The 72,089-nt window shown below is 37.1% G+C and overlaps 1 protein-coding gene across 1 annotated transcript; it reads left to right on the forward strand.

The window, feature by feature from the left end:
• Window positions 1-8,541: 8,541 nt before the first annotated feature.
• LOC129279324 (cystathionine gamma-synthase-like) lies at window positions 8,542-56,570 on the forward strand. Its single transcript, XM_064094854.1, has 6 exons — window positions 8,542-8,695; window positions 14,214-14,348; window positions 17,286-17,458; window positions 51,913-52,024; window positions 54,945-55,058; window positions 56,379-56,570. The coding sequence occupies exons 1-6, from the start codon at window positions 8,642-8,644 to the stop codon at window positions 56,553-56,555; spliced, it is 765 nt and encodes a 254-aa protein (XP_063950924.1). The 5' UTR covers window positions 8,542-8,641; the 3' UTR covers window positions 56,556-56,570.
• Window positions 56,571-72,089: the final 15,519 nt, after the last annotated feature.

Below are 72,089 nucleotides of genomic sequence, written 5' to 3' on the forward strand. Positions count from 1 at the left end.
TTTCGTCTGGTGTTGCTCTCAGGTTCATCATTGCTAGTTGACTGTCTTGGCCAGTCTGAGAACATTTTGTCAACAGATTCTTGACTGTACGAACCATCCTCTGAGCTAATCCGTTTGATCTTGGATAGTGTGGAGAAGAAGAAATGTGCTTGATACTCCACTTCTTTTCTTCTGCTGCCTTGCTTGATGTTTCTGGCATGTTTCACACTGCTTTATCAACTGGTCGATGTCCTTGTTTATGTTTGGCAAGAACACTGTCTCACGAGCAAGTCGTCTGGTGCTTTCGATTCCCATGTGTCCTAGGTGAAGCTGTCTAAGGATATCATTCCTCGGTGACTTCAGTATGATGACTTGACTTCCCTTGAAGAGTACTCCATGTGATAATTCGATGTTATCTCTGTACGACCAATACTGCCTAAGGGATTTCGGTAACTCTTGGATTGTTTCAGGCCAACCCTGAGTAACTATCTGCCATAATTTATTTATTTTTATTTAAAACGGTTTAATTCAACAAGGGTGTCTATAGCGGCCGAAAAGCCGAATTGCATTACCCTTTACAATCATTTACATAAAAAATACAATCAATATCAAACAAAGAACTGAATTTACACAAATTCTACATCTTAAATACACTTATATCACGATATAAATTAAATTAGATAATAAATTGATACTGATAGTACATGCATTTGTTGTAAAATGTTGTATAAAAAAAAAAAAAAAAAAAAAATTTAATTAAAAATTCACATCTGAATGGCAAGACTCGTTTTTTTCTTTCCCGTGATAACCTGATTAAAAAAGTTATAATGAAATAATATGGAAGTTGTTTACTCAAAGCAAAGGACAGAGCGAATTACAATAGGAATTAGAAAGAGAGGGAAATTGAGCGAAAATCAAAGAGAGAGAAATGAAGGGAAAGAGGGAGAGAGGAAGGAGAAAAGCAACGAGGTGAATTGAGATAATAAAAAAAAGACAGATTGTCATAAAGAGAGATTGCGAGTGTACAACAGATGGATACGTTATTAATTGATTGCACTATAATGATCTAAGAATTGGATCATTAGCCGTTTCTCTCTAAAGTTCTGTCCTCTTGTGTTGTCCGAAGAGTAATAAGTCGATCGCATATGCGAATCTTTAACCTCAGAGCAGATGGATTTAACTCTGACATCTAGCGGTACATCGCATGCTTCCTTGGGATTATGAAGTCGACACAACGTATCGGACAGAATCATGTCTTTTCCAGGTCGGTAATTGACCTGACACCTCTTTCCTTGGACTTTGATAAGCGATCGCTGTAGATGTGATGGTGCACTTCTAAGAGGTTTTTTCCATATAATTTCCAGTGGTCTGTGATTGGTTATGACTGTGAATTCCTTCCCGAACAGATATGTATGGAAGCGTTTGATACCAAACACTAGGACTAAGATTTCCCTCTCTATGTTTGAGTAGTTGGACTGTGCAGTGGAAAGATTTTGGATGCAAACGCAACAGGTTACCTTCCTGAAGCAGGCATGCTCCTAGATCTTCCATTGATGCATCTACCTCGACAGTTGTCTCTTTCTCTGGGTCATAGAATTGTAGACTTGCACCTGATGATACTGCACATTTCAGCCTGTTCAAGGAATGTTCATGATCATCGTCCCAGATGAACGGTACTTCCTTGTGAAGAAATTAACGAAGTGGTGCTGACTTCTCCGAGAAATTAGGAATGTATACTGCTAGGTATTTGAACAATATTAGGCATTTTTGAACATCCTCTTTGTCCTTGGGTAATAGTACTTGGGTAATGTGTTGGCTTCTACCTTGCTAGGATCTGGGTAGATATCTGATCTAGTGCACTTGGAGCCAAAGAAGTTGATAGCTTCTTTCTTGATTGTGCACTTGGAGCTGTTGAACACTAAGCCTTCTTGCTTTGCTGTCTCCATGAATAAGTACAGATTCTTGTCGTGTTCCTCGTTCGTTCTCCCTACAATAGCTATGTCATCTGCAATGCATATGGCCTGGCACATTCTGGACAATCCTATCCATGTGCTGCTGGAAGATGTCTTGGCTAGTGCATAGACCAAATGGTAATCTTTGGAAGCAGGACCTTCCAGATGCTGTTCGGAATGTGGTGAGGTCTTGGCATTCCTCCGCCAGGTGAACTGACCAGTAACCAGCCTTTGTGTCTAACTTGGAGAAGTACTGGGGTCCTGCAAAGATAGGTTGGACCTCCTCTATGGTTGATACCTTGTGTGGGCATTTCTTCAAGGCGTTGTTTAACCTCTTTGGGTCAAGACAGACTGATAGAACCGTCTTTCTTCACAACAGTGGTCATGGAGCTGCACCAATCGGTGTGGTACTCGATTTTCTTGGTGATTCCTTGCTGCTCCATCTTGTCCAGTTCAGCCTTGATCTTGTCCTTTAAGTGTGCTGCACTTGCGTGGTGCATCTATGGTAGGTTTAGCGATGTCCTTGACATGAAGCATCGCTTTTCATTTGAAACTACCAATAGCATGGAATTGCTCTGGAAATGCAAGTTTGAGATCCTTATCACTTGTGATGGGTGTTTGTTTGGTTTAGGGTTAGGTGTAGCTAGGTATGTCATTATTGTGCATTGAGTGAATTGTGATAATTCCAAGGTCAGTGCAACCTAACAACCAGGCTAGGAAAGCTGAAACCTTGACATCTGCTACATAGAATGTCTGCGTTGACTATTTTGGACTGTACCATTTTATGTCTAGTGTACCTTTACATTTAATTGGAATCTCACCGTAAGCTACAAGATTTAGTGGTGTTTGTTTCACTAATGATTCCCACTTTGAAATTTGCCTTGGCGGTACGTACTGTGATAGTGTTATCCCTTGCACCTGAGTCAACTCTTAGGTAGATCTTATGTTGACTGACTCTGTGGGCATATTATGTCAATGTTAGCAAATTTATGCTACTGTACCTTCTGATTTTACAACTGTGTGTGGCCCATTTGTGTGTATTGTTTCAAATTATGCAAAGTTAGATGGAATGCCTTTAGACTCATGACGAAATACCTCCATTTGAAAGGGGTATACCCCAAATCGTTTTCACCAATTCTCTTCTCCAACCACTATAATCCCGATCTGCCCCCAAGCAAGAAATTCAAGTATCAAAACACCTATTTCTTGACCTCGCTCTGAAGATAACTCGACAGCCCAGCACAGCAGGGGGTCACACACGATGGATTGCAACGTGTCTAAGAGCCTGCTATGGAGTTCCGTGTATACACGCGGTGAATGCATCGTGTGCGCAGCGCTTTAAGGGCAGTCCCTGCATGCAAAGCATAACCTAATTTTTATTCGCTTATTTTCCTTATTTCGAGGTCGATTTTCTTCGTTCGAAATTGAAAAAGGACTAATATTGGATGGCTGAATACAATATGCCTTTGAAAACGTGATTAAATATCGAAGACAATAATTTAATTCCGAAGTTCCTTCTTCAGGCAGAGAAGTCTTACGTAATAGCACAGCTGTTGTTTATCATTTCGTCCTTGGCTTTACTGGCCTGTGGAGGTGAAATTGAGACAACGGGGATTACATGGCCAAGATGGGTTTATCGGGGCTTGGAAATGTTCAAATGAGAAATGAGAGTTTCAAACGAATTTTGGGGTATATTACCGCAGTTTGCGACCCCAACAGCGGTGGAACTCCAAATGGGCTATTTTCGTAATGCTGATAATGATCATTATCTGTGATAGTATCGTGTGCTGTGTCCATTTTGCTGATCGGTTAGTTCTTTCGACCTTTTGATTTTGATCGTGGTTTGTTTTGGTTAACGATCATCAGATACAATGTCAGATCTTCGGTCATCTGAACTATGATATGGTTTTCAACTATGATCACTTTTTGATTGACGACAGAATTTCGCCCAATGACCTTTCACTGTGGAGAGCCAATTCCGTTTATTGACACCCAAATTGTTTATAATTGTCTGAGAATGATAATTGAGTTTTTTTTCCTTCATTATGAAAGCAAAAGGAACAGAGTAGTAAACATAAGAGATATATAATATAAACATAATTTTTAAATTTTGGCTCTTCATAAATTTAGAAAAGAGTTAGACCGTGTTCGAAAATAAACCTGATTTTGGAATACAGGCCATAGATTAAAAATACAGACAAGGTGGGGGTAGCTTTGACATATTCCTTTGAGTTGTGTATTGATGTGTCAGAACTTCATGTCTATTACCTGCATTTGCTAGTGTATCTTATACTAGTAACTGTTTCCAAAAGACTTCATTAAATAAATTTCTTTATGATGTAACAGAAACACATTTTTTGTCTTTGCATCCTTCTGAATCAGATACATTTCTATTACCATGCACATTACATACTGTACATTACGATGTGTAAGTCATACCAATAAAATCGATGCGAGAGGCTGATCAAAGCTATTGTATTATTTGAATGACATACCGTTAATCACTTTGCAATCGTTTTCATGGGTGTGACTGCCACACTGAGGTTGCTTTTTGGCCTCACTTTAGCGCAAAATCGGTTAATACATTCAGCATATTTTCCTTCTTTCTAAGCAAATGAAGATACTTATGGTGGCATGAAGCCTTCCAATATTCTCATTGATACATCCTCTTTCATATCGAATGTTGAGATTGTGCATTTATTACTGCTATTCATAATATTCTGATCAATAGCAGTGCATGTGCATTTTTTTACCAAAAACATAAAAATTTTGGCCAAAGGTCTTAATTGTTTCAAAAACTATATCAACCAACTTTAAATTGAAGAATCAAGGGATTGTAGTAAATTCTACCAACAAAATAATAGATAATTTTGCATTATTTAAGGCCCATTTCCATTTTCTGGGTTGAAAATATGACAATATATATTAGTATATCCAAGTCTGCGATATGCAGTAAAAAAACTAAATTTCTGGAAATTGAATTTTCAAGTTTGAGACATGATAAGTTTGTAAAAAAGAATGATATCAATTTGGAATTTTGTCCACTTAATAGTTGTATATTAGGAAAGTTTCTAGAAATTTTCAAGGCAATCCCTATATTTTCATCAGATTTATGGTATTTTCAATTTTTTGGAAAAAAATATCAAAATTGCACTTTTCTTATTAAAATCTCAGCCGAATTAACTTTTCATCAGCTATGAATAGTATCAACTTGTAGAAAATTTATTTATCTTTCATATGACACTAATTTTGTGGCAAATGAATGTTTGTGTCGGAATCTATGTACGAAAATCCAAATCCCATGAATATGGCGGCCATTTTGGACGCCATCTTGGATTTGAACCCCATGGGACAATATTTCGTTTTGGGAACATCAAAAGACAATCAATAGACATCTTAAGGATTACAAAAATATAGGTTTAAAAAATATATCAATGGGGTGCATAGGAACCCTATCTCCCTACCAGACTAATATATGAATGCAAAAAGAGTAAGACCCATCTTGGTCAATGATGGCTGGGCAGCAGACCACAGCCCGACCACCCTAAAAATACAATGGATAAAACAATTTCAGCAAATAAAAACTTAGAGTTTACTACGTGGGGATTGGAAGAAGACAATATTTACAGAACAGAACCTTGAGTCATAACAAGAAGTCCAACAAAAAAAATTTGAGTCAATACTATAGACTTCTAAGCATGTAACAAAAAGATGTCTTACATAATCTATACATTGAAACCGCACACACTTTTCAGTCTGGAAAATACTGAGAATGGTCTACATCAAAGGGAGTATTTTTTTCCCTAGAAATCTGTAGCCATGAGGAATAAATAAATGAGGGAGACTGGAAATGAGCTTTAAATTAATTTGGAAGTATAAAGAGAGTACAAGAATGTACTAGAAGCCCACCATTCACAGTTTAACAATTATAGTAATGGATCTCTTTTCTGATTAAAAAATAATATTTGAGTAGTCAAAGAATGAGATGAGATCCAATTAGGGCTTTTTCTAAATTATAAAGAGATTAAGCAGTTGGGGGACCAAAAAAATGGGCGTATACGGCTTAGTGACTGACTGGAAAAGTGGCGGGAAAAAAACTATAGTGAATATAAAATACAAGACCAACACAATATAATGGATCCATCATGTGGCGGAAAAGACTAGACCAAACTAGTATACATTCTTGTGTAAGCATAATCAACACAATCAGGAATGATTAACCATATTTACGTGAAGGTGTTGTGTTCCTTCCCCCTCTCTCTCTCTTCCCTTTTCTTCTTACAATAGATTTAAAGGCTGTTGTTTTGATCAATGACCATCTATAAGTAAAATACAATAAGTGGGTGTTTTTATGAACAAAACAGCCGGATTTCTATGTTGAAGTATGCATTCTTATAGTACATGTGTATGTACAAAAACTATAGATAGTATGGATATTTGCATACAGGTTGTTGCTGCTTTATAAAAATATATTGTACGTCATGACTTGCCGCTGTTTTCTTATTGAAATGTCCAAAAGTTTGAGCTTGTGATTCACGCTCGCAACACCTCCCAAGGATGCCCTGTAACAGTAATTGACCAAAAAACGAGTTTTACAACATCAGCTTTGAAAATTTTTCCAAACCGCTCGCTCGTTACACTCTCTCGCAAAAAAATAAAGCCTAAATATATATTACCATAATCAGAAGTCACTTCAAAAATGCTTTGCTCTACTTTACTTTGTGTTGACATTTGGTACATACAGTATGATCCTTGGGTAATACAACATGTAATTCCATGAGCATGACGAAGAACTTCCATTTGAGAACACTATACCCCAGTTTCCCTTCTCATCTATTCTCTTCTCCAAGTACGACAAACCCTAACTGCCCCAAGCAAGCAATTTAAGTATCAAAACACCTGTTTCTTGACGTCAGTCCGAAGATAACACAACAGCCCGGCATATACAGTCACAGCAGGGGGCCACACACGATGGGACGCATGCGCAGCGCTGAGCTCGGTTTTTGCAATTACATGCCGTCATTTTTATTCGCTTATTTCGAGGTCTATTTTCTTCGTTCGAAATTGAAAATGGACTAACATTGGATTACTGAATACAATATGCCTTTGAAAACGTGATTAGATATCGAATACAATAATTTCATTCCGAAGGTCGTACTACAGGCAGAGAAGTCTTTATAGCACAGCTGTTGTTTATCTTTTGGTCCTTTGCTCAACGCTCATATACTGGCCTGTTGAGGTGAAATTGAGACAGCGGGGATTACCCCTGGATTACCTGGCCAAGCGCGGTTGATAAGGGCTTGGAAATGATATTTGGGAGATCCAAATGAAAAATGGGGTATAACACCGCAGTTTGCAATCTGAACTGCGGTCTTTCTCCAAACGGGGGTTTGACGTAATGAGGGTGATGGGGTAAAATGTCATCTAGGGTTCAAATGGATGCACAAATCACTGGACAAAGATTGCTGCACAGTACATAAATTTATTTCTACCAAATAAAAATTGCTAAAGTATGAGCATATTAATAATCTTATTTATTTATACTTCACAGAAGTGCTGTTTTATACCATTCTGTATACCATTGTAAGTCAGATATTGAAGAATAAGATTGCTTTGCTCAACACAGTGTTTTATTAAGGTTCACTGTATGTTTTTTTTTAATGTACTTTCTCTGTTTCCAAAAGGTGTATGTATGTGTTTGCTAAGTTTGTTTTTTGCATTGGCAAGTTTAAATCCAAGGACTTGAAAGACTATCTGTGATTATATTCTTGTACAATGTGTCAAATCGAAATGTGACAGACTTATAGACATGGCCTCTTGAGTGCCAAATAATTTCATGAATGCTCATGAAAAAATAGACAGACATGCATCTGTCTCTTTATTTGTGTCAGAGTTTATACTCTCAAGACACAGCAGTCTTGTAGGGTAATTTGTATTGAATAGAGTTACAGTTAACTTGCTCCTAACTGTATTCATATTAACCTTGCTAGGAGCAGTCAAAATAGCTTTACCTGAATTAAGAAAACAATGTGTGTCATTAGGTGGTTTCAGACCGCCTCGAAGTTCGTCAGTTCCAGGTATTCTCTGATCGGGAAATTTACCCCGATCAAAAAAATACCAGGTATTTTGGTAATGTGAAAGCAAACTATGCGTAATTTCCCCGAAAGAAAATACTCGCTAAAATAGTAGGTACTTGGCGAAATTACTAGAACTTTCGCGGGGATTTTTCCAAGGTCGCAGGTATTTTGGCAATGTGAAAGCAATTTACGGGAACTTTTAGCCCAGCGTGTTGTTGGGCGCGGGCGCCGTGGGTGGCTGCTGGGCTAGTGGTTTTGAATCTCGCGCCTTGCCTGCTTATTAGACCATACTGCGCATGCTCCTAACTTCAGGAATTTATCCCGAAGGGTATGTTTCGGGGCGGTGTGAATGCAGGAATAATTAATGGGTATTTTTTAGCCTAAAAATGTTCTCGTAATTTAACGGGGATTCTTGTGATCGAGGCGGTTTGAAACTGCCTAATGATGTGTAATCTTTTGCACCAAGTTATAGCATGAATTTTGGATGACTGAGATGCATTTGTTTCATTTTCACTTGCTGTCTCTTAGGATGGCTACGTATACGGGCGTGTCTGCAATCATTCCTGTGACACGGTTGCACATGCAATCAACAGGATTGAAGGAGGTGTTGGAGCTTGTGTCTTTTCAAGCGGAATGGCTGCCATTAGTAACACAATCCTGGCACTTATAAAGAGTGGTGATCACATTGTATGTAAACCATTGTACATGTATTATAGTAACTAATTTTCTTGTTTCTTTTCTTTCCCCAGATTCTGGGAATCTATCCCTTCAGAGATCAGAGATCTTTGCCTTGGTGTATCTGTCACTCCTTTCCTTAATGCTCTATGTGAACACTTATTCTCCATGCCTCCAATTGAAAATGCATTTTAATGAGACATGCAGAGTATTGTTTTCGTCTTGTCTCCGTTTAGACCTCTAATCTCTCTCTCTTTCCCCTTCTTCATTCGTCTTACTTTTCTCTGTTTTTCTCATTCTGTGCAGGCTAAAGGGCCATGTATTTAGCCTTATATTCTTAGCTTAAATATTGTGCCCTATGTTATGCATTTTGTTAGTCACTATTATGCAATTATTTGCTCTTGTACTTTTCATATTGTTTATTCCTATATGCTAGTTTATCAACTGTATTCATTGCATAGTAGAATTTGCATTTTTGTATGTCATGCTTTGCCTCTTTTATTGCCCCTCTTTCTTTTCATTCTACCCCAGTTCTCTAAACTCCTTGTTCCTCCTCCTTCTCCTCCTCTTCCTCTTCTTCTTCTTCTCCTTCTTCTATTCCTTCTTCTTCTTCTTTTCTCTCCCTCCCCACCTCTCTTTCTCCCTCTCTCTCTCTCTCTGAATATTGTATACATGCATCTGACAATTATTTTTATACTATATTTTTACTGTTGTGTTACTTTGTAACATGATCATTGTTGTCACGTTTGACTATATTGCGTATTCTCTGATTATGGTAACATTTAATTTCTCACAATATATGCAACTCCATCTCCTCAGGCTTTACTATCTGATAATAGCATAACGTTGTTTATTTAAATACATGAACACTTCATATTGACTGGATATTATAATTGCACATGGAAACAAACACTCTTTATTATTAAGTTCTTTGTTTTAATAAGTAACGCTTCTAAACATATATTGCCATTTTATACCGATTTTATTTTTGTATATTTGTAAACCCCGACTAGTGAGGAGAGCTTCATGACAGAAACTAGTTTTTCTTTTAGTCATCCTCAGGCACTAGTCTGTGGTAATTTATTCCTATTGTACATATTCTTGTTTTCTTTTGCCTGGAAATAAAATGAATAAAAAATAAACTCTTTAGAATAAAGTATAGAAATTTAATGAGTAACTGATTTCACATCCCTTGACAATCATTTTGATTCTACCACCCATCTTTGTTGACCCACTTGTGAATATACATGTATTTGAAGAATTATCTTAGTGCCATGAGGGGGGGGGGGAAGAAACACTTGAGAAAACTGTTAGAAACATTATTAAATAAATGATTCAGCTAAAGATAACAGTTTTACTCTGTCACTCATCGACTGATAGGTAATATTTAGGAGCCTGTGCTATCAAAATGTTCGGTTTAATAAGCCATGGAGTTATTATTCATTGACTAAGTACTGATTTTTCGTAATTATAGGGATAATACAGTGATCATCGGGGTCCGACCACTTGACCGAAGGTCCGCAAGACCAAGGGTCCGCGAGACCGAAGGCCCGCGAGACTGAAGGCCCGCGAGACCGATTTTTTTTCCCGTCATCGGTTTCCGCGGTCGAGGGGTTTAAGGCGCCTCGTTGCAGCGGCGTAACAGGTGCCTGTTATCGGGGGGAGCCGAATAATTCCTGGTAGCTAAATTTAGAATCAGTGGCGTTGTTAGGATTTCATTTTAGGGGCGGTGGTGAGCACGCGAAACACGTATACTGCGCGCACGAACTGTCTCTCTAGAGGGGGGGTGCAGGGAGGGGGTGTTTCCGCTACTTACAGTATAAACTTACGATGCCTTATTTCACTGACACTACTTAATCATCAAGTCTACTAATTTAACGTTTATTTTTATGGTAATTCTGCAACAAGAAAACTGGAAATATTATGGAAATACATACACCTGGAACATTGAACCTTCATTATGGGCAATCCTATCTTAGCATTTTTTTCTTCATTTAAACAGAATAATAAGAAGAACAAGAAGGTGAAAGTTCTAAAGAAAAGTATGTATATTAATTTGTCACTCAAATAGAAGTGCCGGTTTAAATCAGTTTTCCTCCGGGAAGCCTGTCCTTGGGAGAATGGTCCTTCGGAGGAGTTTTCATGGGGGAGTCGCCCTCCGGAGGAGTAGTCCTCTCGGGGAGTTGTCCTTAAACCCATTTTTGTCTCACCTGCATAGCAGAGTGAGACTATAGGCGCCGCTTTTCCGACGGCGGCGGCGACGGCGGCGGCGGCGGCGACGGCGGCGGCGGCGGCGGCGTCAACACCAAATCTTAACCTGAGGTTAAGTTTTTGAAATGACAGCATAACTTAATATGTATATGGACCTAGTTCATGAAACTTGGCCATAAGGTTAATCAAGTATTACTGAACATCCTGCATGAGTTTCACGTCACATGACCAAGGTCAATGGTCATTTAGGGTCAATGAACTTAGACCATGTTGGGGGAATCAACATCAAAATCTTAACCTAAGGTTAAGTTTTTGAAATGTCATCATAACTTAGAAAATATATGGACCTAGTTAATGAAACTTATACATAAGGTTAATCAAGTATCACTGAACATCCTGCATGAGTTTCACGTCACATGACCAAGGTCAATGGTCATTTAGGGTCAATGAACTTTGGCCGAATTGGGGGTATCTGTAGATTTACCATCATAACTTTAAAAGTTTATGGATCTGATTCATGAAACTTGGACATAATAGTAATCAAGTATTACTGAACATCCTGTGCAAGTTTCAGGTCACGTGATCAAGGTCAAAGGTCATTTAGGGTCAATGAACTTTGGTCAAATTGGGGTATTTGTTGAATTACCGCCATAACTTTGAAAGTGTGTTGGTCTAGTTCATAAAACTTGGACATAAGAGTAATCAAGTATCACTGAACATCCTTTGCGCATTTTAGGTCACATGACCAAGGTCAAAGGTCAATGAACTTTGGCTTAATGGGGGTATCTGTTGAATTACCATCATAACTTGGAAAGTTGATGGATCTTTCTCTTGAAACTTGGACATAAGAGTAATCAAGTATCACTGAACATCCTGTACGAGTTTCAGGTCACATGATCAAGGTCAAAGGTCATGTAAGGTCAATGAACTTTGGCCACGTTGGGGGTATTTGTTGAATTACCATCATATCTCTATAAGTGTATGGGTCTAGTTCATAAAACGTAGAAATAAGAGTAACCAAGTATCACTGAACATCTTGTGCGAGTTATAGTAGTTTTCAAAATCAGCACTGCTGCTATATTGAATCGCGTGATGCAGGTGAGACGGCCAGAGGCATTCATCTTGTTTATTGTTGTTGTTCCTATTTTTGTTATCGTGGTATCAGCAGCTGCAACAGCAGTAGAATTAGAAGTCGTAGTAGTAGTAGTTGTTGTAGCAGTTGTAGTAGTCGTAGTCGTAGTAGTAGTAGTCATGGTAGTAGTAGTAGTAGTAGTAGTAGCAGTTATATTGTTATTGTTGTTTTATCATCATTATTATTATTATTGTTGTTTTTATCATCATTATTATTATAATTATTATCATTTAAGCCGTTAACATTATTCGGCACTTTTGTTTTGCTTTGTTTCATTTTGTCTCCTTTGTTTTATTCATCACTTTAGTTTATTCAATCTATTTTTAAAACCGACACTCCAAATAAATGGATAAATACTTTTCTAAAACCAGACAATGTTGTATAAACAGTCCTGTATGTTAAAGTTATGTCTCTGAAATCCAGATGAAGAAAAAAAATGGTAGATGAGGTAAATGATAATAAAAAATGGCCGTGAAAGGGAAGGAAAATAAATTAATAGAAGCGCCGAGTTCACCTAGAGCATAGAGATAAGACGTAGACAAAAATCACGAAGAAAAAAAGAAGCGAAATTATTAATTATTTAGGAATAAGATGTCAACATAATTAAAGAGAACAGAGAAGGACAGAGAGAGGGGGGGGGTTCAAGAGGAAGGATAGGAGAAATTGAAAGTAAAAAGAGCTGTGAGAAAAGTACAGAGGAAAATAACTTGGAAGAATATCCCATTTATTTGAATGTGCTCTGTGTCTATCAGTGTGTGGGATGAGTGTGTGCGTTTCTATGCAAAATATGGTTAGGATATTTCTATTAAAAAATCTTGAAATTTGCAACAGCCCACTTCGGATGCGGTGCCACTGTATTTGGGTTCATCAGTCTAATTGTTGTAACATTTTTTGGTTTCAACTCGGTTGGAATGATTTCGTTAGACGATGAAGTGAGAGAGGGATGGGGTGTCCGATTTCATAGTATTATGAAAAGCATTTTTGCAAACTATTCCCAGTCTAATAATACTCCGGCAGAAGCTGAAATGTCATCTAAAAAATTGATATTAAAAAAGAATCAAAAAAAGAATCTATTAATGAATAGTTGAATGAATGAATAAATAAAAAAATGAACAATTATATTTATTAATTGATTACACCCTCGTAGCAAAAAAAACAAACAAACGCCAACCCCCCCCCCCCCCAAAAAAAGGGGGAAAACGTGAGCGAGAAAATAAAAAGGTATAGGAGAACGTAAGACAAGCAAGAGCAGACAAGGAATAGTTCAAGGGATCGTCACAGCTTCTCCCTCCATGCATGACCCCCCCGGGAACGCGTTTTGCGCGCTCAGTAAGTGTTTCACACGCTTAAATCCTAGCTTTGCCACTAATTTTAGACTTAGTTAACGGGAAATTTTTGGCTGTGCCCCTCCCCATTTCAGGCAGAAAACGTAAGAAGAGCGGATGCAGACAAGGAACGATTCAAAGAAACGTCGGAGCTTCCGCAATTCGAAATAATTTGTCTCCCCCCCCCCTCCATTATCAGGCAGAGAACGTAAGAAGAGCAGGAGCGGGCAAGAAACAATTCGAAGAAAACGTCGGAGCTTCCGTGCTTCGCGCGGGAGGGGGAAAACTCCTCTTAAAATATGGGTCGCCTTTCGCGCGCTCATTATTAAGTGTTTCTCACACTTCGCATGCTCACCACCACCCCCTGAAATTAAATCCTAGCAAAGCCACTGATTCTTGACTTAGTTACCGGGAAATTTTTGCTCTGCCACCCCCCCCCCTCTGATAACAGGCACCTGTTACGCCGCTGCAACGAGGTGCCTTAAACCACTCGACCCCGGCAACCGATGAAGGGGGATAAAAGTCGGTCTCGCGGCCCTCCGGCCTCGCGGGCCTTCGGTCTCGCGGACCCTCGGTCTCGCGGGCTGTCACCTGATCATCATGGTACATGGTAATCAATGAAATATACATTAGCAGGTGTAATGGCAGATCAGGATATACATGAGTCCTGAATCACAAGTCTTATGACCAAATAAACCTCAGAGAAATGTGTGGAAAAATTTGCTCTAGTCAAATCTAAATGCAGGATTTCATTAGCTTATTACAGCAGTTTATAACTTTTCATTGATAACAAAGTTCAGGAAATGGCACCTATTCTCACCATAATCTGGCCTTAGGTCTTCATTTATTTATTTTTTTTCAGATTGCCCCTGATCCAGTTTATTCTGGAGTCTATGCCTTCCTGAAGCAAATCATTAATATCTATGGAGTGGAAGTGACGTATGTACCATCAGGGGACCTGGATGCTTACAGGAAGGCAATTAAACTAAACACAAAGGTAAACTGCTCTCCTTTATTCACCAGGTTGACCTAAATGTCATTAAATCATGTATTAACTTACAATCCGATTTTGCTGATATGACTGGATGTACTAATTGTCCTGATTGTTTAATTTGTATAACTAGTATTTGTATTTTTGTTAATTTCTGAAAAAACATCAGATTCCCAGATACAGAGCTCGACAAACCCGCATGCCCGGGGCAAGTGAAAATGATGTGCGGGCAAGCATTTTTCAAAGTCCATTGCCGCCCGATCGGGCAAGTGGTTGATTTGAAAATAAGAAAAATAAAATGACAGTAAATTTCAATAAATTTTGGATAAATCTCAATTATTGGCCAATTATCTCTCATACAATGTCCAGTAAAAAAACAGTGGAAACATGTAAAATCAGCACCAATTACTGATAACTTATCACCAGGTAACTCGTTTGAAGAATGACTATGGGGGCTGCCATCTTACGTTCTAGAAATACACTGTGTGCATGCGCCATACTATCTTGTCCAATTTGCCGTTGACGAAGCTTAAGGCTGGGGAAACTCATTATTTCGCTGTTTGCGCATGCTCCATACATCGGCGCTACATTATGAGCGTGCCAGCAGATTCACAAGCTTGCTGCAAACTTCACGACTCGGCCTAAAGATTTGTGAATGTTCACAAACAAGTTAATAATGAGTCTTCAGACTAAAATTGGTGATTATGGTAATCACGATCGGCAGTGACTTAGTTTTAGAGCTCCAAAGGTAGTGAGTAAAGCTACTAGCGAAACTGAGTAAAAATTAGCAGATCCATGTCAATGATGGCAATAAGAACTAAAGTCATGACTTTACTGAAAATAAACTTGTAGGCCTATGTGTGTTTTTACATGATTCTCATTTCTTATTTTTCTTGACCTTTAGAATTAAGTGTATACCTTAATAAAAAGAGGCCTGATGATATTTATATCAGATCAAATTGAATCAAATCAAGGTAGATCTTAACCCTATTAAAAAGACTAGCGGAGGAACTGATTCATCCCCCAATAATTTTTTTGTGATAAAAGTATAATGTGCGAAATTCTCATTCCTATGTCTCATGATGTTTATGCCTCCGCCCGCTCTTGGTGGTTGCGGAAAGTTTGTTTCCTGGTTGTCTGTTTTCTCTATTTACATCCCTCCAATAACTAAATCCCTTTGTGTAGAGGAGTGATGATGATCTGATTATTTTTATGTGTCAAGATAACTCTTTTCAGGATTGCAACTGTGCAAAGGTTGAACTTTTCAGGAGTGAGAAATTATGAACAAACACTTTATCAGAATCAAGCAAATTGACTTGCTTGTGTCAAGAGAAATTTGCCTTATCTTGTTTAAAAGAAATAGAAGTCACATGTATAGTAAGAATGAGGAAGTTCAAGTTCATTTATTAACACAAATATAAAAATACAAAACTATAAATCAATACATATCATATGGAATAGTTGAAAGTTAAAATATTGTGTGAGAGCCATATGAATTTCCATAAAGGTGAAATAAAAATGAATATTAAAGAAATTTGCCTTATCTTGTTTAAAAGAAATAGAAGTCACATGTATAGTAAGAATGAGGAAGTTCAAGTTCATTTATTAAAACAAATATAAAAATACAAAACTATAAATCAATACATATCATAAGGAATAGTTGAAAGTTTAAAATATTGTGTGAGAGCCATATGAATTTCCATAAAGGTGAAATAAAAATGAATATTAAAGGGATGGTCCGGGCTGAAAATATTTATATCTAAATTGATATAGATATATAGAATAAAATTAAGAGAGCAAAGTGCTGACAATTTCATCAAAATCGGATAACAGATAATGAAGTTATTGAATTTTAAAGTTTATCAATATTTTGTGAAAACGGTTATATGCACATCGTCATGAATATTCATTAGGTGGGCTGATGATGTCACATCTCCACTTTCCTTTTTCTTATGTTATTACATGAAATCATAAATGTTTCATTTTTTTAATACATGTGTAAATGATGTGTCTCCATTATGATGAAATAAGTTGCGGCAATAAATAACTAATGCACTTAATCAGTTGTCAATCCGATTATTCTGGCTCTTGGTAGAACATTTTTTAATAAACCTAATTTCCTATAATAAAATACAAAAGAACAAGTGGGGATATGACATCATCAGCCCACCCAATGAATATTCATAAAGACATGCCGAGAACTGTTTCACCAGAATAATGCAAATCTTTCAAATTCAATAATTTTGTCATTTGTTATCCAATTTTGATCAAATTTTCAGCATTTTGCTCTGTGAAAGAGAATAAATTTAACAGAGCAAAGTGCTGACAATTTCATCAAAATCGAATAACAAATAATGAAGTTATTGAATTTTAAAATTTATCAATATTTTGTGAAAACAGTTATATGCACATCGTCATGAATATTCATTAGGTGGGCTGATGATGTCACATCTCCACTTTCCTTTTTCTTATGTTATTACATGAAATCATAAATGTTTCATTTTTTAATACATTCATGTGTAAATGATGTGTCTCCATTATGATGAAATAAGTTGCGGCAATAAATAACTAATGCACTTAATCAGTTGTCAATCCGATTGTTTTAGCTCTTGGTAGAAACATTTTGATTAAACCTCATTTCCTATAATGAAATACAAAAGAACAAGTGGGGATATGACATCATCAGCCCACCCAATGAATATTCATAAAGACATGCCGAGAACTGTTTTACCAGAATAATGCAAATCTTTCAAATTCAATAACTTTGTTATTTGTTATCCAATTTTGATATTATATTTTTCTGCAATATTTTTCTGCAATAATCAATTGAAACATTATATCACATTTGCAGAGGAGAGGGTTATTCAATATGAGAGAGATCTGAAAGAGGACACCTTTTCGCCTGATGGATTGATTGATAAATTTTAATTCACTTTCTTACAGATTTTCTATGGAGAAACACCAACAAATCCAGTCTTGTCACTGTTAGACCTGAAAGCCTTTGCTGACATTGCTAAAACTGTTCCTGGTGCTATCAGCATGTGTGATTCTACATTTGCCAGTCCAATCCTACAAGATACTCTAGGAGCAGGCATAGACATTGTCTTCCAGAGTTGGTGAGTATAATTAGGTTGTTTTTCATGACTTTAAAAAAACCTGAGGGGGGTCTATGACAGATCACCTTTTAATTTCGCCAGAATTGTATTTATTTTTAGCACCAATGTTTGTCAAAAGTTTTCTCAAAATCTGTTTTGTCAATTTCTTGGAATTTCATGTCATTTATAACGTCTATCATAGAGACACCTAACTAAGCTTTTCAAGGTCATAATGTCATGATGACATCGTCCAGGGGCCATTTTGTAAAATTCTTTATTTGATCATATCAACGGATCATCAATGAAAAATCATATTTAAAGCAAATAAACTTTAGGTCAAAGGTCATGTAGAGGTCATGACACGCGCCTACGCACGTGTCCAAATTTAAAAAATGCTCAAAATCGACCATGATTATTTTTGGGTAGGTTTCAGGTAATTTTAAGCATTTCAACATTTTGCGCGTGTGCATTTTTGTGCATAACGGTGTTACACAACATAAAATTGCTGTTCCTTATGTGTGTATGCATTAATGATATAATTCTGATGAATTTGATATCTCGATCAGCTCTCTACGACCGTTAATTAGGGAATGATAAAAGTTAGCTGTGTGCGTTAGCTATAGGCCATATATAGGCCAAAACATGCCTATGCCTATTGAAAATTCACTGTTGCTCTTCAGAACGAACGGGACCCCAATTTTTTTTTCATATTTCGATAGAGTATGAATCATAGATATGATTTCATGTCTCATTTGACCCTCAGTTATATCATCACGTCATCATAATGGCATCGGAACTCAAAATTTCCATATTGTGTGGTATATTGTCATTATGCAAATATGCGATGCATCATGTGAAAATGAGATACAAGTCAGATTTTTTCTAATCCACTTTTATTAGTGATTATTGTTCCCTGTTTCATTACCTTCAATATGATTGTGACAATGTGTGTCACTTGTGTTATGAGGGGTTAACTTTTACATGTGATTTTGGTAGTAGCACATGACACCTGTTGTTTTCAACTGGACGGGTCCCAGGTCAATCCTACCTGTCACAATGATAAGTCCATGCTGATATTTTATGTTATGTTTTGACCAGTTTCTGACCATGGCTCGTCCATGTTACACATGTTCCCATCTCATCCATTTAATCATGTTGTTTACTGGTCAGCTGCTTTTAGGGGAAAAAGTCCTGTCAGTATCCTTGGGTTGGGATGATTGAAACTTTCTGAGATGTAAATATTCGATTGGTCAATTCTAGTTTCCAAGGGGAGGGCTTTCACCTTATAATGTTATGTTTTATATCATATTGTTGCCAGGAGTGGCAAGAGATTCATTTGAATAAATCTAGGTATAAATATTGGAAAATAGGGGAGAATACTCAGTTAGTCTTCAACCATCGACAGAACGCTGTCCTAACTCATTGAGTGTACGTAAGGTCACTCTCTTATCAAACATTGTAACTTGGAATTTTGTGAAGGTTTGAAGAACCTGAATAAATACTCATTAGTACAAAGTAGATGTACATGATTGTCTCTTGAGTTATAATTTCAACGAGGTTGCTTCACCACATTTGGTGGCAGCGGTGGGATAGTTTATCACAAGTCACAACGATATACAAGAAGCTGAGACATTATTTCTGCGCTGTGTGAATCCAGAGATATTGCCTGATCCGGTTGTCGCCAAGTGGCTCACCGTGCAAGATAAATTCTTAGAAAGGACTGGTGAGAATAAAAGTTGGAAGTCGGCAAAGTAGCTGAATTACAGTTTAAAAGATTGTAGCATTACTGCAGAGACGAGTCGATTGAAGTTGACTGAAAACACCAGTAAAGTTATGAGAGGCTGGTGAATGCTACAAACTGATTACAAATTGCTGTGACGGAACAGAACTGATCAGATGTTCATTGCGGGGATTGAGAACAGTGGATCTGACTGGTCAGAAGTTGCTGGGCCCAGACAGATGTTGCTTTACAGCCAACCAGTAAATTTGATAGAGGGGTAAGTGAGCTCTTGTAGTTATTGGTATGTGATTTGAGCTGGAGAAATTGCATATGCAGGTGTGCCTTGCGGGTGTGCCTTGCAGATGTGCCTTGCAGAATTAGATAGGGAGAAGCGTGAAAGCTCCAGTTCGGGGTCAGTCCCTTATAATTTGACATCAACAGGGGATTTGAGAAAACAGCTCCCAGTATATATGGAGGGGGATGATATAGATGTTTTTCTCCAAACATTTGAGAAAGTGGCACAATTATATTCTTGGCCAAAAGATATGACGGCATCACAATTAGCGCCTTTACTTAATGGAAAAGCTAGGGAGGCATACGCCAGGCTCTCTCTTGGGGAGAGTAATGACTATGAGTCCGTCAAGGGGGCAATACTGAGACGATATGACTTACACCAGAAGCTTATAGGGTCAAGTTTAGAGAACTTAAGGTAGACCGAGATGAGACTTATACCGAGTTTTAGTCAAACTTAAAGCTAAATGAACGTAGTTGCAGTAAAACACTGATTTCGTGAGAAAGTCTGTAAAACCAAGGTAAAGTATTGATATATCATCGTGGATCTAGATCTGGTACAGTTACATAAACTGAACTTTGTGAAATCATAATATCTAGCTAAAAAACAATCACACTGAAGATCGCCAACACAGATAGGCACACGTGGGACAGTGTATTATTAACACACACACTCCTAGCGGGTTCGATCCAGGGTCCCTGCACTCGTCGAAACAATGTGCTCACGCAAGTCGCCATAGATCACTTTCATATTACTTCCGGGTTTTTAATGGTATATAAAATGCTGTATATCTGTGCGCCGCTGTTGACCAATCAGAACGCGTCGGCAATTCTACTGCAATTAGAATCATTTTACGATGGACATTGCCGTGGTTTTTTGTGGTTCCTGACTTTGCTACATCATGAAATTTCATAATTCTTTTTCAGTCATAAAGAAGAATGTCTACGCTTTATATTGATTATAATATCAATATGACGCAAGTGTGATTTCTATGCAAAAATACGCTCCGTTTATTCACATATATTTCTTGAAAAAAATCCATTTTCTAAGCTAAATATCGGTCTTCAAAATACGTTAAATGTGCATTTTATTTAACTGATCAGGAATTTCAAAGCCTTATCTTTAAAATAAGACCAATTCTGTGAGGAATAAACGATTCTAAGAGCAAAAAACACAGATCGGAAAGTTCGTCTTGACAGCTCATTACGTATGCATAACCACGGACGGCTATGCATACCGCTGAATAAAATAGAGCACTTTCGGACGGGCTGCGGACTGACTGTATAGTCTCGCTCTGCTATGCAGGCGAGACAAAAATGAGAGTGAAAAAATAAATCCTCAAAGTCACAAATGGCTTTATAGGTATAAAATTTTGCATAACTCCGAGATAGTTTTATCACCACTATTTTTTTTCTAGTAATGTGAAGACTTTAAATACAAGAACAAAGTCTGATATAGCAGTAGGTGTAACATGGCCTGATAATGTAGCCTGGCATTGTAATGTGAGCTAGCATTAAAGAATAACTTGGCTTAAAATTGAAACATTTTATAGTATAACCAGACCTTACAATGTAACCTGGCCTTATAATGTAACCTGAAAATAAAAAAGTAATCTAGCTTTAATAGGCTTTAAAGTTTGATACCCATGCTTATTGTGTAACCCGGCCCTATAGTTTAACCTGTTTTAAAGAGCTACCTTCTTAAAACAGTAACCTTGCTTTAAAGTGTAACCTTCCTTAAAAATGTATCCTAATCTTTTAGTGTAATCTGGGCCTAGTTGCCTGCAGTATAAAAGACATCAACGCATTGGTAAGATCACGCTGAGAGGACGCGCACTACTGCGTACGGTATTGATCAATAATATTGCTCGTTGCATATCATGTACAAGTCAAACTTAAATCTCTGTGAAACACCCCTTGACCCTATAGTGTAACCTTTCTTATGGTGTAACATGGCCTGATAATGTAGCCTGGCCTTCTAATGTGTGCTAGCATTAAAGAGTAACTTAGCTTAAAATTGAAACATCTTATAGTGTAACCTGGCCTTATAATGTAACCTGAAATTAAAAAGTAATCTAGCTTTAATCTAGGCTTTAGAGTTTGATACCCGTGCTTATTGTGTAACCTGGCCTTATAGTTTAACCTTGCTTTAACCCTATCTAGGCCGGGGTATTTTGGGAGTTCATATGAGGGGGGCCTCCCAGGCCCCCCTTAAGATCTCGGCCGTCGACCGCGCGATTGCGCCAAAAATTGGCACGCAGGTTGTCTGGGATATAATCTACAAAATTGTATTGTAATTTATTTCATACGAATTGTTATTAAGTAATTATGCTAATTTATGCGTAATTAGTATGCGAAATCATACTTTTTCCTCTAACTCCCTAAATAAAGCTCCAAATGATCCAATTTTTGTCAAAGAAACTTGTTGTGGTGTTCTTAGCAAGTTTACATGAAAAAAAATTGTGATATCAGATCAATTTCTTATGTATTATATTGTTTTTTGCAATTTCTTATGTATTTCTTTGTTTTTGGACCCTTTGTTTTTCATTGTTTTTTCGATGAAATTCGTTGGGGACTCTTCTAAGATAATAAACAGCATAAGATACATACATTTAGACCAGCAAAACTAAATTATCATACATTTAGGATTTTTGGTTGAAAACACAATTTACATTGACTTTGTACACGAAATCACGTTTTTGAGCAATTTTTGGTCTGACATGCACTTACATAACGTTGCGTAATTTCAGAACCGCGTACCCGGGTGACGCAAAATTGGTCTCAAAAGTTGCGCAAGACTTGAAAGTAAAAAGTCAGCGATCAGCACGGTCAAAAAAATTTGCGCGACGAAAATATTGCGTGACTGGTAGAGGGGGGGGCCTTTGAGGCCCCCCCCCCCCGGCCTAGATAGGGTTAAAGTGTAACCTGGTTTTAAAATGTATCCTGACCTTTTAGTGTAATCTGGGCCTAGTTGCTTGCAGTATAAAAGACATCACCGCATTGGTCAGATCATGCCGAGAGGACGCAAACTATACATACGGTATTGATAAAAAAGATTACGTGTTGCATGTCGTGTACGAGTCGTATTTTAATCTTGTGAAACACCCCTGACCTTATAGTGTAATCTGACTTAAAATGTAACATGGCCTGATAATGTAGCCTGGCCTTACAATGTAACCCAACATAAAAGAGTAATCTGGCTTTGATAGGCTTTAAAGTGTGATACCCGTAACTTACGAACAGCTTTATGTGCTTATTGTGTAACCAGGACTTATAGTTTAACCTGCTTTAAAGAGTTACCTTCTTTAAAGCGTAACCAGGCTTTAAGTGTAACCTAGCTTTAGAATGTATCCTGATCTAAAAGTGTAATCTGGGTCTACTTGATGGCAGTATAAAGGACATCACCGCATTGGTCAGATCATGCCGAGAGGACGAGCACTTCTGCGTACGATATTGATAAATAAGATTGCACGTAGCATGTCGTGTACGAGTCCGTCAGAGTGCCCCTGAATTAGTTAACTACTTTTCCCTCTGCCTTGAATTCTTGTTATCCATTTGAAAGAAGCTGCACTTGGTCGTACTAATTGATATGCAAATCAGCTCCACCACGGCTAGTAAAACTCAATATGTTGTCTTTAGAACAAGGGGTAAAAGAGTCCCTAAAGATACTAATCCATTATCAATAGGAGGCTATCAGATAAATCGAAGTCAAGATGTAAGGTTTCTGGGAGTTGTAGTCAACGTTCTCGCTACCACGCGTCACGGTTGGCGGGCGCCGCCAACCCTGAAAATTTTCAGGGCAAATCCGCCAACCGTGAACTTCCCCGACAACCGTGGCCGACAACTGTAAAGCAGGCCTAGATCTACACAAAAACTGAATAATATATTTAAAAAATAATCTGCTTTTCAGATCCTAAAATAAACTTGTCGATTATTTCGTCCACGATTTCTTCCCGGGATTTCTTTGACTCACTCACTACTACTAGTGCGCTATATACGATACAACCTCGACTCGAGGCCCAATCTCTTTTGTGGGAAGCGCGAAGATGTTTACTTCGCATTTGCGTATTGCATTGCTCACATTATTTACGTCTTTAAAATGGTAGTAAATACGCTCAAAAACAAGTGAGGGGAGAGGGGTATCGTGGGTTACTGGCTTGGGCAATGTAATTTAGATTATTACGAATTTCAGTTGATATTGACACTTATTATGTCAAAAATAAAGTGTGTCAAAATTACTATCAAAATTCGATCGAAATATAGTTTTATCTCGTCCCAGGCCCCAGCCTTTATAGCTACATCTACATGAATTCATTGAATGCATTTCTGATGACACTGCCGTAGAGCGAATTGAGAAAACTATTCAAAGATCACATTAATAATGACAAAGCCAATGGAATGGATTGATATAATGTCCAACTCATTTACTTACATCAAAATGATTTATTCACATTTAAATTCCGATTTTACGCCGTTATTTCCAAAGTCTTGATCTCTACATCGATCTTTTGAAACTGTTGATTAATTTCGCGACGGCGTGTCTACCAAGTTCTGTGCCACTGCACTTGCGCTCGCAACGGTCACATTCATAATACAAATCGCACATGGCATCAAAATCCTTGATCCGGGGATCCGATAGTCTTCCAAAATTAGATGGGATCCAAAACTAATTTTATTTGATTTTTTTCATATATTCATTCAATCTGTTATAATTTTCATAATTAATAATATATATTAATATTATTCACTTTTTTTATCATTACGACTCATTTTTTAATGTGAGTTATACGTACAGTGTATTTTCATTTGAATTGTTCTTTATTACTCTTTGCCTGCCAATTAAATAATGAGCGCACCTGTCACGGGCCTGAGAAATGTTTTTAGTCATCACAGTGAATGCTTTATGAATTTGTTGTACAATTTAACTACGATTTAAAATAAAATATCATTTGAAATTAATTTGTGTAAAGGAAAAATAGAGAATAATGGGGGGTGGCCGTGGGCAATGTAGATGAAAATGAGGGATGTTTGTGACTTTGTGGGGAGGGATTGTTCGTAGTGTGGAAGGGAAGGTGTCCTGGGATGAGGTCATTCCATATGTAGGGGAGATCAGGGTTAGTTGGAACGCGGGGTAAGTTGAAACATTGTAATTTTCTTTAACGCCTTTAAATGAATTCATGCAATACTGCCCTCATTTTATTGCTATTATCAACAGCCATCCACCATATTACAGACAACACATGTGCAACAAGCCTGGTAAAGTTAGAAAGGAATTTTTGTTTTTTCACCTTCTGAGTAATATTTTTTTTCTCTCAGAGAAGTTTATAGATCAAGTTGGCCTGTTTGGGGGTATAATGGACACTTGTACCAAGCTACAAAATAAGGTTATTAATATGCCATGGTGAAGTACCTTTTTTGTGCTATAAGCCTAGCTTATAAATGTCAAATGGGCCTCTGGGGTTAGTTGGAACAAAATTGACGGAGCTAGTTCCAATTTACCCCAAACATAATTATGAATAAAAACATTGGATATGAGAAAAAAATGTATACAGTATTTCACACTCTTCTGAACATGTATTGTATACCATGCTTGTTTTGTTTCTCACTTAGGTCTGAGTGTGCATTTCAGGCCTATTGTAGGCCCCTAATGCAATATTAACCCTTATCAAACGGGGGGGGGGGGTTAATTTGAGCCCCCCCCCCTCGACAAATTTCGTCACTACGCCGTCGCGCGAATTTTTTTGACCCCACCGCTCGCTGACTTTTTACTTTTAAGTCTTGTGCATCTTTTGTGACCAAATTTGCAATGCCTGGGTGCGCGGTTTTGAAATTACACAACATTTTGTACGTGCGTGTCGGACCCATAATTGTTCAAAAATGTGATTCCATGTACAAGTTCAATGCAAATTGTGTTTTTCAACCAAAAATCATAAATGTATGATTATTTTTACTTTTGTTGGTTCAAATGGATTTATTTTATGCTATTTATGATCGCAAAAGAGTCCCCGACAAAGTTCATTGGAAAAAACAGTAAAGAACAAAGGTTAAAAAAACAAAGAAATACAAATTTAAAAAACAAAAATACATAAGAAATTATATTTTTTGCAATTTTTTGTGGATATTTGTTATAAAGGTAAAAATTGATACTCTCACCAAAAATTTGCATTCTACTAGCTTAATAAATAGAGTTAAAGGCAAAAACATAAAAAAAAACCCTCAAAATTTAGGGAAAATTTCATGTTTATTTGCATAATTAATTAAAAAAATGTAAACAATTACTTTTTGTCATGTAAATTTGATGCAGCAGTACATGAAATTGCTGATACACTTAGTAATTGCATGTAAAGTCAAACGCACACAAATAAGCAGAATTCTACTACACAGTCGGCTTGCGTTAGTGGCTGTATAATAGAAAACATAAAGTTCAACAAATCCACTTTTGATATTTTGAACTTGAAAAAAATAAAGCAAATAGGCTAAAACCATGTAATATTACGGTTGTAAGTAGTTGTAGTATAATTCTTAATTGACCATGCAGTGTTCCGACTTACCCCGTACCATGTTCCAACTTACCCCGATATGGGGTAAGTTGGAACGCTTGCTATGGTCTTGTTCAAGGTGGATGAGATGAGATTTATTAAAAAGAAGATGTTCCTTGTCAAACCAATCCCATCTTATGATCTTTAGTGGGGGGTAGTATGTGACAATGTGTGTCACTTGTGTTATGAGGGGTTAACTAAATCACATTTGATTTGGGTAGTAGCACATGACGCCTGTTGTTTTCATCTGGATAGGTCCCAGGTCAATCCTACCTGTCACAATTATAAGTCCATGCTGATATTTCATGTTATGTTTTGACCAGTTTCTGACCATGGCTCGTCCATGTTACACATGTTCCCATCTCATCCATTTAATCATGTTGTTTACTGGTCAGCTGCTTTTAGGGGAAAAAGTCCTGTCAGTATCCTTGGGTTGGGATGATTGAAACTTTCTGAGATGTAAATATTCGATTGGTCAATTCTAGTTTCCAAGGGGAGGGCTTTCACCTTATAATGTTATGTTTTATATCATATTGTTGCCAGGAGTGGCAAGAGATTCATTTGAATAAATCTAGGTATGAATGTTGGAAAATGGGGGAGAATAGTCAGTTAGTTTTCAACCAACGACAGAACACCGTCCTAACTCATTGAGTGTACATTATCAAACAATGTAACATTATCAAACATTATCAAACAATGTAACTTGGAACTTTGAGAAGTTTTGAAGAACCTGAATAAATACTCATTTGTATATAGTAAATGTACATGATTGTCTCTTGAGTTATAATTTAAACGAGGTTGCTTCATCACAATGATATATAACTCGACTCAGAGTAAATATAAGTGGAGACATTAGCCTTTGAATGCAAAAAGAATTGGGCTCTTGAAAATCAAAATCAAGAGAAAAAACCCCTGCAAAGTTTGACTTCTGTTTTGACTCCGCGCCGAAAAAAAAAAATCTACTTTGTCACCTCTATGCTCACCGAAATGCCCTAGCAACCGCTTGCCAAAAAGGTGAAACGATTGACCAGTGAGGAGGCTTCAACCGCTGTGTTGAGAACAATAGTCAACTTGTAGGGCACGCGCGATCGCGGCAATACAAAACAACGGTGAGTCTGCACAAGGTACAGAATAGACAAGCGCTTTTCTGACGGCGGCGCACAGTGGGCCAGAATGAGTTGAAAGTGCGCCAAAATTATATTCCTTGTTATATTTTTACTTTAACATGTTGATTAAGGGTAATTTTTGGCGTAGAATCGACTGAACATAATTTAAAGCCGATATGACGTCAATTTGATACAAAATTTTGATTGGCTATTTAAAACCAATCTGTGAAAAGACAAATTACGCTAAACAATGTGCAGTATATAAACTTTGTGTTATGTGTTACTTTAAGATTGTCCAGAGTGAATGTTGGTTTATGCTTCTCACATGCCTAAAAAGTGTGTATGAGATCCTGAAAACGATTTTATGGCATCTAAATGATCATTAGATTAAAAAAATACTTAAAAATCTGAAAAATATTAACCGTGCTTTATCAAGCGGTGTAGACTTCGGTAAAACGCAGAGTATATAACACCACGAATGTTTTACTATGAGGAGGGTTTTTGGCTGAAATTATTCTACATGTAACTTTTATCTCTGGAAGAGGGGCGGATAGCCCTTATATGCGTTATCAGCCTTTATTTTGTTTGCATTATGCCCGGAATTCATGTCATTTTCATGGAATGGAAGGGAATCTTGCGATGACTACGCGGTATAAAAATGACCGTTTTTTAACAGGTTTTGGGGGAGTTGTGTCAAGTAAAATCGCCTCTAACACGAAAACGGGCAAAAACGGGCAGCTAAATTTGGTATCGACTTAAAGCTTAGACATCTGGCAAAATGATGATGATAGAATTTAAACGGAAATCCACGGAAATCTAAACATTTCTAATGTAAATGCAAAGAAATATGGATTATCCGCCTATTTCGAGGAATAATTATCCTATAAACCTCCTGAAATGTGTCTTTTATCTACTTTGAACCCTTTCACACGAAAGAAGAATATATCAGGATTATGTGGGTGCCATTTCAGATTCCTACATGAAAAACCTCTTGTGAAATGGGTTGTTTTTCAACTAAGTTGTCATATACGCGGCATTTTGCAAAATGTCCCATTTTACGATATGAGGTAGGAAATTAACAACCTTTATGCAAATTCCCGAATAAAATATATTTTGCTGAAGTATTCTTCAAAGTGTTGTCTTTCAGCTGGGCATGACAAAAATTAAAAATCTGAAATTGCACAAAATGACCTTTGGCGCACTTTTGTTTCGCCCCGGCCCACTGTGCGGCGGCGTCAACATCAAATATTAACCGAAGGTTAAGTTTTTGAAATGATATAAGAGTAATCAAGTATCACTGAACATCCTGTGCGAGGTCAATGAACTTTGGCCATGTTGGGGGTATCTGTTGAATTACCATCATAACTTTGAAAGTTTATGGATCTGATTCATGAAACTTGGACACAAGAGTAATCAAGTATCACTGAACATCCTGTGCTAGTTTCAGGTCACATGATCAAGGTCAAAGGTCTTTTAAGGTCAACCAACTTTGGCCAAGTTGGGGGTATTTGTTGAATTACCATCATAACTTTAAAAGTTTAAAGATATAGTTTATAAAATGTGGATATAGGGGTAATCGAGTATCACTGACAAGTTTTAGGTTGCATGATCAAGGTCAAATGTCATTTATTGTCAATGAACGTAGTATCTTATCATTATATGAATGGTGTTTTTTGTGAATAATTATTTTATAGTGTCAAAGTCAGCATTGCTGCAAAAGTGAATCTTGTGATGCAGGTGAGACTGCCAGAGGCGCTCCACTTGTTAACTTACACCGTGGCGAGGCGTCTATCGTCCGTCCACAATTTCAAAATGCTTCTTCTTCGTCATTTCAATTCTATTTGCTTTATATCAAAACTTCTACACAGAATTTTGAAACTCATTAAATATACTAATCTATGGTATCTTCTTTTCATAAATTATAGTTTGTAATAAAAAATAATTTTATTCCTGAAGATTGCATACCAGTATTCGGTTTGTTTTCCTGTTGCAATTTCAAAGAGGGAAGGGGGTAAATGTGACTCAAATAGTAGATCTGAAATCACATCTCCCAACGCTCTCCTCGTCTCGTTCTACATTTCATTTATCTTTCTCCCTTTTCCCTCCAAAATAACCATGCTACCGATTACTGTTCGTCACAATGAGAGAAAGTAAATTATTTTTATCTATTGCAATTATAGCATCCAAATTATAAGTGTTTTATTTTGTTCTTTCATTTTATTCATTTTTTAACCGTTCTGGGGGTTTCCACAACTGAAAACAAAAGTAATAAATAAATCATGAAAGATTTGTATCCCGTTTTGTCTCTATCTTTTAATCGTTCAATTTAATAGTACAGAGGCGTTGGAGTCGGTAGGGGGCGTCAGTCCACCCCCCCCCCCCCCATCAGCAAACGTATACAAAAACGCGAAGTCCATAAATTTGTGATATTGGGGGCCGGATCACTCCCTCCCACATTCAGCTTAACCCCTTCATTATCAGAAACGCTCATCAGCGGCCCCTGTTATTTATACATCTTTTTCAAATATTTTAGTGTTGATGCTCACCAGGGTAAGCGCCCCAAAAGTATGTTCGCCGTAAAATATAAGGTCAACCTGCCTTTTTTTTCTTTATATTGATCCTTTTTTACTACGCTATTCGCCAGAAAAAACAAAAAAGTAACTGGCGAAAAAAGTAGTAAAATTATTAACATTTTTAGGGGGGTAGGTGTAAGATTGAAAGGGGTTTGTCGGGACACACCAAACATATGTGTTTTGTAGGTGGATGCCTCAACGTAAATTCTCATTCTATTTCCTCAATTTCTGGCGAGGAAACTTTTAGTTCATTGTTAGTTTTAGCATTTGAACTGATTATGCTTTTGTCGAATTTTCAGTGCAAAAAATTTCACCTGGGAGAGAAAGAGAGTATGAGATGAAGGGCTTCCAAAAACCTAACATGACAAATTCATTCTATAAATTGACGTGAATTACAAATTGAGGTGGGGGACTAGTAATCTTTTAATTATTTATAAGTAAATATTCATGCAATAGCAAAAGCGCACATTATGGTTTACATTTTACCTTTTTTGGTCTATTTCCTCTTTTTTCCCTCTCATCCTTTCTGTCGTTTTATCATTCTCCTATTCATGTATCTCGATTTGCATTTTCTATTTTCTCACTTGCATCTTCCATCCCTATGCGTATCATCACCCATTATATATATATATTATATTTTTATGAAGAAAGCATTCTCGTGCTCAAGAAGAAAATGTTCTTGCCATGTCATAAGCGCCTGCATGTTTTGTCAATAAATGAGTAAACATTTACTTTTTAAATCTCATTCCTATGAGCTTTTTGTATTGCTAAATACGAAAAGCATTCAGTAGGTCATCCTGACGAAATACACAAATCTTCCTTTTATTCAGGGCGTTGGCTATTTGTCCCCTGTTCTTTTTATAAGGAATTTGTTTGAGCGTCCGCCATGACTTTCTTTTGTTTGGGGAGTGCCGAGATCAAGAACTGTATTGACGTTTTCATTTTCAAAAGAGCAGAGGATAAACGGTGTTCTAAATTGCTTTATTTTCTGTTTATTTCCTTTGAAATAGAAGACAAAAATAAGAGCAATAAGATGAGAGAATGAGAGAAAGCGGGGGGGGGGGTTAAAAGTGCACCAAGGGCCCATTTTATATAAAATTTGTTTACACATTTTCAATAACACTTGATAGCTACTGAAATCCTTCTATTTGACTGGCGGATAGTAAATTTGTTTAAGTTATTGCGCATTTATCAATATTATATACACATATTTATAAAACGGTACCAAGGAATTTCCTCGTTTTCCCTTTCTCTGGTTTCTAACCTGTAACTAAATGTATTATCTACCGCTTTCATTCCCTTTCTTATATCTATCGTCTTTCTATATCCCCTCCCTTCTACACCTTTTTTCTCTGAGTTCTCATTTAAATTATATCTGTATCGTCTTCCTTCTCCCCGATTAGGATTACGAGTCATATACCCGCCCACATCCCCCTTTATCCTTTCTCTCTGATTTTTTTATTCTCAGTACCTGTCATTTTACATTACATCTAACGTCCCCCGCCCCCCCCCTCTCTCTATCTTCATCGGAAATCTTTTCAAACTACTATTGTAACTGTCATTTTACAATAAATTTTATATCATCTTCCATTTTCTATATTGATAACGTGGGTAGATATATTTCGCAAAAGACAATATGATGATGATCATCATCGTATAAAAATGCACGATTAGACTATTTTTTTTAACTTGTGGCTTTGGGCTATGGCAAGACAGAGGCCTCCATCTTTCACTAAAAGTCATTTTTTATAGATTTTTTCATGAATTATATGTCTCGATTTTCCATGCAGTTATTATAATAAAATAGTTTTGTTACTGAAGTTTGCGCACCGGTATTCGATTCGTAATATTCGAAATTATTTCAAAGAGTTAAACGAGTAAAAGTGACTAAAATTGTAAGTCTGAAATCATACCTCCCAACTCTCTTCTTGTCACTTTCTACGTTTATTTCTTTATCCTACTTTTCCCTCAAAAAGAGCCATGCTAGAAATGACTGAAAGTAAGAGAAAGTATTTTTCTTGAATAAATTATAGCATCCGTGATCAAAAGTGTTTTTTATTTGTTCTTTCGTTTTGTTCTATTTTCAATTTGTCTCCTTGATTTCACAACGGAAAACACAGTAATAAATAAATCATAAAAAGTACATTCATAATAGTTGGAATTCATTTTTGTCTCTATCGTTTAAATCGTTCAATCTAATAGTACAAAGGAGGCGGAGTTGGTAGGAAGTTTCAGTCCTCACCCCTTTCAGAACGCTCAGTGGCCCATGTTTTTATTTAAAAAATCAGATATTTTGGTTTTGATGCTAACCAGGGTTAGCGCCCCAAATATTCGTTTGCAGTAACGGAAACAAAAATGGGTGGGTCAGGTTTTTTTTTCTGTATGAATCTTTTCTACCATGCTATATTTGCCGGTTAAAAAGAAGAAAGAAATTGGCGAAAAAGTAGGAAAATCAATAATATTTGAGTCGGTATCAACATTTTTTTTTGGGGGGGGGTGTAGGTCACACATGAATAAAAGTTTGTAGGATTGAGAGGGTTCTGTGGGACACGCCAGACAAACGTGTTTTCTTTATAGGGGATGCCTTAACGTAATTTCTCATCCTATATCATTCTATTTCCTCCATTTCGGGCGACGAAACTTTTAGTTCATTATTGGTTTTATCATTTGAGGTGATTATGTTTCCGTCAACTTTTCATTGCAAAAGTTTTAATCTGGAAGAGAAAAGGAGAATAAGATGAAGTGGTTCTAAATCCTAACCTATTATAAATTCATTATGTAAATTGACATGAATTAAAAAATTGTGGGTTTTTTTTGCCGATTCACCCCCGTCCCACAGCTCAACTCCTGCACCATAGAAAAACGTTGCTGTCCCCGTATAATAAATCTTTTTATAATTTTTTTTTTTTGTAACGGGGAAAAAGTGGCCAGGACAGTCTTTATTCTAAACTTTTCTACCGCGTTACTCGCAATTAAAAACAGAAAATCGGAGAGAGGAGACAAACAAGCAACATTGGAGTGTAGGTCGGAACATTTTCATCTGGGGGGGGGGGCCTAAGTCATACAAGAATAATAATAAAAAGTCATCTGTTTGACAAGGGTCTGAGGACCGAACAAACGTTGTGGGATTTTTTTTTAATTAATCTAACCAAAAAATAAAGTCATGTTGTTATTCGTTTATAGATATTCATTGAATTTTAGCAAAAGCGCACTTGTCTATTTCCCCTTTTATCGCTGTTTCTCATTCTTCGTGACATCTGAACATTTTTTCCCTATAATTTCCCTAAATGATTCTTCTTCCATCCTTATATGCATCATTACCCAGGGGAAGCGCTTTTATGCAATATGAATCACTGACGAATGTCATAAGTACCTGTGTTGTCGGTAAATGAGACAAAGTTTTTTTTAGATACGGTATGTTGGTCGAAAAAAAGTATTCATAAAAGCTTTTTTTGTATTGCTAAGTACAAAAAGCATTGAATAGGTAATCCTGCTTATAAAGCTAATCCTCCTTTTGTTCGGGGCGTTGACCATCTGTATCCTGCTCTTTTCGGAAGGAATTTGTTTGAGTGGCCGCTCTGACATTCTTTTGTTCGGGTAGTGCCGATATCATGAACTACGTGGATTTGTCCCTTTTGAAAAGAGCGTAAGATGAATAGTGTGCTAGACTGCTTTCTTTTCTCCTTTTTTCAGAATAGTAGACAAAAATAATGAGAAGAAGAGGGGAGGGAAAAAGTTCAACAGTGCACTGAGATCAGCTCAAAGTACTAATACATTACTTTTGTAATTAAAAGCTTGTTGTTTTTCTGAAAATACAATCGATGAAACCAAGGAGATATCATTCTAGAGTGATATCTCCTGGATGAAACAAATAATAAGACGAAAATGGTGAATAAACGCGTAGCTTATTACATGACGATCTTGCAGAAAAATGATAGCTATCTATCAGAACAACTATATGGATCAAATCACGTGATCAGAACAAATCACATGATCAGGCCTTGTGCGCGCGCGTACGTGCTCGTCACAGAATTTTCGTCCCCGTCTGACTCCAATGAAAAAATCGGGTAAAGTTGAAATGATTTCCTATTTTCACGATTTTTTCCCACGTAGCTGTGTATTTTTTTCATTCTGTTATCGAAATAGGTTTATCAAGGAAATAGTGGCAGAGGTTTTAGTACATAACAATTACGAAAAAGCTGAAAAACTTCATCGAATTAAACCAAACAAAGCTCGGCTTCTGTAGAAGCCTGTCGCACTCAAAGGGTTAAGGAGTTCGTACAACCCACACCACAAAAGGTTTGACACCATAGGGGGATAGTATGGACCCTCTAGATTGCTGCTAGGTAGGTAGTAGTCTCAAATTGTGGTATCACTTTTTTCTACAGACGAATTTAAAGAGAGATGTAAAATAACAAAAATATGAAAAAATCAAAAATCAATAGGGTAAGGTGAAATGTAAGTTGCCATATCTCCGCTTTTATATGTCATGAATACGTCATACATGTATCAAAATGTTGCTGGGTGACAGCTTTAACGTTACAGTAACATTTAAAAGTGAATTTAGATATCAAACCTTCAAAATAGGAATACACTCATGGCCAATATCCACTTCCATCTCAAGTAGATATGAACGAATTGATACGATAAAGTGATTTTATGTTAAACATCAGGCGCTCTATATAACTACAGTGGGACTAAATATGCATTATTCATAACAAAATGAAGATTTTGGCAATATTTTTTAACATTTCAGATATGTTTTGACTACCATGTATGGGCTATTTTTCACAATCTTGTAGTGCCGTTAGTTTAAGATCCAACGCTGCATGAATCAATTAGCATTTCTTGTTCACTGGGGATATAATCTGATCCGAACCATATTCCATTATCTTTCTTCATACTCATTTTTTCTAGTTTCTTTAAATTTTAAATTTTTTAATGGGGTTCATTGGCCGAAAGGCCTCCGGGGGGGGGGGGGGGGGGGGGGGCTGCCAAAGTCACCCCATCCTTTTTCCGAAGTTTGTCTATCTCTTGGAAAATTTGCCATTTTGAAGTCCCTATTGAGGCAGATAGCATTTCTACTATGTAGTAAACCCTCATTTTTTTCATTTGAAACCACTTTAAGACAAAGGAGTAACCTTTTATCTATCTGTTATAAATAAAGAGGTGCTGACAAACTTCTCGCTCAGGGGGACTGCCAAAGTCACCCAGCCATTTTAAGTATTTTGTCTATTAATGTAAAACTCTGCCATTTTGAGGCCCCATTGAGGCAAAAAGAACATTTCTGCTATGTAGTAAAGCCACTTTTATTGTCATGAAATCACTTGGGAATAAAATAGTAGGCTTTTCTTTATCAGCTACATATAAAGAAGTGCTGGGACACCGATGCCTCTACCACACAGGGCTGCCGAAGTTGCACACACCTTTTCTGTATTTTGCCTCTTTATGGGAAAATCTGCCATTTAAGAGCCCCCAATCAGGCAAAAATCTGTTTTCGCTGTAAAGCAAGCCACATATATCGTCTTAAAACTATATTGAGATGAAAGAGTAGTCTTTTTTCTATCAGCTGCATATAAAGAAGTGCTAGGGACTTGGCTCCTATCCCCTCAGGGAGCTGCCGAAATTATCCACCCCTTTTCCGAATTTTGTCTATTAATGTAAAACTCTGCCATTTTGAGGCCCCATTGAGGCAAAAAGAACATTTCTGCTATGTAGTAAAGCCACTTTTATTGTCATGAAATCACTTGGGAATAAAATAGTAGGCTTTTCTTTATCAGCTACATATAAAGAAGTGCTGGGACACCGATGCCTCTACCACACAGGGCTGCCGAAGTTGCACACACCTTTTCTGTATTTTGCCTCTTTATGGGAAAATCTGCCATTTAAGAGCCCCCAATCAGGCAAAAATCTGTTTTCGCTGTAAAGCAAGCCACATATATCGTCTTAAAACTATATTGAGATGAAAGAGTAGTCTTTTTTCTATCAGCTGCATATAAAGAAGTGCTAGGGACTTGGCTCCTATCCCCTCAGGGAGCTGCCGAAATTATCCACCCCTTTTCCGAATTTTGTCTATTTATGGGAAAATCTGCCATTTTGGAGCCCCCATTGAGGCAAACAGCTTTTTCCACTGTAAAACAAGCCACTTAAATCGTCTTAAACCTACTTGGAGACAAAAGAGTGTCTCTTTCTCTATCAGCTGCAAATAAAGAAGTGCTAGAAAATCGAAGTCTATCCCCTCAGGGGCCTGATAAATTTACCCACCCCTTATTCCTATTTTGCCTATTTATGTGAAAATCTGCCATTTTGGAGCCCCCGTTGAGGCAAACAGCTTTTTCCACTGTAAAACAAGCCACTTAAATCGTCTTAAACCTACTTGGAGACAAAAGAGTGTCTCTTTCTCTATCAGCTGCAAATAAAGAAGTGCTAGAAAATCGAAGTCTATCCCCTCAGGGGCCTGATAAATTTACCCACCCCTTATTCCTATTTTGCCTATTTATGTGAAAATCTGCCATTCTGGAGCCCCATTGAGGCAAAAAGCTGCTTCCGTTGTTTCCGATACAGCATAAATGCCATTTTGCTCCAATGGGGATGCCAAAATATGATATTTCCAAATACATGTCAATCAATTACGAAAAAAGGGTGAGGTAACTTTTAACAGGTTCTGTAAAATAGGCCTTAACATGCCAGGATAATATTTTGAGCAAATATCTCCTGAATAATTTGCAGGAGATCAATAAAAATAAAAAGCTGCTTCACTAAAATATGCATTAAATCTACTCCTAGATCATTTGCATCATAAGTTCATGCCCTTTCTTTTTCTACTTGCCTTCTCACCTCTCTATGCTCTTATCTTCTCTCTTCTCTTCCTTTCCCTTCTTGTAGCCCTTTCTTTTTTAATTGTTGTTTACTCATGGTTTTAAAGGTATCCTGATTTCCGATAAAGGCATCTGCTTTCTGGGTTTTTACACATTCTTCCATGTACAATTTAAGTACTGTATTTTACATTCATTGTCTTCTCTACTATATTAATTATATTATTGATGTGTATGTTATACATGAAAATTTATTAAATGACAATTGGAATAAAATAGATGTTGAATTGAATTGAAATGAAGTTAAATATATGATACAAAAAAACTTGCGACATTCCTTCAGTTAGTTTAGTCATTTCAAATGAATAGGAATACCGAGTATACTAACATTCATCTGAGAATTGAACTTGATCATCAAAATTTGCAATGTAAACTTCGTTTGAAAATTATCACAAAATAGATATTTTCACGTCGAAATGTTTGTCGTATCACTAGGCCTATCATCCAGTATCATTTTGATACTTGTTATTTAGGTGTCGGAGATCATCATACTTATATGGGGGGGGGGTTGATATAAACAAAGAATATGAGGGGGTAAACGACTTGGAAATATTTACATTTTATTATATGTTCAGTAATTGAATTGAATTTATTACCAAATATCACTGTCGGGTACAATTACATGTACATGTAATAGTACATCACATATAAACAAAACATTTGGTAATTGGAGCTAACATAATAGCAAGATGCTAATCAAGATGCGATCATTTTTAGTGAACATATTTACACTATTTACAAGAAAAATATCTTTACTATTCACAAAATCTTTATACAGAATTATTTGTTTTCAGGCAGTATTTACCATACCAAAATAAGTACAATCTTCCAGTTGCATTACCCATTAGTTTGAAACGATTTGCTAAATATCTTGCGACTGGGGTGTTTCTAATATTACTTGGCAGATGATTCCATAGAGTAGGACCAGAAAATGAAATTGATTGTTTTCCCAGATTGGTATTATTTTTGTCAAGATTAACATTTAGCTTTTCTCTATTTCTCGTACTGTAAGGATGGTCTATGAATGAAAAATAATCAATAAAACTATGTGGCAACCGATTATTAATTAAATGGTGCATAAATACTCTTATCAAATATTGGTATTGTTTGAAAATATTTAGATCATAAAATAAAGGAGCAGAGTGATAAGTATGATGGTTAAACGTCATTATTCTAGCTATTCTTTTTTTAAGTAATAAAATAGGGTTCAGGGTTACTGCTGTAAAATTGGGGGGGGGGGGCTTGGGGTCATTGACCACTAAACAAATTTCACAATGAAAAAAATTAACTTAGAAGAAAGAAAAGGAAAGGTAAAGGAGAAAATATTATTTTTTCTGGATAATATGTCATATGTCATAATGTCTCATTTTTGTCTCACCTGCATAGCAGAGTGAGACTATAGGCGCCGCTTTTCCGACGGCGACGGCGGCGGCGGTGTCAACACCAAATCTTAACCTGAGGTTAAGTTTTTGAAATGACAGCATAACTTAGAAAGTATATGGACCTAGTTCATGAAACTTGGCCATAAGGTTAATCAAGTATTACTGAACATCCTGCCTGAGTTTCATGTCACATGACCAAGGTCAAAGGTCATTTAGAGTCAATGAACTTAGACCATGTTGGGGGAATCAACATCAAAATCTTAACCTAAGGTTAAGTTTTTGAAATGTCATCATAACTTAGAAAATATATGGACCTAGTTCATGAAACTTATACATAAGGTTAATCAAGTATCACTGAACATCCTGCATGAGTTTCACATCACATGACCAAGGTCAAAGGTCATTTAGGGTCAATGAACTTTGGCCGAATTGGGGGTATCTGTTGAATTACCATCATAACTTTGAAAGTTTATGGATCTGATTCATGAAACTTGGACATAATAGTAATCAAGTATTACTGAACATCCTGTGCAAGTTTCAGGTCACATGATCAAGGTCAAAGGTCATTTAGGGTCAATGAACTTTGGCCAAATTGGGGTATTTGTTGAATTACAGCCATAAATTTGAAAGTGTGTTGGTCTAGTTCATAAAACTTGGACATAATAGTAATCAAGTATCACTGAACATCCTGTGCGAGTTTCAGGTCACATGATCAAGGTCAAAGGTCATGTAAGGTCAAAGAACTTTGGCCACGTTGGGGGTATTTGTTGAATTGCCATCATATCTCTATAAGTGTATTGGTCTAGTTCATAAAACGTGGAAATAAGAGTAACCAAGTATCACTGAACATCTTGTGCGAGTTATAGTAGTTTTCAAAATCAGCACTGCTGCTATATTGAATCGCGTGATGCAGGTGAGACGGCCAGAGGCATTCCACTTGTTAAATTTACAATTCTAACCACATTTCTCACTTTCCTCACGCATAGAGAGCTATAGGTGTTATGCGTATTAAGAACTGTACCATTATTATTATTTATAATCTGTCTAAAAACATATTGGTGTATTAAAAACGTAATTTTTTGCTCAATCGCTTCGGTCGCACACAGTTCCTTAGATATTTCACCCCATACTCCATGTCTGGCCCCATCATATAATTTTTTAGGGCGGGGTCCTACGCCAGTGGTAATGAATTTGGTTTGGATCAGATTATATCGCCAGTAAAAAGTAATTCTAATTGATTTAAGCAGCGTTACAAGATTGTAAATAGTAGCCCGCAGGCTAGTTAGAATATATCTGAAAATGTTTTAAAATCTTCATTTTATTATGAATAACACATATTTAACCCTTTGTGCGCTGATGTTGCAATTTTGCACATTCGTACAATTAAATTCAACAGTCATAATAATAAGTTTTCTCCCCTATACCTTCAAAAAAGATAAGCTAAAAAAGAGGGCAACAGTTCTTGGATAACATCTATATAATAATAATAATAATGGTGCAATATGGATATCTTGAATGAAAGAAAATAACATGGAAACAATTTTTTTTTTAATGTGAATGAGCCCCATAGAATATTGCAATAAGTACATGTGGCAGTAAAATAGAACTATAATTTGAGAGTAATGCTTGGGGAGGTAAATAGTATTTAACTTTTACATTCTACGTACGGTATACATCGGGATACAGACATCAATATTTTAGATACATGATCATCCCATGTTAAAAACTCATCTAAAATGACACCTACAAATCTCACATTATTTTTTTTTGTCCAATAGAAATCCCCAATCTTTATTTCTTCTGTATAATGATCAGCTATTTTGGAGTTCTTATAATTAACATATGTTTTTTGCAAGTTTAAAGACAATTTATTACTTTGGAACCATGTGGATATTTTGGGCAATTCATTATTCAACATTTTAAAAAGCATTCTTTTATTAGAGTTTGAAAAAATAACTATTGTCATCAGCATAAAGATATATTGCAATAAGGGTGATGAACAAACAATGTCATTTATATACAGGGGGAATAAAAACGGGCCCAGGATTGAGCCTTGAGGGACACCGCAATTAATATATTGTAAATTAGAGTTGACAATATTTATACATGTAAATTGTTGCCTATTAGAAATATAACTATTAAACCATTTAAGAGTAGTACCTCTTACTCCAAAATATTTAATTTATAAAGCAAAATATAGTGATCCAGGGTGTCGAATGCTTTACTTAAGTCCATGAAAACACAAATTACATGTTCCTTTTATTGCTGGAAGAGAAAAAATTTTATCATAAGGATCAGCAGAATGAAATTTGCGAAAACCATATATATTGGGATTTAATAAATTATGTAATGACAAAAATGGAACTAATATATCGCAAACAAGACGCTTGAAAGTATTTTCGAAAATAGCGAAAGAGGTAGGGCGATAATTCTTCATAAGTGTATGATCATCCTTTTTATAAATTGGAATGATTTTCGCAACTTTCATATGAAGTGGAAAAATTCCAGATGACATTGAAATACTGTACAAGCTGTTATTTCCGCGTACAGAATTTTTCACGAATCGCGGGGTCCTGAAATTTTTGCGGTTTGTTAAATTCGCGATTGGAAGATGTACGAACACTTCCACAGCATTTCATAGAAGCAAATCATGTGCAAATCTATGCTCCTCAAAGTCCCATGCTGATGTGTCTTTTGGACATAAATATGTCCCTGTAACAACAGTTACATAGTGTGGAAAAAGGTGGCTTAAAATTAACTTTTTTTTACCTTTAGATCTGAAAATTCATCATGTCACAGTTTGATCTGTAATCCATAGGTTTAAACAATCTTTGGAATTTGTGTTTTGTTAGATTCATTTTTCAAAAAGCTGGTGAAAATGCTAAAATGTTGAATTTTGTGAACAGAATCATACACCTTAAAAGCTCTGGTCATGTGACTTATCAATATGGAAATAGCTGCTGTTATATATAATAAGAATTGTAAGAGCAATTACATTCATTTATGTAGTTATTTTCTCTTTAAGGATATTCATAGCATAGAATGATTAAGAATATTCCAGAATGTCTCACTAAAGCTTTGTTAGGCATGTTCTTTAATAGGCCAAGGAATTTTTTTATTTCTGAATAGAGAGACAATAATAGAGTAAGGCAGACAATAGATTCCTCAGGCAGTGGAAAAGAACAATAGGATTGGTGGTAGTGAAAAGAACAATAGGATTAGCTATTTTGTTTACATGTTAATTTCACTGAGGTCATTCAAGAATGTTCTAAAATTTTCCTGCTCTAGAAATGGGCAGAATGTTCTTTTTGTAGACAATACTAGAAGCTTCCAGAATAGTGAATAAGTTGTATATAAGCTGGCAGTTTCTTCAAGGACATCATCACATCATATCAGATCAGAACTCAGAGTTTCAGTTTATTTCCACCTGGAATATTTATCTTCTGTGGAATTATTTACGCCATCAATGAATTGTTTGCAGTTACTTTGAGAGAGGAATTCTCAGTTTTCATCGAGATCATCAACCTGTTTTAATGCACGCTTTTCAACCCATGGATTGCTGAAATTGACTGTTAATCATCATCAACATCGTCTTCACAGACATTTCAACTCGTTACAGTGGCTCTTGTTATTCATCGTGCTTCAACATCAGTTTCATCATCGCCATCATTGTGAACTTTAATTTACGGAATCTTCGCCAACCAACTTGGATTTTTATTTGGATATAATATTACATTGGATTGCACATCTAAGTTTTTAAGACATGTAAGATGTTTTTTTATTTTTTTTTATTGATTCATCCACATGTATTTCCTGTAATAAAAAAAAGGAAATCAAATTTAAAACTTTCATTGTTATTTGATGCAGTATCGTAACACTGCCAATACGTGTGTATAGAGTCAATCAGATGACAATGAAATCAAATTATTTCATTGAAAAAACATTGTAATATTATAGTGAGTGAATCAATATTTTTCACTTCACAGGATGTTTTCAATAGCAAAGCTTTGCTTGTTGGGGATATGGCACTAAGTAATAAATGTGTCAATATTTTTCGTGTGTTGTCAAATTCGTGGCTGATCGGAAATTCACAAAAATTAAACCCTAACGAAAATAACAGTATTAGTTATGATGGTTAATATAATTTTTTTGTCTCGCCCACCAGAGGTGAAGGCGAGACTTAAGGATCCAAATGTCGTCCGTCCGTCCGTCACAAACCTAATGACACATAACTCCACAACCGTAAGGCACTTTTCAACTAAACTTGGATGGTAGATGGACTTTGGGGACCTGCATGTTATGCTGCAGTTGAAGGTCACATGGTAAGGTCAAAGGTCATTTCAGGTCAACGTTAAAGTTTACATGCAAGACTCTCTTATGACACCTAACTCTGCAACCGTAAGTCACTTTTCAACTAAACTTGGATGGTAGATGGACTTGGGGGACCTGCATATTATGCTGCAGTCGGAGGTCACATGGTAAGGTAAAAGTTCATTTTCAGGTCAACGTTAAAGTTTACATGCAAGACTCTCTTATGACACATAACTCTGCAACCGTTAATCACTTTTCAACCAAACTTGGATGGTAGAATAGGGGACCTGCATTTTATGCTGCAGTTGGAGGTCACATGGTAAGGTCAAAGGTAATTTTCAGTTCAACGTTAAAGTTTATAACAAGACTCTCTTATGACACATAACTCTGCAAGGTCCCGTAAATCACTTTTCAACCAAACTTGGATGGTAGATGTACTTAGGGGACCTGCATGCTATTGTGTTGGGAGGTCACATGGTATGGTCAAAGGTCATTTCAGGTCAACGTTAAAGTTTACATGCAAGACTCTCTTATGACACCTAACTCTGCAACCGTAAGTCACTTTTCAACTAAACTTGGATGGTAGATGGACTTGGGGGACCTGCATGTTATGCTGCAGTCGGAGGTCACATGGTAAGGTAAAAGTTCATTTTCAGGTCAACGTTAAAGTTTACATGCAAGACTCTCTTATGACACATAACTCTGCAACCGTTAATCACTTTTCAACCAAACTTGGATGGTAGAATAGGGGACCTGCATTTTATGCTGCAGTTGGAGGTCACATGGTAAGGTCAAAGGTAATTTTCAGTTCAACGTTAAAGTTTATAACAAGACTCTCTTATGACACATAACTCTGCAAGGTCCCGTAAATCACTTTTCAACCAAACTTGGATGGTAGATGTACTTAGGGGACCTGCATGCTATTGTGTTGGGAGGTCACATGGTATGGTCAAAGGTCATTTCAGGTCAACGTTAAAGTTTACATGCAAGACTCTCTTATGACACCTAACTCTGCAACCGTAAGTCACTTTTCAACTAAACTTGGATGGTAGATGGACTTGGGGGACCTGCATGTTATGCTGCAGTCGGAGGTCACATGGTAAGGTAAAAGTTCATTTTCAGGTCAACGTTAAAGTTTACATGCAAGACTCTCTTATGACACATAACTCTGCAACCGTTAATCACTTTTCACCAAAACTTGGATTGTCGATGTAGTTATGAGACCTGCATGTCATGCTGCAGTCGGAGGTCACATGATAAGGTCCAAGTTCATTTTCAGGTCAACGTTTAAGTTTCTGTGCAAGACTCTCTTATGACACATAACTCTGCAAGGTCCCGTAAATCACTTTTCAACCAAACTTGGATGGTAGATGTACTTAGGGGACCTGCATGCTATTGTGTTGGGAGGTCACATGGTATGGTCAAAGTTCATTTTGAGGTCAACATTAAAGTTTATGTGCAAGACTCTTATGACAAGTGTTATTCCATCCCAGTCATTTCACAATGAAGTTTCGATACAATTTCGTTGCGTGTCCTCGCAAATCACGATATTTCTGGTTATTGTATCCCCCGAACAGAGTTCGGAGGATACTTACATGTAGATTTGGCCTCGTTGGCCGCGTCCACCGCCGCCGCAGAGATTTCCTTTGAGCGTTCTATCAGCTGCATTTCTTCTCCGATCATCTTCAAATGTGGCATGAAGGTAGAGTATGGTATAGCGAAGCCGCCTATCGATTTTGGTGTGGGCAGAGACATCGTTGCCATGCTGGTGACAAGAGTTTTTGTGGAAATAGCAGAGATGTCCTTGTGAGCGCTCTACCAGCTGCATTTCTTCTTGAATCATCTTTGAATGTGGCATGAAGGTCCATTATGGTAAAACATAGCCGCTTATTGATTTTAATGTGGGCGGAGACATCGTTGCCATGGTAACAAGATTTTTTGTGGAAATAGCAGAGATGTCCTTGTGAGCGCTCTACCAGCTGCATTTCTTCTCCAATCATCTTTGAATGTGGCATGAAGGTCCATTATGGTAAAGCAAAGCCGCCTATCGATTTTGTTGTGGGCGGAGACATCGTTGCCATGGTAACAAGAGTTTTTGTGGAAAAGCAGAGAAGTCCTTGTGAGCACTCTACCAGCTGCATTTCGTCCCCAATCATCTTTGAATGTGGCATGAAGGTAGAGTATGGTATAGCGAGGCCGCCTATTGATTTTGCTGTGGGCGGAGACATCGTTGCCATGGTAATGAGTTTTTGTGGAATAGCAGAGATTTTGGTAAAACCTGTAACTTTTGCTTTTTTTTCCAGTTTGTCATAACAGTTGGCACACAGAAGCAATATTAGAAGGTGAAGTGAAGATGTCTATCATTTTGGTGGGGGGTCTTAGGGTTAGGTTTTCAAAATATATCCAGATTACTCTATAATTGTATTCACAACAGGTGATACTGGACAATACTTTAGGTTCTGCAGAGTTAAGCTGCTACCTCATATTATTGTCATCAAATTTGGTACCCACAGGCAAAATATTGGCAGGGTCATTGTCGCCATGATAATTGTATTTATTTGTCAAATTTCTGTGTGAGCTCTGTATATCGCACAGACAGATGATGCGGTGGGTTCGGGAGATACACGTGCTTGGCCGCGCGACCCGCCGAGCATCTCTAGTTTTCATAAGTGGGCGAGACACAAAATCGCTTTTGCCTTGTTAAAGAGATAGTTACTGATCTCGTCATGTCTATAAAACGACTGTTTTTAAGTTTGTTTATGAATTTCAACATTTCCTCAGTTTGTTAGATTGATGATGATCCACAGCATTTATATTGCGCCATATATCTGTCAAAAACATTCATAGGCGCAGGCTCATCCAATAAGTTAATCACTACACATCTGCCGAAATAAGTGAGTTTTGAGAGATGGTTTAAAGAGTTATATGCTGTCAATTTCACGAGGTGAAGAAGGGAGGGAGTTCCAAAGGCGTGGAGCAATAGAAAAAAGGCACGGTCTCCAAATCCCCTTAGGTGTGTGATGGGTACATGAAGAGCGACACCAGTACCAGATGAGCGCAAGCCAGGACGTACACGGCGTTCTTTAAGGGAGGTCACGTATCCTGGAGCTAAACCATGCACAGCCTTGAAAGTAAGAAGGAGGATTTTGAATTCGATCCTGTACTTAATTGGTAGCCAATGCAACTCTGTGAGAATAGGGGTGATGTGGTCATATTTCTTTGTACCAGTTAGCAGGCGAGCAGCAGCATTCTGTACGCCTTGGAGTCTGTTCAGCATAGTAGAAGGAAGACCAGCCAGCAGACAGCAGAAAGTCAATCCTGGAGGTGATTAAGGAATGAATAAGGCTTTCTGCTGCAGAACAAGTGAGTAGTGATCTTATAGCCGATATGTTCCGTAGCTGGTAGTAAGTTGCCTGGCACACCTTGGAAATATGCTTGTCCATCTTCATACACTCGTCAAAGAAGACACCAAGATTACGAGCATTCTCTGAAGGAGAGACAGACACACAGCCAACTTGAAGATTTTGTGGAACAATCTTGTTTCGCATATGTGGTGAAGAAATTACTAGATATTCAGTCTTGTCATCATTCAGCTTGACAAAATTCAGTACCATCCATTGCCTGATTTCTGCGAGGCAGGTAGTCAGACGTGAAATAGCATCCGCATCATCATCTCTCACCCTTGGGTCGAAGGTCAAATACAATTGTATAGTCTGCATAGAAGTGAACTTGCAATCCACGATGACGAACAATATCACCAAGAGGTGCAGTGTACAGAGTAAAAAGTAGCGGTCCGAGGACGGAACCTTGCGGAACACCATACTTCATGAGAGTCTCCTCTAAAAAAGTAGCTTTGATGTTCACCAATTGTCGTCTGCAGTGGAGATACGACTGGAACCATGCTAAGGCAGTGGCATCAATCTTAAAGTCAACATGCAATCTCTGGAGAAGGACATCATGATCTATCGTGTCAAAGGCTGCTGACAGAGCCAAGAGGATGATAACACTGCTTTCTTGTTGTCAACTGCTCTCAATATGTCATCAGATATCCGAAGAAGAGCTGTCTTGACACTGGAGTGGTTTATAGGCAGATTGCATAGTCTCGTGAAGGTTGTTTTGAAGATGTGTCGTCAGTCTCTTTGCAACAACCTTTTCAACAACTTTGGCAAGGAAAGGTAGGTTTGATATGGGACGGTAATCTAGTGATGGCTTCTTCAGGACAGGAGTTACATGTGCAAGTTTCAATGCTTCAGGGAACTTTCCTTCCTGCAGGGAAGAATTTACAATCCATGAGAACAGCAGAGCCATCAAGTCATCATTTTCCTTCACAATTGTAGTTGGTATAGGATCAAGAGAGCATGACTTTGAAGGGGACTTCCTTATGATTCTCTGTATTTCTAAAGGAGATGATGGCGTAAATGCAGATAGATGATCATCACACGAGGAAGGTACATTTCCATCGAACACTCTCACTGACTTAGACGCTGACTCTGCCCTACCAGATGTTACTGTGTGTGACTGTAAGCAGGGTGCTACATAACTTTTTTTGAAGCACTTGCCCAGTCGTGCAAGTGAATTTTCAAATAGTTGGAAAATACTTGCCCGAATGTAGATTTCACTTGCCCGAAAACAGTCAGACCGCAGGTCCCTATGCTAATGAGCAAAAAGGCCAGATTCATCCAAATCATCTCGTGGCTGAATCTTTCTTACATACCGCATGCCTTTCTTCTCTCGTGAGAATTTTGGGCTGTTTTCGAGAGGGCAACCTATCACGCCCGCGAGCCGTCCGTTGACATTCGCAGCTTGTTCCCCGAGTCTTTCCCGGTTGGGTAAGCATCACCTCGGAGGAAAGTAACAACCGTATATCTCATTAGATTGTCGTCTGTGTACGTGCGTTCAAGGCTTGTTTCAAGCCCAAGGCTTTTCTTGTCGGCATTTCTATGCCTGCTTCCTGGGCGCACCCACCGTGCCGGGTCGGCGAGTTCACACCAAACTGTCCGCCGCCAGGCCATCGGTCGAGTTCAAACAGTCTATCTGATAGACTGCCCTCTATGTGGGTCAAGCTTGCGGGTGTTCCCGCCGCTTCCTCCTTGTTTGAAGTGGGTTACGGTCGACCAGAGCTGCCAAATAGTACGATTTTGTCGTATTCTGTACGATTTTTCACTTATAATACGACACTACGATTTTTCTAAATAAAATACGATTTTACGAAAATATAGCTATGGGCATCCGTGTATTATGTGTGTGTATATCTCATTGGCATTTTCATACATGATTACGTACGTAATACCGCGCTCGTACGTTGTGTGTGTGCACAAAAGGCAAGTACGATGTTACCGTGTTCCCACCGCTAGCGCAGCCATGGCCAATCCAGGACTCAGGTGTGCGCGTGTGCATGCTTATGCATGTACTGTGTGCGAATCTCGCGGCGCTTTATCATCTTTGGTGCGAAGCTAAATTCACTATAGCTACCGGTACGGTACTAGCGCGCTGGCCTGGCTGGCTGGAATACTGCTTCGACCCCGGCCCCGGTCCCGTACTCGTCTTGAGCACCGTCGTCGTGCTTTGTCTGTGATCATTGTGAACAACGAAAAAAGAGAGTAAATTCTGCAATATTCATCATGGCATCGAAAGGATCTGGATCATCACGGAGACAAACATTCCTATCCGAATATACGACTAGGTGGCCATGCATAGTGGCCAGCAAGAAGAACGATTACACCGCTCGATGTACGGCATGTGCATGTGACTTCTCAATATCGCATGGCGGTGCGAAGGACATCAGCTTGCACCTAAGTCGGCAGAAGCATCGACAAGCTGTGGAAGCCATGAAAAACGTGACAACACTTGCTACATTTTGGACAAAAACAGATTTTTCTGTTATCAGAGCGGAGACGCTGATGGCGAATTTTTTTATAGAACATAACTTGCCCTTTGCAACGGCGGATCATTTTACCCAACTTGGTAAGGTCATGTTTCCAGACATCAGCAGCTGCATCAGGGTCCCACATGTAAATGAGGTAACTTATCAGTCATGCATGTAATTATGTTACTATAAAATGACGAACCTATGAATTTACCCCCCTAATCCTATTCAAACCTGTCGTATACATAATATACATGTAAAAATTACAGTTGGCACAGCAAAATAATGAGATGTATGATAGGAAAGTACACGATGGGTATGAATAGGATTTTTTGTCTAAAAATAGGATTTTTGGGGTTAAATAATAGGATTTTTGTTCAAGTGTGGTTGGCAGCTCTGGTCGACGCATTCACCGTGCCCGTTTGACGAGTTGTCTTCTTATTTAGAAGCTTCTTCACTCGGCACACTTGAGTCGCCTCGCAGGCCGCTTTCATCCTCCATCCATGCTATGTTTGTGGCCATGGTCACTGCGCGACCGAGGATGATGTGATTGTGGATTGATATATGTATGTATGTGTATGTATATATATGTATACATATGTATATATATATATAGATATATATTTATATATGTGTGTAAGTTAGCGTGTGTGTATGTATACTTATGTCTGTCTACCCACGTTCACCGCGACCCGCTATCTCTCGGGCCGACTGTGGATGAGTCCCTCCATGAAAGTGATTACTTCACTGGAGCTCTTCTTTTTAGAAGCTTAGATTCTCATCCCCCATTGCAGGGCGTCAGTTTTGCCGCCCCCCGCAACTTTCGGAACTCTTTGTCTTACCGATATCGAATTGTTCCACGCTTCCGCAACCGGCGCTGGGGGTGCTCACCGTTGCAATCCAGAGAAACCAGGCCTTGCGTGTGGCTGTTGTTTTTTGTAAACAACTGGTTCTCATCGCAGACTTAGGGAAATATTGGTGATTATTTTCTTCACGTCGTCATACTCCTTCGCTTATTTCTTCAAGCGAGGACTTAGACACTCTTAGCCAGTTTCCGTCCCTAATCTTGATAGGACAGGGCCGTTGTTACCTCACTCGATTCCGTCGGGAACGTAACTGTTGAGGTATCATGTCTGGCGATGACTGTTGGTTCAGAGCGTCTTCTTGACCGACATCTCTTGATTGTCGCTTACACATGAGGTCATGATAGAGGCATTTTTTCGTACACTGGCGTACACTCGCTGCGGCTAGGGATTGCCCTGTCCAGCGGACATCCATTGCAGCCTAGCCTTATGGGCCCTCACGCCGATGGTGGCTTGGGTCAAGCCACCTCCCACCTCTCCCGCCACGGGCGCTGCACCCTCGGGCGGGTGCTATTTTAGTACGGGAGAGATGGGATCCGGGGTCCTCTCTCGACCGCACGGTCTATCACACATGTTTATGTCGTGATGTGAGCCGTGTTTATTCTCCGACACGCCCAGTTGAGCTGTTTGACCAGACTGTTCTATTCCGCATAGACAGCAGGTCCGTGGCAATTTTCTTTTATTGACAGGATGGCACTCGGTCGTTTTTCTCGACACATTGACTGCCTTACGAGTGGTTTACTTCAACCTTTACTCTCTGTCGTTCCATGTCCTTATCGGGCCGCTGGAAACGTCCTGCCACAGCTCTCTATCAGAATCTGCAGATGTTTCTGTCCTCACGCATATGAGGCAGAGATCCACTTCTGGCCGCTTCCCCCACGCGGGGGCATCTGAGATATCTCGCATTCCTTACGTCTGCGTTAATGTATTAGGCTTGGCTTAATTTTATTAAGCCGGTGACTCGACCTTGGCTTTTATTAGCCCCGCCTTTGCCTTATCGGATTGATATATCGATCATTTACTGAACCGTACAAGTTTCAGTCCTTCCGATCACGATTCTTGTCAATTTTTCAACAAAGTCGGATCGTTTATTGATCTTCGGCGATTATCATCCCTCCGGTTACGGATAATTAATACCCTCAATCCGAATCTTACAAACTCTTGAGTTTCTTCTCAAACGTCGAGCTCGTATGTTTCAGTCCATCATGGTGCATGTCGGTCGTTCTTGATGCTTGACTAACTCCCTCTTGGGTCGGTAATCAGGGTATCTTTCGTCTGTTTATCAGTCGGGATCCCTCTTTGTATCCGTTTATCTGTAACCATATACAGTATGTAGCTTTGCATACTTATGCATCGCTCCCGGACATTTGACGGGATTGGCGTAGATTAGGCGTGACTTCCACGCCTTGTTATCTAAACCCAGTCGTTTGCACTTGTTCCATTGGAGTTCCTTAACTCCCTCCAGATCCCTTAACTTCTGGTAATAGGATCTGATGTCCGGGTCCTTGAAACGGTTTTTCGATCATACAATGTGGGTTCCCTGTTTCAACCCTTGTCTTTGTTTGCCATCCTTTAGACAATTCCCAACTCTGTCCAGTTGTTTTTATTGTCGCGCGAGCTGTTTGCGGCAGCTTCTCGAGACATCATCTCACGCTGGATTGTTGAAACGATCAAGTCAGCTAATGGTGATGTTCTCCTTCTGACACTAGGCCGAGGGCCCACGATACTAAAAGTATTGCTACTTCTTGGGCTCTTTTCAATGGAATCGTCGTAGACGACATCTTGAGGACTGCCTTTTGGCGCTCTCCTAATTCCTTCTCTTTCTTGTACTTAAAGGACCTTCCGTCGTGTGAGGTATCATTTGCCTCCTCTGTCTTTAAGGCAGCGGCCTTCGTGTCTTCATCTCCCTATTTTTGCGCACTTTAGTCTAGACATGCCTCCCTCCCGGGGGGGCCACTTCCATTCACGAGTGGATACCATGCGCGACCATGGGGTCTCGAAAAGCACCCTAAACACGTAATTTCCATATTCTGAAAATGCGCCCCTTAACAAGTATTGGCGTGTGAAACCCTACCCTTAACAAGTATTGGTAACAAAACGATACTCTTCGCAAATATTCCCTGAAATGAACCCCTAAACAAGTACAAGAATGATTTATTGTTACGGGTCCTTCGGTCGTCGGCTTTACCTTATTTGGTTTAGTACGACCCCACCTTCTACACCTCGCGCAAATCGGACTCTAAACGTTCACGAAGTGTTGGGGCAAAAAGGACATCCTTTATAAAACATTTTAATTTTGTTTTATCATCCCCGCGAATTCGACCCTAAACACGTAATTTTCCTAGCGAAATAGATACCCTTTTTCATTATTTTTTGTGTTTTTGACACCCTTATCACGTTACGTACGTAACGTGCCCTATCGTGAAAAAGACATCCTTTTTACGTGTTTTTTTGGTCGTGCATGGTATCCACTCGTCAATGTAAGTGGCCCCCCCGGGGCCTCCCTTCACATTGAATCCGTGTTGGTCTAGCAAATCAAATGAATATATCCCAGTTATTGACAGTAAATTATGAAAATACTAACCGTTATTTTCTTATTTACGAGATAACTGGATATATTCATTTGAACCCTCCCACCGGCCCCTCGCCTTGCGTGGCAACATGTCTTGCGCTCAGGCTCATAAGAGGAAATGGATGCCAATTCGCGTGATGATCTTGGGTTAGTGCGTGCGTAGGGAGATGCTGCGCGCTCGCAGGAAAAATTGTGTACTTTTATTCGGCGCGCAAGTTAATCATAATGAACTAGCAAATCAAGTGAATATATCCAGTTATCTCATAAAATAAGAAAATAATGGTAAGTATTTTCATAGTCCATATTGCATTAAAGTTGGCTGTATACTATGATTTTCTCTCCTTTTCCTGTTTTTGTTTGTTGTTGTTGTCCATCAGCACAAAGTATCTTGGAGGTCATAGTGATTTGCTTGCAGGATCCATGTGCACCTCAGATCCAGATCTATTCTTCTATCTGTCAGAGCATCAGAAGATTACTGGCAACATCATGGTAAGCATTCATGAAATCACATTTAAGCACAAGTATTATGTTTATATTATGCATTATATTTATCCTGACATAATTTGGGTATTGCTTAACCCTAACCAGGCCGGGTATTTTGGGTGTTGAAATGCCGGGGGGGGGGGGGTGAATCTACCCCCTTGAGATCTCGGCCGTCGATTGTGCGAACCCTGTGAAAATTGGCATGATAATAGTGTGGAATGTAATCTGCAAGGCTGTATCATAAATTTTTCCAAAATGATCAGATTTTTTTTACATGAATTAGTTTGCTAATTAATGCATGATTCATACTTCTGCTCTAATTCACTAAAAACAGCTCCTAGGATGTTAATTTTAGCTCATTCGGCCCCAAGGGCCGGCTTAGCTTATGCCGCGGCGTCCGTCGTCCGTCCACAATTTCAAAATGCTTCTTCATCATATCAAGTCCGATTTCAATTCTGTTTGCTTTCTATGATAGCATTAGGTGGGGGATTCAAAAGTTTTACTCAGAATATTGAAACTCATTGAATATGCTAATTTATGCACATTTTTTAAAATTAACAAAAATGCTTCTTTTAATACTTGTTGACTGATATTGATTTTTTTTGCTTCCTTCTGGTAGAGCTTCATGAGGTTCACCAAACTTCTTCACAGAATTTTGACTACAACAATTTTTATGCTAATTTATGCGTATTTTTAAGAATTCACATAAAATGCTTCTTCTTTAATTGTTGACTGATTTTAATTTTTATTCTTTGATCTGATAGAGCTGCATGAGTTTCACCAAACTTGTACACACAATTTTGAAATATTGACTAGAATTATTTAGTTTGATCTGAAATATGCTACAAAATAATTATTTTCACCTGACAAACGCTGCTATTTTCACACTTTATTTTTGTTTCAGCCCAAATGATTTTTAGATCATGATAAAGTTGAACATGTATGCTTTAATATGGTATAGGTTTCAAAATAAGAATTGGTTTAATCGGGTCAAGATCACACTTTTCATTGGCCAAGTATATAAAGCAGCTTGAAAACAAGAATACTGCACTCTGATTGGTCAAAGAGACCACACACTGGCAAATTCCAACGGTTCTAGTGCCTGGGTTCAAGGGAAGGTCACACTTCCCATGTGGTAATCTCCTCAAATTACCCGCGCCTGTTGTTCTGTGAACCTTATCCAGCCAATCAGAACTCTGGATTTCATGCAAGTACAAAATTTAGAAATCTCGTCTTGTACCTTGGTGGGAAAAGTGCGATCTTGACCCGATTAAAAGGTGCCACATATCAAGAGTGGCATTGTGAGAAAGTACAGAAGTTCAGCTTTATGGTGATATATATATCATTGAGGCTCAAAATAAAACGTTTTCCGCAATTTGCAAAAGAAAACAGTTTTGAGGCACATTTTCAGGCCAGAAATTTACTTATTTATCAAAATATTGTATACAAAATAAATGACCTTCATGAAAGAATAACATTTACTCTATCCGATGGATGCAATAATATTTCATTTAACTTGAGGTTAAAACAGGTGAATTCTAAGATAAAGAAAATCTCACGAATCACGAGATTTTGCAAGGAGGAGGATTCAGCCACGAGATGATTTGGATGAATCTGGCCTTTTTGCTCATTAGCATAGGGACCTGCGGTCTGACTGATATTCTGTACTTAACATGAATCATCATTCATTGACAAAAATTGGAACTTTTCAAGTTTAAACTATTATTTTTACAAACTGTCCTACACAAAAAATGTATTTTTTTAGAGTAAAAGAAGAAAATGTTCTATGATGATCAAAGAAGTAATAAAGGGGTTAATGATGAATTTACTTTATATTTCCATGATGTAAATCATTGAATATGGCAAGGTAATAATAATAATAGTAAGTTCTTGTATAGCGCATAACACATTATAAATAATGTCTCTATGCGCTTCCAAAGGACTTGGATATTATTACCCTGGCTTTAGCCCCGCAGCCTTTTACAGCGCAGTGGCATTTCAAGGAATAAATTCCTGCCAGGTACCCATTCACCTCACCTGGGTTGAGTGCAGCACAATGTGGATAAATTTCTTGCTGAAGGAAACTACGCCATGGCTGGGATTTGAACCCACGACCCTCTGTTTCAAAGTCCGGAGACTAATCCACTGGGCCACAAATCATTTTCTAAGTGAAGGTGCAATATTCAACAGAACAAATACTGATAAGCTCTTCTAAAACATGAACAAAATATTGCAAAGAATAAGAACACATTTCCAAACTAAAAAAAAAAAATTAAAGTATGCTGAAATTACACATATGGAGATTGCTGCCTTTTTAATGCATGACTGCCTTCTTAAATATCCTATAATGTTGAAAATGGTGTCCGCTTGTAGAGTACAATTAATCTTTACTCTTTGGGTGATACCTAAATGTTAACATATGATATATAGTGGTGCTAAAAGTTAGTGAACCCCACTAGAAAATGCACTCCTTCATGGTGAGCGTTAAACATAGAAAACATCACTACAACATCCGGCGAGCCCCTAGAAACAAACTATATCGAATGTAATATTCTATCACTTGACTTTACAATTTATCTCTAAAAGGTGGTAGAATTTGAACACTTTTAAACATGTTTAATTTTCTGGTGGGGTTCACTAACTTTTTAGCACCACTTTATATCTGATAATGATTGGGCATTTCATGATTGTGAGAAATTAGTTCTTAATACAGGTGTACTAAAAAATTTGACAGGTACTGTTGTATAGATTGTTAATGAAATATGAATCTAATCAGAATCTTGGGTTCCCATTTGAGCTTATGATTTGCTAAACTATGAACTAATTATTCCACTTGCTTTTCTGGTACATGCTGATTTTGCTCTTGGAGTAGTCATTCCAGTTGTTGAAATTATAAATTGTATACCAATTGTACTTTTTTTTAAAGTCTCCCTATACTGCTTCTATCTTACTACGAGGAATCCGTACTCTACCAATACGGATGGAGAAACACAGTGATAATGCACTACAGGTCGCAAAGTTTCTTGAAGCTCACCCGAAGGTACGAAAGAAAGTAGATTTTTACTTCACTTTATAAGAATATAAACCACAATATACCTTGCACCTCAGAAAGCAATGTTTATATGCCCGTCCTACGGGATGTATCATGGTATCACGCTCTGTGTCTGTCCATCTGTCTGTACATCCGTCCGTCTGTCTCCGTCCGTCCGTCTTTGTAAACGCGATAACTTCAGTTTAACTTAACCTAGGCTCATATAATTTGGTGTGTATAATACTAGCATTGATCCCAGGAAGCCTATTGATTTTGAGGTCAAAATGTCAAAAGGTCAAGGTCACAGTGACATGTTTTCATCATACCCTTCTGAAGTCCTTGTAAATGCGATAACTTTATTTTAACTTAACCTAGGCTCACATAATATAGTGTGTATTATACTAGCATGAATCCCAGGAAGCCTATTGATTTTGAGGTCAAAGGTCAAGGTCACAGTGACATGCTTTTCATCTTACCATTCTGAAGCCCTTGTAAACATGATAATTTCAATTTAACTTTTAAATAACCTAGGCTCATATAATTTGGTGGGTATGATACTAGCATGGATCCCAGGAATTCTTTCAATTTTGACGTCAAAAGGTCAAGTCGCCAATTTCCACTTTTCTTGCTTGACCATTAACTCCATTTTCCGCGTTACAGGCAGGCGTATGATAGCTCGCCCCAGCGACACTTGTTTTACTTAAAAATAAAATCATAACTTAATGACAATAGTTAATTAATGACACATGTTTGGGAAGCATTAAAAATCCTCGTCTTTCATTTGATGATACTTTATTGCATATTCACATCTGCAAATGACCCTAAATTTCATTTTTTTTTTTCATTCCCGTAGGTTTTGTACACAATTGACCCATTTGATTAGTTAGAACAACTACTACACTCTGTGCTCTCAAAATCTGAATACTTTTCAAGAGTGAAAAGTACCGGTACTGTATGTTTAAGAGCTATGGTCTTGAGTAAGAGAAAGGTGAATGCATAACCTGCCATCGAGATTGAGGAATATACACGATTGCAATGTGAAGGTCTAAACCTGTATCTGTTGCTGAAAGGCTCTTAAAACAGGGTGAACAAGAGAAGAATTTTTCAAGGGTCTGTTAAATTAAGTTTTGTTATCAAATTAAAATCCAACATAAACACCATTTTTATCTATACATGTATTTCATATCAATTTAGAATTACATGGATTGTAGTCTTATTTGAAAGGTTTTACAATGCAGTCAGAGGCCATCACAGGTAAACATTAGAAAAAAATACTGTTCTGCATATAGTCAACTTAAATGATGTGTTTATTTCTTCTACTCCTTTAAGATATCCCGAGTGTTCTACCCTGGATTGCCATCCCATCCCGATTATGAAGTAGCTAAGAAGCAGATGAAGAAATTCAGTGGAATGGTAGTCTGTGATATTAAGGATGGAATGCAGGCTGCTAAGACATTTGTCCAGGTGAGGTTAAGGGTGATAGAGAAAAAACTTGCTCGTAAATAATGATTATGATAATCTAATTTCATAACTCTTAATGTATCAGAATGATGTCACTGAAAGTGTTCTACAGAGTGTCTAAGTCGATATCACAGTCAGGATTTTTGGAAGCCATCTTGGATTTTTGACCTACTGGACCACTAACTGTCCTTGTAACTAATTTTCTGACTTTTAAAACCATGGTTTAGACATCGAAACCATATGCATTTGACAGATATTACATGAACTATGTCCATTTGTAAATAAATGCGGCTAATTTATACTCAATATTTTTAATCCACCATGGACTTTTGGACATACTTGACCACCGACTGTCCTTTTCACTTATCCCAATGTATCATTTTACCCATTTAACAAATGGTGAAGACACAAAAATTATATTCCTAGATATTGAGCAAAATCTGTCGGTTTTTTTTTTCAAAGTAGCTACATCAATTTTGGACTCCATTTTTGGAAGCCATCTTGGATTTTTGATCCTTCTGGACCATTAACTGTACTTGTAACTTGTCCCAATGTATTTTGACCATTGAAACCAGACTCTAGACACCAAAATCATATCTAGACTGTGGAATGGACAAGGAAAATGTCTCTAGTTTTCATTTCCGTGGGGCGGCAAATGCAACCACGGTTCTTGGACATGATAATATGTAAAATATTATGTGTGAATACATGCAACATGTTGCCATCGCTAAATTCTGCTCCTGAACTCAAAATTAAAATAATAATATGCAAAATCGTACCATTGATTCGACTGGATATTCCGCCATTCACCTCATGTGTTAAGGACTTCCGCGAACGAGCGCAAGCGTGTACAATGCATGTAACCTCGTTCACGTTTATTTATTTTTTATTCGCTGTACATGCTATACGTTATATACAGAATCTACGATGGCGGATAAGATATCGTCGTCTTCGCCGTGTTTTGACAGCGAAAAATGACGACTTACACCAGCAAATATATGCTACAAGCATGTCTTACTAGTAGAGCGGATTAGCCGAACAATTGTGCAAATTTTGACTAAAGCATGAAACTTTCACAAGTATAAGTATATGCCCTAAGATTTATTTTAAAGATGGGAGGTAAATTTTAGAATGCCATTTTCGGCCGTTGCCATGGCAACGGATTAATTTCTCCAAAATGACATACATTCCCATGTAAATGCTAAATAAACATGATATAGATGACCAAAATGATAATTTTTAAGCTCCCAAATGAATATATATAAAATTTAGAAACATTCAAAATCAACAATATAGTTCCAATTGGTCCGTTGCCATGGCAACGACTTGTTTTTCCCCAGAAAAATAAAAAAACTGATTAAAAAAACGTTGTAGAATAGGATTTATCTTTAATTTTCCCGAATTTTACAGTGTTGAACAATGATATTTTGGTTGCTCAATGTATAAACTACATCTCAAGCCGTTGCCATGGCAACCAAATAACATCAATTTACAAAAATTAAATGGTTAACAAGACAATGGACAGGTGGAAAATACAACTGGAAATGACTTAATCTGTATGCTTAAGTTTTGACCCCCTCATTTGAACAAAAAATACAGAAAGTGTTCTGCAGGAGTTCTTTATAAAGATAAAACATTATGTTGCCTTGGTAATGCTTGAATTAAATTTAAAAAACAAATGTTGCAAAGATTCCGTTGCCATGGCAACAGCATATTTCCCTCTAGAAAGGTAAAAATATTGATAAAAATGTAGAATACGATCATCATTCCATTTTCAATATTTTTAAGGAACTAATAAAAATATATGTTTGTGACTGCATTTATAAATATAACATCTTAAGCCATTGCCATGGCAACCAAATAACATCTAATTGAAAAAAAATCAATGACAGGGATGACAGGGTTATGGATAGGTGAAAAATCCAATGAAAATAACTTTTATGCATAAGTTTTGACCTACTCAATTAATTTAGGGGAAACAGTATACAGTGAGTGTTCTTCATGAACTAATTAGAATGATAAACATTGATGTTACCTTAGTAACACTTGAATTCAACGATAAATATCAATGTTGCAAATGACCTGTTGCCAACAGCAACGGCTCATTTACGCAAAAAAGTTCTAGTTTTGATTAGAAAAAGGACTTTGGACTCTGATTTTTCTTTCATTTCCCCTAATTTAATGGTAAGAATTGATATGTTTGCTGTTAACATACAAACAATATCTGAAGCCATTGTCATGGCAACCAAATTAATCTAATTTGAAAAAAAAAATAACATGGTTGACAACACAATGGACAGGTGGAAAATACAATTAGAATTGACTTAATCTGTATGCTTAACTTTTGACCCCCTCATTTGAACAAAAAGTACTTAAAATGTTCTGCAGGAGTTCTTTAAAAAGATATGAACTTATGTTGCCTTGGTAACACTTGGATTAAATTCTTTTTAAAATGTTACAAAGGGCTCGTTGCCATGGCAACAGCTTATTTCCCTCTAGAAAGGTAAAAATATTGATAAGAATTTAGAATACAGACATGTATGATCATCTTTCTATTTTCAATAATTTTAAGGTACTAATCGAGATATATATGTGACTAAATTTATAAATATAACATCTTAGACCATTGCCATGGCAACCAGATAACATCTAATTAAAAAAACAACATGGATGAGAAGGATATGGACAGGTGAAAAATACAATGAAAATTCACTTGATGTGCATCACTGTATGCATCAGGATTGACCTCAATTAATCTAGGGGAAACAATACAATGAGTGTTCTGCATGAACTATTTATCATTCTAAGAATGATAAACAATGAAGTTGCCTTGGTAATAATTGAATTCGATAAACATCAACGTTGCAAATGACCTGTTGCCATAGCAACTACTCATTTCCCCAAGAAAAGTACCAGTTTTGATCAGAAAATCTGTAGAATCTGATTTTTTCCTTTCATTTCCCCTAATTTTAGGGTAAGAATGGATATGTTTCCTGTTAACATTCAAATTATAGCTTAAGCCATTGTCATGGCAACCAAATAACATCTAATTTGAAAAAAATAACATGGTTGACATGATAATGGACAGGTGGAAAATGCAATCCATTAACTCAAGGTTTGACCCAGTCAATTAATTTTGAACAAAGATTACAGTGGTTCGCATTAGTTCATTAGAATGATAAAATTTGAGGTTGCCTTGGTAATGCTTGAATTTAATGATAAATATCACTGTTACATATAGCCCGTTGCCATGGCAATGACTCCTTTTTTCCCGAATAAAGTACCAAATTTGATCGAAAAACAGTTTAGAATCTGCATTTTGTCATAAATTTCCCCTAATTTTAGAGTGCAAAGCATTATGTTTGCTGTTGATATACAAATAACTTATGCCATTGCCATGACAACCAAATTACATCTAATTCCAGTGGCTTAATGTGCTTTATATGCAATGGTTTTAAGGGTGAAGTAGTATATTGTGACTAGTTACAAGGACAGCCAGTGGTCTGATGTGTCCAAGACCCTGAGACAGCTTCCAAAAATGGAGTTTGAAATGGCTGTTGATATATAAATGGACATAGCTTATTTCATATCCGTCTGGGATATATGATTTGGTGTCTAGACCATGGTTTCAATGGTCAAGTAATACACTATGACAAGTTACACGGACAGTCAGTTGTCCAGTGTATTTAAAAAATCCAAGATGGCTTTGAAAATATAGTCTAAAATTGTTGTTGCTGCATTAAAAAAACGTAGATTGTTTAATAGCCTGGAATAAGTTTATGCCATGGTGAAATGTGTCAAACTATACATTAGGACAAGTTACAAGAACACTCAGTGGTCAAGTATGTCAAAAATCCAAGGTGGCTTCAAAAAATGGATTATAGAATAGCCCTGTTACTAAAGAATTGACATATTTCGTGTAATATCTGCCAAGGGCATATTATTTTGATATCTAAACCATGGTTTTAAAAGTCAGTAAATACATCATGACATGGAACAAGTTACAAGGACAGTGAGTAATCCAATATGTCTAAACATCTAAGATGGCTTCAAACAATCGGGGTTTAATTGGAGTCTGTTGCTTAAAAATTGACATAGTTCATTGAAAGTCAACCAAGGAAAAATGATTTTGGTGTTCAAACTTTGGTTTAAAGTTTCGAAAAATACGTTTAGACTTGTTACAATGATATCCAGTTGTCCAAATTGCCTAAAAATCCAAGAGGGTGACCAAAATGGAATCTAAAATGACTTCTATCACTCAAAAATTATCAGAGTTTATACAACATGTGAGAAACATCTTTGGTGTCTACACTGTGGTATGAAGGGTCCACTATTACATTAGGACAAGTAACAAGGATGGTTAATTTTCAATTTTGTCCAAAATCCAAGGTAGATTCTCACAAGTGGATATCATATCCACTTCAACGTAACAGTCGTCATTTTTTAACCCATTCATTGATGCCATCTTGGATTTTCGGGCAAAATGGACATCTATACATCATTGTAACCAGTCCCAACGTATCATTTGATCCTTGAAATTCTAATGTAGACACCAAAATAACATCCCCAGGAGTATTTTTTAATGTACTATGTCCACTTTTAAGTAACATTAAAACCCCCATTTTTCAAACAATCTTTGAATTTTTGGACACAATATTGACACCTGACTGTCCATTCAACTTGACACAATGTACAGTATTAGTTGACCCCTGAAACACTAGTGTAGACACCAAAATCATACCCCCAATGTGCATTATTAATGAATTATATGTCCATTTCGAAGTAACAACAGTCAATTTAGACCCCATTTTGGAGGCCATCTTGGATTTTTTTAACATACCAGTCCATTGGTTGTCCTTGTAACTTGTTCTAATGCATTAAACCATGGTTTTATGATGATGGTTTAGACATCAAAATCATATTCCCCAGACAGATATTGAACAAACTATGTCCTAATTTATTATTTCACTTTTGAAACTATGGTTTAGACACCAAAATCATATCTCACAGGTGAATATAAAAGGAGTTATTCCACTTTTAAGTATCAGCAGCCATTTTAGAATAGTTTTTGGAAGCCATATTGGATTTTCGAATACACCTGACTGTCATTGTAACTTGTACTAATATTGTTAGACTCTTGAAACCAATGATTTACTCTTGAAACCAATGATTTAGACACCAAAATATTTTCCTCCAGGCCAATATGAAATGAGCTATGTCCGCTTTAGGTATAAGCAACCATTTTAGATTCAATTTTTTGAAGCCATCTTGGATTTTTGGACATTCCAGACCACTGGCTTTCCCTGTAACTTGGTCCAATGTACTACTTGATCCTTAAAACCAATGAATAGAAACCAAATTAAAGCCATTTTATCAAGTAATGGATGAATTGTGGATTTTTAGCCTATGGCACCCACTGAGGGCACCATCTTGGAATACCCTTGCTTAAATTATTTTTAACCTTTCAACCAGTAAAGGTATTTTTTATTTTATTTGACGAGTCTACTTTTCATGTAAAATAACCAGTGAATAGATTACACTTGGCGTTGAATAGATTCATATGTTACTTTAAAAATTATCACAGTATTACAAAATTTTCTTCTTCAAAATCAGCAGTGCAATTTTGAGGGGGCCAGATATGACATATCAAGCAAAATTTACTTTAAAATGTTCTCACCGAGCCAGCGACAGAGCAAAAATTTCCAAATTTTTCCTTTTTGGTATATTATTCGTAAAATAATCATATTTTATCCATCTCTCTTTCACTTTCTCTGTATTCTTTCTTGATAATGATTTTTTTTCTTTTTTGGGAGGGGGGGGGGAGACGGGTTGCAAATTCCCGGGAATTTTCTTGATGGAAACTTTCCATGGGAATAAACGTGACTTTTGTGGGAATTTTTTTTTAATTTTCGGCAATTTTCATGAATTTTTAAAGAAATTATGGGAATTTTCACAAAGTAACGATTTTCTGACATTTGTATGCAGGAATTAAAAGGTGTATCCTGGCAGATGATGCCTAATAGTGCTTTGCTATCATATTTCAAGCCAAGTATGCTAAAACAGTCGGACAAGGCATGATTTCATGATTTCATGATCTCCATGTAAAAGTTGATTTACTGTATTTACCTTGATTAGGATATCAAGACCATGTCTACTCCTCAAATAGACTTAAGATTTTGATTCATCAACCCCTATAATCCCCTTAGATATTGATATGATGAACAGCTTTAAAACACAAATCACCCCAAAACGCTCTCTTCAAAATGGCCGCCTGCGAATACTTTGAACGTAATTGTCCAGCATCAAAATTAGAGTTTCGGGAATTTATTTGAGCCCAAAAAAGTCTGATGTGATTTTTGTAGGTCTTATTTCGATGCCATGTATAATGAAATAAGATGGTGCTTATCATGTAGCATATTTATGTTCAGCAACCTCCTATAAGGGAAAAGGAAATAAATAAACATATTTTTATCAAAATTTGTACTTTTCTGGAGCCATTTGTAACATTGATATTCATCATTATGTTCAAGCATTACCAAAACAAAAGTAATTTTTGTCATCCTAATGAAATCATGCATAACACTTAATGTAACTTTTGTTCAAAATTAAAAGAGTAGGTCAAACCTTACGCATATTCAGTTAATTTTATTGTATTTTCCTTCGGTCCATTATCTTGTCAGCTATGTTTTTTTTGTAAATGAAATGTTATGTTATTGCCATTTCAACGCCTTAAAATGTTATTTATACATTTAACAACAAACATGTACGTGTATGTTTGACACCCTAACCTTAGTGGAAATGAATGAAAAATAAGATTCTACTAGGTATTTTTTTTATCAAAGATGGTATTTTCTGGGGGAAAAACGATCCGTTACACATTTGCAAAAAAATGATATTAAATTCAACCATTACCAAGGCAGCATCAGTTTTTATCATGCTATTGTACTCATGCAGAACACTTACTGTAATTTTTGTTCAAAACTTAAAGGAGAATGAAACCTTTGGAACAAGATAGCTTGTGTGAAAACAGAAAAATCTAAGAAACAGATCAATGAAAGTTTGAGAAAAATCGGACAAATAATGAGAAAGTTATGAGCTTTTGAATATTGCGATCACTAATGCTATGGAGATCCTCACATTGGCAATGCGACAAAGATGTGTGATGTCACTCTTGAACAACTCTCCCCATTACTTTAGTATATATTTCACTTAAATTGCCTCTTTTATTACATCTATCAGTAGAACATGTATTCTTTCTATAGGAGGGCATGTAATACAGATTTTTAAAGAATACACCATGGATAAAGAGTTTGTATCACCATACGAAAAAGCAAAAAGACACATTTTCAGGGTCCATCAAAGGGAAAGTTGTTCATGTGTGACATCACACATCCTTGTAGCGTTGCCAATAGGAGGATCTCCATAGCATTAGAGATTGCAATATTCAAATGCTCATAACTTTCTTATTATTTGTCTGATTTTTCTCAAACTTTCTTTGTTCTTATTCTTTGATTTTTCTGTTTCGACACAAGCCTACTTGTTCCAAAGGTTTCATTCCCCTTTAATGACTGGTCAAACATTATGGAGCTTTTAAAAGTAAACCTTTATTTTACATCCCACCTGACCATTATCATTTCAACAGTAATTTTTTTTTGTATTTATAAATTACATCTTGATTGGTTGCCAAGGCAATGGCTGAAGATGTTATCTACATATTAACCGCAAACATATATTTTCTAACACCCTTAACTTAAGGGAAATGAAAGAAAAATCAGATTTTATCATGTTTTTATTTATCAAAGCTGCTGATACTTTTCTGGGGGAAATGAGCTGTTGCCATGGCAACAGAACATTTGAATTATTAATATTTATCATTTAATTCAAGAATTACCAAGGCAACATCAATTTATTATTCTAATGAACTCATGCAGAATACTTAGTGAATTTTTTGTTTAAAATTAAATGACTAGCCAAACCTTTCGCATATCGAGTTATATTTGTATTTTCCACCTGTCCATGATCTTGTCATCCAAATTATTATTTTTTTGTGAATTAGATATTATTTGGTTGCCATGGCAATAGCATTAGATTTTATTTAAACAATTTGCATCAAACATATTTATGTTTAACACACTAAGATTGGGGGAAATGCAAGAAAAATCAGATTCTATAGTCCTTTTTTTAATAAAAACTGGTACTAAATGATCCGTTGCTATGGCAACAGGCAATTTGCAACATTGATATTTATCGTTGAATTCAAGTATTACCAAGGCAACATCAATCTGTATCATTCCAATTAGTTCATGCAGAACACTCACTGTATTATTTCCCCTAAATTAATTGAGTAGGTCAAACCTTATGCATATACATAAGTTAATTTTCATTGTACTTTTCACCTATCCATAACCTTGTCATCCCTGCTGTTGTTTTTTAAATTAGATGTTATCTGGTTGCCATGGCAATGGCTTAAGATGTTATATTTATAAATGTAGTCACAATCATATTTTGATTAGTTCCTTAAAAATATTGAAAATGGAATGATGATCATACATGTATTCTATATTTTTATCAATATTTTTACCTTTCTAGAGGGAAATAAACTGTTGCCATGGCAACGGGATCTTTGCAACATTCGTTTTTTAAATTTAATTCAAGCATTACCAAGGCAACATAATGTTTTATCTTTATAAAGAACTCCTGCAGAACACATTCTGTATTTTTTGTTCAAATGAGGGGGTCAAAACTTAAGCATACAGATTAAGTCATTTCCAGTTGTATTTTGCACCTGTCCATTGTCTAGTTTACCATGTTATTTTTGTAAATTAGATGTTATTTGGTTGCCATGGCAATGGCTTGAGATGTAGTTTATACATTGAGCAACCAAAATATCGTTGTTTTACACTGTAAAATTAGGGGAAATTAAAGATAAATCCTATTCTACAACGTTTTTTTAATCAGTTTTTTTATTTTTCTGGGGAAAAACAAGCCGTTGCCATGGCAACGGACCAATTGGAACTATCTTGTTAATTTTGAATGTTTCTAAATTTTATATATATTCAATTGGGAACTTGAAAATTATCATTTTGGTCATCTATGTCATGTTTATTTACCATTTACATGGGAATGTATGTCATTTTTGAGAAATTAATCCGTTGCCATGGCAACGGCCGAAAATGGCATTTTGAAATTTACCTCCCACCTTTAAAATAAATCTTACGGCATATACTAATACTTGTGAAAGTTTCATGCTTTAGTCAAAATTTGCACAATTGTTGTGATTTTTGGAGCTAATCCGCTCTACTATACCCAAGGAGAGAGGGCCAGTAAATTTCTTCCAAGTAAAGAGCTAGAACAAATTTAAGCCTTTGCTGCATTCGTTGGTGTAGACTACCTGGGACTTCTGAATAAAAATAGCTATTCGTGCAGCAGAGAAGATTGCGATATGATTTTGGTGTCTAGAGTCTGGTTTCAATGGTCAAAATACATTGGGACAAGTTACAAGTACAGTCAATGGTCCAGAAGGATAAAAAATCCAAGATGGCTTCCAAAAATGGAGTCCAAAATTGCTGTTGCTACTTTGAAAAAAACAAGTGGAATGCCTCTGGCGGTCTCACCTGCATCACGCGATTCAATATTGCAGCAGTGCTGACTTTGAAAAACACCATTTAACTAATTTTTCACAAAAAACACCATTCATATAATGATACAATACTGTACGTTCATTGACATTGGACCTTGATCATGTGACCTAAAACTTGTCAGTGATACATGATTACCCCTATATCCACATTTTATACACTATATCTATAAACTTTGAAAGTTATGACAGCAATCTAATAATTACCTCTAAAATGCCCAAAGTTCAATGACCTTAAATGACCTTTGACTTTGGTCATGTGACCTGAATCTCGCAGGAGATGTTCAGTGAAACTTGACGACTCTTATGTCCAAGTTTTATGAACTAGACCAATATACTTACAGAGTTATGATGGTAATTCAACAAATACCCCCAACATGGCCAATATCCATTGACCTTTGACCTTGGTCATGTGACCTGAAACTCGTACAGGATGTTCAGTGATACTTGATTACTCTTATGTCCAAGTTTTATGAATCAGATCCATAAACGTTCATAGTTATTATGGTAATTCAACAAATACCCCCAACTTGGCCAAAGTTCATTGACCTCAAATGAATTTGACCTTGGTCACGTGACCTGAAACTCGCACAGGATGTTCAGTGATACTTGATTACTTTAATCTTCAAGTTTTATGAATCAGATCCATAAACGTTCATAGTTATTATGGTAATTCAACAAATACCCCCAACTTGGCCAAAGTTCATTGACCTCAAATGAATTTGACCTTGGTCACGTGACCTGAAACTCGCACAGGATGTTCAGTGATACTTGATTACTTTAATCTTCAAGTTTTATGAATCAGATCCATAAACTTTCAAAGTTATCATGGTAATTCAACAAATACCCCCAACTTGGCCAAACCCTAAATGACCTGTGACCTTGGTTATGTGACTTGAAACTCAGGCAGCATGTTCAGTAATATTTGATTACCCTTATGGCCAAGTTTCATAAACTAGGTCCATATACTTTCTAATTTATGATGACATTTCAAAAAACTTAACCTTGGTTAAGATTTCAATGTTGACGACGCCACCGTCACCACCGCCGTCGGAAAAGCGGCGCCTATAGTCTCGCTCTGCTTAGTTTTCAATGAACACATCAACTGTTTTTAACTTGTAAAGAGATACAGTAACTCTTTAAGTGGTTTTGAAAGAGAATATTTCCAAAACAAAACATAGCTATTGAAGCCGGACACAGGGGCATCAATAAGGAGTTAAATTTTGTGGGGGGGTTAGGTTTCCATTAATAGCTTTTTTATAAAACAAGATAAGGCGTAAATGAATAATGTGAGCGCGAAGGAGAAGCTGAAGTTTTTAAAACTTAAAAGCAGAACTTTTGGAGGTCATGAACGAGATGCGTATCTAACAGTGATTTGAGCGCGTAGTGCGGGCTGAAATTCTGAATATTACTGACCTGCAAAGGGCTATTTTTACTGACCACTTTGCAGGGGCTCATAACGAAGATATGTTCCATATTCAAATAACCCCATACTGTATATTCACAAGCTGAAATTTTGTCAACATTCAGACCTAGAAAAACAGGACATTTTAAGTACATAGTAAGAATATGGTGTTTATCTGAGCACTAAACAATCAATGCTGGCATGAAGTGTGAGCTGATTTTTTTAATGTGCATTTACCCCCCAAAAATGAAATGTATTAAATACATGTATACTCTTTGACATGGAGGAATACTAAATAAATAATGCAAGTGGGAAGTGCGAGCCGATTTTTTATAATTTTTTTTTTACAGATTTAGACCTAGAGATGGGACATTTTAAGCACATTTTGTATTCAATTTGATGAACAGACCTGAAAAGTGGATAGACTTTCTACATGAAGAGGATAGACACTTCCCAAAACTAAAAACTGTGAGCATGCTTGGTTCTTTTATAGCGCATCACACACACAGCAGATTACATGTCACTACGTGCTCGTCAACTCATATTACAATATAGCATATCCTCATAACAGGTTCTAGTTCATGAAACATGGGGTAATCAAGTATCAGTGAACGTCCTGCAAGAGTTTCAGGTCACATGGCCAAGGTCAAAGGTCAATTAACTTTGGCCATATTGGGGGTATCTATTGAATTGCCATAACTTTTGATCTCAACACAGAAAAAATTTGAAGAATTACCTCAAAATTTTCAGCTGCCAACTGCAGCCTTCCTCAGCGATGACCGAAGTGACCCGATTCTAACTGGTGACGTAGCGATAGATAATCAGGTCGTAGACACTCAGAAGCTTAGATCGCCCTCCATCCCTATTGAGAGAAGGCTTGAACGCCCGGATGTAAATCGCTTCTTTCACACCTCTCTCAAAGTACTGTGGCTCCCTGTCCAGCACTTGTACCTTATTGATGTCCATGCGATGTCCAGGTGATTCGATTCTAATGTGCTCCCAAGGGAACGTTCTATTTCTCCGATATATGATTCCTGATACAAACCCTTAATTGTTTGTCCTTAGCAAGGAATCAAGTAAATTTTCTTTATGTTGAGATCAAAATTTTAAACTTAATGATATTTTCGACCAACACAGATGAACTTTCATGATCGTATCATTGATCATCTTCTACAAGTTATAGGTCACATGATCAAGGTCAAATGTCATTTAGGGTCAATGAACATAGTATTTTATTATCATTAATAGTGTTCATTGTGAATAATTATTCTATAGTCGTTTTCAAAGTCAGCACTGCTGCTATATTGGATCGCGTAATGCAGGCAAGACTGCCAGAGGCGCTCCACATTGTTATATATAAGAATTGTAAGAGCAATTACATTCATTTGTTTAGTTATTTTCTCTTTAAGGATATTCATAGCATAGAATGATTAAGAATATTCCAGAATGTTTCAGTAAAGCTTTGTTAAGCATGTCTATTTAATAGGCTGAATAATTTTTGTTATTTCTGGAATGCACAAAGAGAGACAATAATAGACTACAACACAATAGACTAGTGGCAGTGAAAAGGACAATAGGATTAGCTATGTTCTTTACATTGTTAATTTCACTGAGGTCATTCAAGAGTCTTCTAAAATTAGACTGCTCTAGAAATTGGCAGAATGTTCTTTTTGTAGACAATACTTGCAGAATAGTGAATACTAGAAGCTTCCAGAATAGTGAATAATTTGTATATAAGCTGGCAGTTTCTTCAAGGAGATCATCACCTCAGATCAGTACTCAGAGTTTTACGCCAGACTTTAAGTCAGAGCATAGTTTATTTCCAACTGGAATACAATATTTATCTTCTGTGGAAATATTTGCTCGCCATCAATGAACTGTTTGCAGTTACTTTGAGAGAGGAATCCTCAGTTCTCATCGAGCTCATCAACCTGTTTTAATGAACGCTTTTCAACCCATGGATTGCTGAAATTGACTTAATCATCAACTTCGTCTTCACGGACATTTCAACTCGCTACAGTGACTCTTGTTATTCATCGTGCTTCAACATCACTTTCATCATCGCCATCATTGTGAACTTTAATTTAAGGAAACTTCGCCAACCAACTTTGATTTTATCTGGATTAAATACTGGACTATCATAACTTTTGATTGCACATCTGACACTTCAAGAGATGTAAGATTATTATTATTTTTGATTTATTTGTGTAGGGTTAATTATTTCCTGTAATAAAAAGAAAAAATATCAAATTTAAAACTAAATTTTCATTGTTATTTGTTGCAGTATCGTAAAAAAAATTTTGGGGGGGGGGCTTGACCAGGAATCGAAAGTCAATTTGTACGAAAAGCCAATTTGAAACTAAAACCAGTTTTTCAGGAATCGAAGCCAATTTGAGACGAAAGCCATTTCGAAACAAAAGCCAATTTGAATTGAAAACATTTTTGGAAATTTTTGGAAACTTTTAGAATATACTGTACTGTGTAAGTACTTGCTTGTAATTGTGTATATTCCACCATGGCTACATTTGATGTTGAAGAATTTCTTGTAATGACAGAACTGTCATATTATCATTTGAAGTCACTGAAAAAGGAGGATTTGATAGCAGATTGTTATCATTTGGGTGTATCTCTAGCCCCAGGTTTAAAGAAAGGAGAGATATTTTACTTGTTAGCTAGTCACATGAAGCTTACAGAGGAGAATGAAACTCCTGTCAATGTGTCAAGTGATGTTGAGATACAACTGGCAAACATTGAATTGGAAAAAGAGAAAATCAGAGAAAAAATTTAATTGGAGGAAATAAGAATCAAAGAAAGCCTTGAAAAGGAAAGAATCAGAGAAAATATTGAAATGGAGAAAATGAAATTGGAGTACCAGTTAAAACTGAAAGAAATGGAGTTAGCTCATGCAAATACAAATACTAACTCCGCTAAAGATAAATCTCCCCAAGGCTTTGATGTGGCGAAAAACATTCGCCTTGTGCCAAAATTTGATGAAGAGGGAGTTGATGTCATTTGAAAAAGTGGCCAAGAGACTGAATTGGCCTGAGGAATACTGGACTCTTCTCCTCCAAAGTGTTTTTGTTGGAAAGGCTGCAAAAGTCTATTCTTCGCTCTCTGAAATGCAATCATGTGACTATGCTACAGTTAAAGAAACAATTCTCAATGCATATGAGTTGGTACCAGAAGCGTACAGACATAAATTTAGGAACGTGCAAATACAATCAGGCCAGACGTATGTTGAATTTGCTAGGGAACAAGAAATGATGTTCGATAAGTGGTATAGATCACTGAAAGTTGACAAAGATTTTGTTCACCTTAGGGAAGTTGTCCTAGAAGAATTCAAAAAGAGTCTTTCTTTTGGCATTAAATCTCACTTAGATGACCATAGAGTTACTGAAGTCAGTAAAGCAGCCATAGTAGCTGATAAATTTGAGGTCACACATAAAGGTAGTGGAGATAGGCCTCCTTTCAAGAATTATTGGAAGAATAAAGGTAAAGGGTCGTTTGAATCCCACAATAAACCTGGTGAGGGAAAATATGCTAGCAAGGACAAAGACACTAACAAGAATCAGGCTAGTGGGGGCACAGAATCAACCAAAAGGTCCGAGGGTCGTAGTTCCAAAATTTGTACTCATTGTCATAAATCGGGACATTTGAAGGAATCATGTTGGAAATTGGTTAGAATGCCAACCAAAGTTAAGAAAGACATGGGTTTTGTCAAGCAAACAAGTGTTCCCTCGATGGAGTTCATCCCATCAGACCCCATTGAAGATGTTCAGAGTGTTTCTCTGGTATTTGCTGTTAAAGTCAAGCAGGTTGATGAAAGCTTTAGAAGCTTTTTGTATGATGGTGAAGTATTCCCTTGTTCGACTGGTGCTGCTGGTAGGTCAGTGGTGATCCTTAGGGATACAGGGGCTGCACAGTCCCTGATGGTGCCACGCAGCCAGGGGATTTGGCTCTTCCTCCGGAGAGTTCAGAGAATGCCAAAGTCTTAATTCAAGTTATCGGCCCAAATTTCATGTCGGTTCCTTTGCATAAGGTCGACTTAAAGTGTGACCTAGTTATAAGTCCTGTGACTGTTGGTGTCGTTTCAGAATTACCCATGGAAGATGTAGATTTCTTGTTAGGTAAGGACTTGGCTGGAGATAGAGTTGTTGCATCTCCTGTGGTTTCGGAGAAGCCGGTTGAGGTAGCTGAAACTGAATTGTTGCTGGAAGATTTTCCCGAATTGTGTTGTTACTAGGTCTCAGACTCATAGAGCTGAAAAGGATGATGCGTATTCTGCTGATGTAGAGGAGAGTACTGATGTCTGGTTAGCTGAAACCTTTTTCAAGGATTTGAATGGGGATAGTGTTGAAGGCTCTGTTGCTAACAATGATAGTTTGTTTAGTAAATCCTCCCTTGTACAGGCTCAACAGGCAGACCCAGAATTGAAAAGCTTGTCACAGAAAGCATGTTCTGAGGCTGAGGCTGATAAGGTTCTTGAGTGCTTTTATGTCAAAGATGACATTTTGATGAAGAAGTGGAGACCAGCTGA

Source organism: Lytechinus pictus, chromosome 2 (assembly GCF_037042905.1).
Source record: "Lytechinus pictus isolate F3 Inbred chromosome 2, Lp3.0, whole genome shotgun sequence".
NCBI classification, from domain to species: domain Eukaryota; kingdom Metazoa; phylum Echinodermata; class Echinoidea; order Temnopleuroida; family Toxopneustidae; genus Lytechinus; species Lytechinus pictus.

Excerpts from the sequence above, each read along its gene's own strand:
- LOC129279324 (XM_064094854.1), top strand. The coding sequence starts at position 8,642 with ATGGCTGCCATTAGTAACACAATCCTGGCACTTATAAAGAGTGGTGAT. Across the intron at positions 8,696-14,213 it reads TAAAGAGTGGTGATCACATT|ATTGCCCCTGATCCAGTTTA; the intron begins GTATGTAAACCA and ends ATTTTTTTTCAG. Across the intron at positions 17,459-51,912 it reads GACATTGTCTTCCAGAGTTG|CACAAAGTATCTTGGAGGTC; the intron begins GTGAGTATAATT and ends GTTGTCCATCAG.